Source organism: Bradysia coprophila, unplaced genomic scaffold (assembly GCF_014529535.1).
Source record: "Bradysia coprophila strain Holo2 unplaced genomic scaffold, BU_Bcop_v1 contig_333, whole genome shotgun sequence".
Lineage (NCBI taxonomy): Eukaryota > Metazoa > Arthropoda > Insecta > Diptera > Sciaridae > Bradysia > Bradysia coprophila.
Genome location: NW_023503592.1, coordinates 1576814 through 1648902, shown reverse-complemented (window position 1 = coordinate 1648902; position 72089 = coordinate 1576814). Strand labels below are relative to the sequence as shown.

General features: G+C 38.3%; 3 protein-coding genes across 5 annotated transcripts; all 3 read right to left on the bottom strand.

Annotated features, from left to right (window-relative positions):
- Positions 1–6813: 6813 nt before the first annotated feature.
- Positions 6814–12281, bottom strand: LOC119079758 (rhomboid-related protein 1-like). The gene is made up of 5 exons (XM_037187838.1): positions 12019–12281; positions 11747–11950; positions 8220–8332; positions 7851–8157; positions 6814–7263 (listed from the first exon to the last, which is right to left on the bottom strand). Exons 1-5 carry the CDS (start codon positions 12073–12075, stop codon positions 6928–6930), a joined length of 1017 nt encoding a protein of 338 aa, XP_037043733.1. The 5' UTR covers positions 12076–12281; the 3' UTR covers positions 6814–6927.
- Positions 12282–32667: 20386 nt separating this feature from the next.
- On the bottom strand, positions 32668–37226 carry LOC119079737 (histone-lysine N-methyltransferase eggless-like). Its single transcript, XM_037187802.1, has 7 exons — positions 36824–37226; positions 36193–36758; positions 35811–36119; positions 34196–35392; positions 33945–34112; positions 33222–33890; positions 32668–32939 (listed from the first exon to the last, which is right to left on the bottom strand). Exons 1-7 carry the CDS (start codon positions 37164–37166, stop codon positions 32733–32735), a joined length of 3459 nt encoding a protein of 1152 aa, XP_037043697.1. The 5' UTR covers positions 37167–37226; the 3' UTR covers positions 32668–32732.
- Positions 37227–51096: 13870 nt separating this feature from the next.
- LOC119079746 (hydrogenase maturation factor HoxX-like) lies at positions 51097–71869 on the bottom strand. Of its 3 annotated transcripts, none has more exons than XM_037187819.1 (2): positions 71805–71869; positions 51097–53103 (listed from the first exon to the last, which is right to left on the bottom strand). In XM_037187819.1, the coding sequence occupies exon 2, from the start codon at positions 53095–53097 to the stop codon at positions 51319–51321; it is 1779 nt and encodes a 592-aa protein (XP_037043714.1). In that variant the 5' UTR covers positions 53098–53103; positions 71805–71869; the 3' UTR covers positions 51097–51318. The 3 variants fall into 3 exon arrangements, with proteins under 3 accessions (XP_037043714.1, XP_037043713.1, XP_037043712.1); XM_037187818.1 differs by lacking the exon at positions 71805–71869 and adding an exon at positions 55414–55594; XM_037187817.1 differs by lacking the exon at positions 71805–71869 and adding an exon at positions 55476–55594.
- Between the last annotated feature and the right edge of the window lie 220 nt (positions 71870–72089).

Below are 72089 nucleotides of genomic sequence, written 5' to 3'. Positions count from 1 at the left end.
TTTGTAAGTGGATAACAGGACTTGCGTCACACCTCCACTGCAAGTTGTGGTTTTTTAGAATTGGGTCGAAGATAATAGACAGTTTGAACGAAAATATTCTTCTTACAAAACTGTATAACTTTCTCTTTGATCTCAACCTTCCAGCTTTCATTTGACGAAAATCGAAAATTTTACGGAATTCAAAAATTTGATGAAAATCGAAAAGTCTGTACAATATCCGGCTCGAAGGACCATGTTTAAAATCCTAAGGTTTTCGGATTTTAATTCTTTCTTTATTAACAATAAATTGGTTTAACAATTGGTTGGTTGGTTTAGATAGGTTGGTTGGTTGGTTGGATAGTTGCTGCTTCTTGCAACGATTCACACAGAATAATCTATCTTCTCATCATTATACAAAACTAGCATACAGATAATGCAAACAATTGCTAACAGATGACGCATTACGTTAACATTAACACTTGATTTCAATAAACAACGAAATTCAAATAAGAGCGGCAAAGCCCAATATTGTACAAAGTCTAAAATCGAAAAATTCACGAATATCGAAAATTTCACCAAAATCGAAAATTTGAGGCACTTAAAACGCTCATAGCTCCCAAATAAGCGACTTTTTAAGAAAACCATGACACACGCATCGACTAGAATCTAAAACTCTATAACTTTGTCTTTTACACGAAGTTTCCAAATAGACGTCTCTATCAATTTGTCTTTTAAACGAACTTTCTATCTGCAGTATTTTCCGTGTTATGGATGACATAGCTCGCACTTAAAACGCCAATATCTCCAAAATAAGCGACTTTTTAGGGTAACCATGAAACACGCATCGACTAGAATCTAAAACTCTATAACTTTGTCTTTTACACGAAGTTTCCAAATAGACGTCTCTATCAATTTGTCTTTTAAACGAACTTTCTATCTGCAGTATTTTCCGAGTTATGGATGACATAGCTCGCACTTAAAACGCCCATATCTCCAAAATAAGCGACTTTTTAGGGTAACCATGAAACACGCATCGACTAGAATCTAAAACTCTATAACTTTGTCTTTTACACGAAGTTTCCAAATAGACGTCTCTATCAATTTGTCTTTTAAACGAACTTTCTATCTGCAGTATTTTCCGAGTTATGGATGACATAGCTCGCACTTAAAACGCCCATATCTCCAAAATAAGCGACTTTTTAGGGTAACCATGAAACACGCATCGACTAGAATCTAAAACTCTATAACTTTGTCTTTTACACGAACTTTCCAAATAGACGTCTCTATCAATTTGTCTTTTAAACGAACTTTCTATCTGCAGTATTTTCCGAGTTATGGATGACATAGCTCGCACTTAAAACGCCCATATCTCCAAAATAAGCGACTTTTTAGGGTAACCATGAAACACGCATCGACTAGAATCTAAAACTCTATAACTTTGTCTTTTACACAAACTTTCCAAATAGACGTCTCTATCAATTTGTCTTTTAAACGAACTTTCTATCTGCAGTATTTTCCGAGTTATGGATGACATAGCTCGCACTTAAAACGCCAATATCTCCAAAATAAGCGACTTTTTAGGGTAACCATGAAACACGCATCGACTAGAATCTAAAACTCTATAACTTTGTCTTTTACACGAAGTTTCCAAATAGACGTCTCTATCAATTTGTCTTTTAAACGAACTTTCTATCTGCAGTATTTTCCGAGTTATGGATGACATAGCTCGCACTTAAAACGCCCATATCTCCAAAATAAGCGACTTTTTAGGGTAACCATGAAACACGCATCGACTAGAATCTAAAACTCTATAACTTTGTCTTTTACACGAAGTTTCCAAATAGACGTCTCTATCAATTTGTCTTTTAAACGAACTTTCTATCTGCAGTATTTTCCGAGTTATGGATGACATAGCTCGCACTTAAAACGCCCATATCTCCAAAATAAGCGACTTTTTAGGGTAACCATGAAACACGCATCGACTAGAATCTAAAACTCTATAACTTTGTCTTTTACACGAACTTTCCAAATAGACGTCTCTATCAATTTGTCTTTTAAACGAACTTTCTATCTGCAGTATTTTCCGAGTTATGGATGACATAGCTCGCACTTAAAACGCCCATATCTCCAAAATAAGCGACTTTTTAGGGTAACCATGAAACACGCATCGACTAGAATCTAAAACTCTATAACTTTGTCTTTTACACGAACTTTCCAAATAGACGTCTCTATCAATTTGTCTTTTAAACGAACTTTCTATCTGCAGTATTTTCCGAGTTATGGATGACATAGCTCGCACTTAAAACGCCAATATCTCCAAAATAAGCGACTTTTTAGGGTAACCATGAAACACGCATCGACTAGAATCTAAAACTCTATAACTTTGTCTTTTACACGAACTTTCCAAATAGACGTCTCTATCAATTTGTCTTTTAAACGAACTTTCTATCTGCAGTATTTTCCGAGTTATGGATGACATAGCTCGCACTTAAAACGCTCATAGCTACCAAATAGACGACTTTTTAGGAAAACCATGAAACACGTGTCGACTAGAATGTGAAACTCTAAAAATTGTCTTTTAAATGAACTTTCTATCTGCCATATTTTTCCGAGTTATGGCTGACATAGCTCGCAATTATAACGCTCATAGCTCCCAAATAAGCGACTTTTTAGGAAAACCACGAAACACGTGTCGACTAGAATCTAAAACTCTATAACTTTGTCTTTTACACGAGGTTTCTATCTGCCGTATTTTCCGAGTTATAGGTCCCATAGCTCAATAGCTTAACACGCTCATGGCTCCGAAATTATAAGCTTTTATAAAAATTCCTTCAAATTAGTTTCTTAGAATTACGTCCTTAACATACCCTGAAAATTTCAGCCAAATCCACCGGTAAATTAAAAAGTTTCGCCGTAACAAAGTGACAAAGGTTGGTAAAATTCATCAATTTCAAAATGTATGAAAATGAATTTCTTCATACAAATTTCTGCAAATTTCCAAGTTTTGAAATTTAATATCTCGGCCAAATATTAACCTTATGAGGCGTGTGATAGCTCGTTGACGCCCAGATTACGAATAAAATACTTTCGGGGTAGTAGGAGCAAAGGGGGAAAAGTCAAAAAGTTCGTGTATATATGTTCCTCAGTCCTGCGGAAAATAATTTTTGTCAAATTTTTCAGTGTGAACGGACTTGCGTCACGGCACTTCACTAACGTAGGGCCATGATATGCATAAGACCAAACATTTTTCAGAACAAAATTTTTTTTTTGAAAAACGTTAAATTGTTAAATTTAGTTTAAACATCTGACTCAACGAAAAAGCTAGAACATTCGTTAGAAACTTTGAAAGTAAGGCATAGCTGCTAACGTTCAACTTTTAAATGTGTGCTCGACCTACCCATTTTTCTAGTGACATTCAAAAGTTATAATCCTCCTGACCCCCAACCTTCAGTTATGTACGAATAAACCAAATTTTTCCGTTTTTTAATGTCACAAAAAATGTCATCACAAAGTTTTTGTGACAACACAAAATATTTGTGACAACACAAATATTTTGTGACATCACAAAAATTGTCATCACAAAATATTTGTGACAACACAAATTATTTGTGCCAACACAAAATATTTGTGACATCACAAATAACGCTTATCACAAATATTTTGTGATGACAATTTTTGTGATGTCACAAAATATTTGTGTTGGCACAAATATTTTGTGTTGTCACAAATATTTTGTGACATCACAAAAATTGTCATCACAAAAATTGTCGGGGACTTAAAGGAGGTATTTTTTCCGGGACTTTTTAGCCCCGTACGAAGTACTGGGGGCTTATAAGATTAATATGCCGTTTGTAACATGTCGAATTGGAAGCAGCCAGTAAGGGCAAAGCATTTGGTTATGTTCATAGATGACAAATCCGCAATAAAAAAAATGTCCGTCCGTCCGTCCGTCCGTCCGTCCGTCCGTCCGTCCGTCCGTCCGTCCGTCCGTCCGTCCGTCCGTCCGTCCGTGACCCCTCTAGCTAGAGTAAATCACAACCTTTTTTAAAAATTCTTTTTTTCCCCGATTGGTATCGACAAAAGTAAGGTCAAGTTCGAAAATGGGCATGGTAGGGTCGGCCCTTCCAGAGCTAGGGCCCTATAGGTGTTTTTCAGTCTTTCGACGATATCTACCGAAATGCGCACGCAATAGCTGCTTGTGATATATCAAATGAAAGGTATTGACGAGTAGAACAAAGTTGCTGAACATTGTTTTTGGGTAAGATGCAACGTGGGCTTGTTGGGAGGGCTCAAAAGTCGTTACTCGGCCCTAGGTGTTTTTTGCACATAAATCGAGTAAATCTCATCTGATTTTGCTAGTTTTAGTTTTTTATGGAAGGTAATTGAATACCGAAAAGAACGTGACGAAAAAAGTTTCAAATTAGGGCCCTTGGACTAAGGCCGCTACTCGGCCCTAAGTGTTTTTTGCACATAAATCGAGTAAATCTCATCCGATTTTGCTAGTTTTTGTTTCATTTGAGAGATAATTGAATGCCGAATAGAATGATGGCGAAAAAAGTTTCAAATTTGGGCCCTTGGACTAAGGCCGCTACTCGGCCCTACGTGTTTTTTGCACATAAATCGAGTAAGTCTCATCCGATTTTGCTAGATTTAGTTTTTTATGGAGTCTAATTGAATACCGAAAAGAACGTGGCAAAAAAAGTTTCAAATTTGGGCCCTTGGACTAAGGCCGCTACTCGGCCCTAAGTGTTTTTTGCACATAAATCGAGTAAATCTCATCCGATTTTGCTAGTTTTTGTTTCATTTGATAGATAATTGAATGACGAATAGAATGATGGCAAAAAAGTTTCAAATTTGGGCCCTTGCACTAAGGCCGCTACTCGGCCCTAAGTGCTTTTTGCACATAAATCGAGTAAATCTCAACCGATTTTGATAGTTTTTGTTTCATTTGAGAGGTAATTGAATACCCAATGGAAAGTTGGCAAAAAATTTTGGGTTTCTAAAATAATGTCGTAAATTGTTGGTTTTATTTGAAAGGTACTTCGTACGGGCTTTCGTAATTGCGCTATGCGCAATTTAAAAAATGAACAGTTTCAGTAAATTTGACAATGCGCAACTTGACTTGCATTTTGGTAACAGACGCATTAGAGGGTTGTAGACGTATTAGGGTTCCGGGCTTATTAGGGCTACGGACGTATAATGGTTGCGAACGAAATAGAATTACGGGTTGTACGGGGCTAAGTCGCAGCAAACGCTCCGACTGTTCGGATGCCTTGTTTTATATATGCCTAGTTAGGATTTGGTGCTTAGGCCCCAAAACAAGTCTCATATATTTTTGATCTTCCATAACTGGCTGTATGGGCTCGTTGGAAATCTGAGGTCGAGTACTCTCGAAGCAAATATTACCTTCATAAAGTTTGATGATAAACGGCCGAAAATATGACGTCCGAAAAATTTCTCAGAATCGATGGAACCTCGGTGATCATCAAATATTTTGAAGTTAATATTTGCTTCGAGAGTAATCGACCTCACGGAAAAGAAATTCGGACTACAAAACCTCATTTTTCGACTTTTAGCCGCTTACCACCAGCCAGTTATGGAAAATCAACTAACTATCCATATATAAAAAAGTAGAGGAAAAAATAGCACCGATTTCGGTCAGTCAAAATCAAAAGAATCCCTCGAAATAAAATTGAACTGAAGAAGCAGATCGAATGACTTCCTGGCGAAATGTCAGGATTCGGCACATTTCAAGTGAATGCGTTAAAAGTTTTATCTTAATTTTTGTTGTCCCATTTTCTCGAAAGATTTCGTTTTTTAATTTTAAAACGTTCCCTGAATATGCAGAGCTGCTGGAAAAACCCAACATTAGCCGTTGCAGGTAATCATTGAGAACAGCTGATCTATTACCTACTGCAGCTGTAGTTTTCAAATCTTTTTCCTCAGTGTAGAAGTGTAGAAAGGACTCGACTTTTCAGTGTGAACTTAGACCTCTATCTATCATCTTGGGGTTACGCTTGGTAGCAAATTTAACTCGATTTATCAAGCTAAGGAGGTAAGGCTCCATCATAACACTTGATGCGCATAAGGCTACAGTGTCATTCTGGATCTGCAGAAACTGTTTTTTGAGGAACTGCTGTCTGCAATTTCAGGGTATTCTATGGCCATACACTCGCGGAATTTTGAAAACTGACACGTTTTCTATTTCGTCGTTTAGTGGTTTTTTGTGAATTTTGCAAATATTTAAAATACATTGTATTTTATATTATAGTCGAGTCGATAAGGACAGAACGTTTACCGAGCGGGTTGGACAAATCGAGTGATTGGAGATTGTTTGGGGCATCGAAAAAATAGGTTCTAGAAGAAGAGACAACATTTTCGGCCGCCTCGTCTCTTTAAAGTTTAAGAGCAGATGTGTCTTTGTCGAGTGATTTTTCCGGCTCTGTGGCACGTAAGATACCTTTTTTATTAAAAACATAATATATCACCACAAAAACATAGTTGCGGAACGAAAATGCACTTTGGACTTTTAGCTTTCATTTAAGCTATCACAAGGTATCCTACGTGCCACACAACCGGAGAAATCACTCGACAAAGACACATCTGCTTTTAAACTTTAAAGAGGCGAGGCGGAGCCGAGTGCGGCCGAAATTTGTGTCTCTTCTCCAATCACCCGATTTGTCCAACCCGCTCGGTAAACGTTTCCATAGGACAAATCCCTTATCGACTCAACTATATGGAGAAATGAGAAACTCAAGTAAAACACAGAAACAGAAAATGTGTCGGTTTTCAAAATTCCGTGTGTGTATGAGGCCGATATTTAGCCACGATTACAAGTTTAGGCTTTTTAAGCACGTTTATTAACAATATTAGTGGCACTTTATGGTATTATCAGTTCCTCCATTACCCTGAGCATATTAGTTAAAAATTTCCACAACTTTCCTGTCGTTACGTCACAGATATATTTCGTTGATGCAACAACATCATGCATCTGAAGTCTTGTTGACACTGCTTATATACGGTAGATCCCTCGGCACTAACAACAACCAAATTAACAACGAAATCTTCATACGTTGCAGTGTAATTGAAATTCCATTCCGTTGGCAGATACAGTCCCGATGCGGTCACATTGATTACGACAATAACAACGAACAGGGCAATCAGCACGGTCAAACATATTTTTTGCATTTTCTTCTCCCATGGATGTTTTTCGAAATTTTTCAACGCCAAGATCGAGACCAAAAATCCAGTTACAGCACCACCAAAATGACCAGCAAGGCTGTTCTGAAATTGTTAATTGAAAGGATTGAAATCTCGATGATCACATGGTATATTGGGAGAATATCCGAAAACATCGCTCAGATTAGCATTAGCATTTGGCTGACTCGAACCGCCTTTCTAAGCCGTCGCATTAGCATAATGTCTCTGACAAGAAAAATTCTGTTTAAGAAGTAAGATAACGTTTGGATCTGCTCTACTTTCCTATTGAGATATGAATATGCCTTAATTTTCTCGGATTGAGACATTGGCGTGAGGCTCAACATCAGCCCTCTTAAATTATGTTACAAAAATCATCCGTTTTTCAGTTTTCCATAATAAGACTATAATCCCTTATATCAAACTCTCCTTCCCATCAAGTTCTCTCCCCCTCCTCCTCCATCAAATACTTCCACACAAAATTTCTTCCCTTCTCTGGGGCTGTCTATAAATGACGTCCACAGTTTTTCGATATCTTTAGACCCCTTCTACCTTTAACATGGCGTGTCAACTATTGTCAGACCCCCTTACTTCCCCAATTTAAAATCTTCATCCCCGGGAATATGGAAGTGGTACAGAGTTCTACAGACATGCAAACTAAATTTTTCTCTTACATTCGTGTCTACTAGTCCCAGCGAAAAGTTCACCACAATATACAGTATCAGCCAGAACAGTCGGCAAACTTTCCGATCCATTTCATTCCAATTCAATATAATCGTCGACAAATGTGAAAACATCAAGCCATAAATGCCAGCCGATGCGCCGATTACATACGTTCCAGGGCTTAAAATCGTCACGAATAACGAACCACCAAACACGGATGCAAAGTAGATTAATGCGACGCGCTTGCAATGATGTACGATTTCCAGTAGAACACCCAATATCATCTGTAGCAGCATATTGGACCACAGATGGGACAGTCTGATAAATTTAATTAAGTTGAAAATCTAATGTGTATGTGAGTAGTTAGTGTGCTCGGTTACCCAGTATGTACAAAAGCATCGGTAAAATAGCGCCACACTTCATGCCGACGATGGGGATCGTAGCCGAATAGTAAAGTCACCTTTTCGTGGTCCGATAGGTACATAATTCCCACCTACATCATAGTATGGGAAGAGAGAAGTTTAATAATTAGAATTGTTCAAGATGCCAAACTTATAATCTCGACAACACAAAGCTTTACAAAATTTGATAGCGAGTTGTTACGTGCAAGTTTTATCAGTCCCCTCCACGTTTCGGAATTTCTTGAGAGTGGACCGGTCTACGGTCATAGAAGACGAATCCGCAATAAAACTTGAGTATTGTCAACCGATTTTTAATTTTTTAGACCCGTACGAAGTAATTGGGTCTTATAGGTTTACGCATACGTTTGTAACACGTCGAATTGGACTCACTAAATAAGGGGAAACCTGTTGTGGTTGTCCAGAGATGCCAAATCAGCGAAAAAAAAGTCCGTCCGTCCGTTCTCTAACTTGAGTAAAACGCATCCGATTTTGAAAATTCTTTTTTCCCCGTTTGGTAATGTCAAAAGAAAGGCTAAGTTCGAAGATGAGTGAATTTGGATCGAGCCGGGGCCCAGTAAGTGCTTTACGGTTTTTCGAAGATATCTCCGGACATTTAAACGCTTTACTCGTACATGATACATCAAATGAACGATATTTACAATACCGATCGACAAAAAAAGTTCATAGAAATCGGATGACCGACTCGTGAGTTAGACCCCTTGGTGTGAACTAGGTACAGGGCGCCAACGCCAAGCAGTTTTTGCTTGTAGGGCGCCTAAATTTGAACATACTTCATCTACTTTCGCTTTATTCGATAGGTATTGACCGTACCAATCAGGGAAAAAACGAGCCGTCAGAACAGTCGGAGCGTTTGCTGCGACTGAGCCCCGTACGAGCCCGTACATCTATTGCGCACGTGACCCTAGTTCGTCCATCGCCCTACTCTTACCGTAAGTCTACTGCGCCCGTAAACGCCGGTAAAGTTAAATTCTTATGAAATTTGTACGTCTTAAAAATTGCGCATGGCGCAATTACGAAACCCCGTACGATGTTCCTTCCAAACGTAACACAAATTTAAAATTGACCTAAAATTTCCTCAGTCCTATATTAACCTATATTTACCTATAAATAAGCAATTTACTGATAAATATGCTAGTATATAGCTCAAAATAACTATCTATACCGTTATATAGCTCAATATAGCTATATATATTTATATATAGATATCCATATTTGGGATCCTTGAAACACCCAACACACATAACTTCTCACTTCCCTCCCACTGATCAGTGACTTTGTAAGTATCATTTTCACCGATTTACATTGATTTTACAAAAATCCGAAATGGCGGCCGACGGCCATTTTGTTAGGAGGTGGAAAGTAGTACGGCTGCTTTACATTCGTTAGTACCTTTCAAACAAAAAAAAATCATGAAATTCGGTCAAAGTTTACTCGAGATATTAATAAAAAACATAGCTAACGCCGACCCGTACGAAACACCTATTCGTATCAAAAGCCTTTATTGTGAAACTCTTCATTTCTCTTACTTCATTTTCTTCTCTGCTGAAAAGCTATTCGCGCTTTAAAATCACTTGAATTATCCACTCTTTGCCTTGCTTCATCAACAAATAAATTGCCGGAGGCATAAATTCATAAATTCCTATTTAAACAGCTATATACCGCTATATTTACCTATATTTCACTATAAATTCCACAAATGAATTTGCTATTATATAGCTCTATATGCCTGTATATTGCTCAATATAGCTGTATATAGATATATATAGAAGTCCACATATGGGATTCCTAAAACCCCCCACACATAACCAATTCCTTCTCTGTTAACAGAAACTCTCTAAGTACCATTTTTCCCAAGATATTTCAATTTTACTAAAATCCAATATGGCCGCCGGAAGCCATTTTGTTAGGAGACCTGAAGTAGTACTGACGATTCACATTTATTAATACCTTTCAAACAAAAAAAAATCATGAAATTCGGTCAAAATTTACTCGAGATATTGACAAAATACTCCACGTTCACTGTACGGCCGAGTAGCCAGATAAAAGCTCAGTCCAAGAGACCTAGCTCACGCTCCGGAGAACATATTTTCATAAACTTTTTTTCCCTGATTGGTACGGTCAATACCTATCTAATAAAGCTAAAACAGACGAAATATGTTCAAATATGTTCATCCGATTTCCATAAACTTTTTTTTTGTCGATCGGTATTGTAAATACCTTTTAGTTGACGTATCATTTACAAGTGTAACGTTTAAATGTCCGGAGATATCTTCGAAAATTACTAAAGCACCTATTGCGCTCCGGCTCGGGAAGGGTCGATCCAAAATCACTCATCTTCGAACTTAGCCTGTCTTTTGACATTACCAAACGGGAAAAAAAAGAATTTTCAAAATCGGATGCGTTTTACTCAAGTTATCGTGCAGACGGACAGACGGACATTTTTTTTTCACTGATTTGGCATCTCTAGACAACCACAATAGGTTTCCCCTTACTCAGGGAGTCCAATTCGACGTATTTTAAACGTATGCGCAAACCTATAAGACCCCAGTACTTCGTACGGGTCTAAAAATCAGGTCAGTGTATGAGTTACGGCTCTAGGATGTTACGTACTCGACCCTAAGTGTATTTTACACATAAATCTAGTAAAAACACTGAGAGTACGAAACACGCATCCGTTGATCGCGATAACGTTCGCGGTTCCGCTGCAACCTTTTCACACAAGATCACTACAATTACAAAAGAAGGCAAAAATTACCCAAACATGTCTGCCCTGATTATTGCACTAACGATGGGTAGTGGAGACCCATGTAGTGTAGTGGTCATGTGAACTAATGACAGCCTAGATACTACTGCTCGAATATAACTTTTTAAATATTTTTGTAAAGCGACTGCAGCGGAACCACGAACGTCATTTGGACCAATGGATGCGTGTTTCGTACTCCGGACACCGAGACCTATCCAATTCAACGCACTATTCTACCACCACTTGTGCCCATTCCAAAAGTTTCAAATTCTTGGCAACAATTATTATTGTTAGTGTTTGAGGTGGGTAGTATCAGTCTCCCAACATGTACCGGTAGTCCGACACATCCCACGCCGGGCATAGGAATAATGATTTCTTCCCGCTCAGTCAACATTTCTCGGTAACTTAAAATTTTAAACTAACTTCCCAGTCCATAGTATGGACTCCATACATTTCCCGGTGCTTTGTTTATCGAAGGCTCGATTTCCAGGCTTCCAAATTTTTAACGAAAAAATTTCCTGGCAACTAGGCAACTAGGATACCACATTATTTCCATGCCCGTCCCACACACTATGCAACCACTTGTGCACAACAACTGTGTTTCCTAATTATAACTAATAAATGTTCCATGCAAATAGTAGAAGTAGACCCTCACTTACACTTCAATGAGCGCCTGAGTGTCCATTAGAAAGAGAACAATGTTCAAACACAAATATAGTCACACGGACACTTCTGAACTAACCTGTATGACGGAGATTACGATCATAAAGAATGGAAAGTATCTCGGTTTGATCTTTACCGGTATCCTTTTGCGCGCACATCTAACATCGTCCAACTCAATGTCACGTCCAGAAACAATGTTATGAGTGCTTCGCTGGTTCATCGGCAACACAGCATCTTCAGCAAATGCACCAATTCTCTCTGAATTTTGTCGGAGAATATGTTTCTGTTGGAATTGATTTTGTCGTTTGTTCAATAGTTTGGAAGTTAAAGTGGCGTCTCGTCTATAAATACCCATTTTCGAGGTGGAGGATGTGGAATCTCTTCTATGTGTGTTGAGTTATTCTCCATGGTATGAATTTTGTAAAATGTAAAATTCGAAGTCGTTGAAGTAGGGAATAAGTTTGTGTAAATAGAAAATGATTGAAAGTCTAGGGAAACATCATTAATGGGGATAGGGATGTAGGCATAGAGCCCACAAACGCAAAAACACACAATTTTTAGTTCCCAATAAACTCACAACATAAACGTAAACAAACAAACAAAAAACTTCTTTGCCAAAATGACGTATTGAAGCTGTCATATTGTATGTGTCAAAAAAATAAAAGCGCTTGAGTACATGGTGAGTACGCACGGTACCCGTCTCTAAAATATTTTAAAGTCATGAGTTGATTTTTGAATTCGGCGGCAAATTATAGCGAAACATTCCACATTTTGGTGGGAAAAACGGAATTGCACCTGGATATCTAAGCAAGTTTTTGAGCACAAAATAGTTTTTCAAGCAGATTGGCAAACGGTATATCCACTACAATCATATACTTGTGGAAAAAATCGATTACGCATCCGCTACCCGATAGCGAATTTCCGGTCCACCCACGGATATAATAAAAATCATTCTACTCGAATGCTACGGTTGCTCGAAACGTTTGCTTTCCGAAAGTGAAGGTCAAGTAAATGATAATCGATTTGCACGATTGGAGACACCGTCATCGAAAGAGTCGACAACTATGTGTATCTTGGCACCAAGTTAAAACTAGGTCTAGACAATCAGACGGCAGAGGTCAAAAGAAGGATGGGCAGGACACATTGCGAGAACGACAGACGAACGTTGGACCAAAGCCAAAATGAATTGGAGACCACAAATGACACGGCCAATGTGCAGACCACCGGAAAGATGGACGAACTCGATCAAGCGAATGGTGGGGACAAACTGGCAGCAAATGGCAATGGATCGTTCAGAATGGAGGACGAAAGGGGTGACATACATCCAGCAGTGGATACCAACGGGTGATTAAGAAGAAGATTTACACGAAAAATTTTTCGATTTGAAGAAGAAGAACAGACCGCAACGAAAGTTGGATTTTAGTAGATTAATAGTATTTTGCATAACAAGGGGCGAAAGTAAAAAAATTCAAACGTGTGAAGTTTGCTGCCCGCGGCCCGCGCCGCAGACAATCACACGATTTGAATTTTTTTACTTTTGCCCCGAGTGATGCATACTATTTTTTATGCCAAATACTGCGGAAGATTTGTATTTTCGGTCCGAAACAAAACTTAAATTTAATTAAACCGTCAACAAAATTTGATGTAAAAACAGTAAAATGCCAAAAAAAAAGCCCAAGGGCTGAAACTGACACAAAAACGTAAGCCAAAGGGACGAAAGCGAAGCTTTCGCCGCGTGGGCTTACAAATCTGTCACTTCGGCCCGTGAGTTTACATTTTTTTCTTTAGTTCCGCAGTATAGGAAGCATATAGATCTAAATTGTTTATTATAAAAAATTTTACATGTAAAGCTCAAAATTTCGTTAAGCTTCAATTCTCTTATGACAAATTTCTTATGTTGTGTGCAATTTATTAGCGTCAAATATAAGCTTGACTAAGTAAATAAAGTCTCATTATTGGTTTTTGATGAGCTTGTTACGTAAATTTTCTTGTTTAAACTCGGGATTGCTCAGTCTCCAATTTTCTGTAATGGGAATGCTCAAACTCAATTGAAATACTCCAAATCTCAGAACCCGCTGATTTCTACGCACACGGTGCGGTTGAATGAATTTTAACTGAGCATTTCGATGCACTTTTGATATTTTTGGATATTATTAGTCAGCTCAGAGACCTGAACAAGGTTCCACAAAAATTTTTGATTTTCATCCGTCTGTAACATTGGTGCATAGTCCATCCTATCTACATAGAGAGTGGTGGAAAACTGGTTGTGGTTTTAATCGATAGTGCCTGAAGTTCTAATAACAATTGTACAAAAATTTGGTACACTAAGTGCAAGTGAAGCCGGTAGAGACACGCTAAAGTTGAAAAACGTGATTTTAAAACAGTGATAGAGGCGTGGATGCTTGAGGAATGAAACTAATAAATAGTTCTAGCAACATTTCCTCTGCCAATGACCAAACGAGCCATCAGAACAGTCGGAGCGTTTGCTGCGACTGAGCCCCGTACGAACCCGTATATCTATTGCGTACGTGACCCTAGTGCGTCTGTCACCCTACTTTGACCGTAAGCCTATTGCGCCGGTTAATATAGTTCAAGCAAAATTATTATGAAATGTGTACATCTTAGAAATTGCCTCAATTACGAAGCCCCGTACGACGTTACTTCCAAATGTAACAAAAATTTCAAATAGCCCTAAAATTTTAATTTATTGAGTATAATTACAAATAGGGCCTAGAAGCGGCCCTAGTCCAAGGACTTAAATTTAAATTTTTTTCAAAAAATGAAACAAAAATTACGAAAAACGGATGAAATTTACTCGAGTTATATGCAAAATATACATAGGGCCCTAGTACCGGCCTTAGTCAAAGGACCCAATTTTTTTTCAACAACATTCTATTTGGTGTTCGATTACCTTTTAAATGAAACAAAAATTAGGAAAAACGGATGAAATTTACTCGATTTATGTGCAAAAAACTTCTAGGGCCCTAACTCACTCAACCCATTCAACCGATTTTAATGAACTTTTTTTCCTGCATTGGTATCGACAATACCTATTCTTTACCGTTTCATTTACATTTGCATCGTCTATGTTGCCGTAGATATCCCCAAAAGACCTTAAAACACTTAGGTGGCCCTAACTCACGAGGGGCCGACCCGAATATGTCCATCTACGAACTTAGCCGCACTATTTCAACTTCCTTTCTGGGAAAAAAAATTGAGATCGGATTTGATTTACTCAAGATATCGACGTGACGGACAGACAGACCGACAAAATGTTTATTGCGGATTCGTTATCTATGAACATAGGCAAACACTTTGCCCTTACCGTCTGCTTCGAATTCCGTCAATTACACACGGCATCGTAATCCTATAAGCCCCTTTGTACTTCGTACGGTCCTAAAAATTATTTTTGGAGACCAACTACATAGAGGCCGACAATAGCTCAAAGTTTTTCACTCATATTTGGTAAGATTGGCAGGTTTCAGAGGCACCTGAGATGCACAAAATTTCGCTGTAGAAGGACACATTTCACTTACTCATCCAACATATCGGCACTGTTGACGTGAGTCATTACATGTGTGGTGTCGATGAACAGCTGAGACTTCCAGTATTTCAGAATTAACCATTTTAATTACAAAAAATTTTAATAAGTGTGTTTCAGGTGCATTTGAAACCTGCATATTTTATTAAATATGAGAGCTTTGAGCTACTGTCGGCCTCTACGTATTTGGTCTTCAAAAATAATTTTTTGGTAATTGGTAGAGGAAACGTTGCTCTACTGCTAGACCTATCTATTAGTTTCATCCCTCAAGCATCCACGCCTCTATGACTGTTTCAAAATCACGTTTTTTTTTCAACTTTAGCGTGCTCGGCCGGCTTCACTTGCACTTAGGGTACCAAATTTTTGTACAATTGTTATTAGAATTTTAGGCACTATCGATTGAAACCACGACCAGTTTTCCACAACTCTCTCTGTAGACAGGATGGGCTATGCACCAATGTCACCGACGGTACGTATGAAAATCAAAAATTTTTGTGGAACCTTGTTCAGGGCTCCGAGCTGACTAATAATATCCAAAAATATCAAAAGTGCATCGAAATGCTCAGTTAAAATGCATTCAACCGCACCGTGCGTATTCTCAATTTTTTTGTGTTCCTCTCCATTTTCAAGGCTCTCAAGGTGTGTAAAATTCCATTATTCCGAGTGCACTTCTACCGAGTTTTTTTTTACTTTTTGAGGTATTTGTAACAATTTCAAGGTGTGTGGGATTCTTTAGAAAAACGCCTGCCGAAATCGGACGCATTTTAAAGTGGACTTTTTGATATTTGATATTTTTTTGGTAAAATTTTGGTTGTTTCCAGTCAAATTTTTTTTGGTAAAAATTATTTGGCAGATGATGAGAAAAACTAAGCCAGCTTGTTTGAACTGGGTGTAAAATTTAATTTTTGCGTAACGAAGCTGAAAGCGTGAACTCTAGCGATATCATTAATTTTAGAAATTGTACTTCAAAGACTGCGTCACACTTTTCTCGAAGAGATTTTTGTTGGGATTTAGAAATCAAGCTAAATTTAGCTCTTGGAATGATCGGTTTCAATGCTATGGTCTAGGTTCCTACCATCGAAATATCAAATCTTTAATGAGGAGGTTTGCAGATGGGAGTGATTTCCCTACTCAACTCGACAGACTTTTCATGGTCTAGGCATTAACAAAATTTATACCGGCTGAATTTTGATTACGTGTTTTATCAAAAAAGAATAGGAACAGGAACGCATGTACAGCAAATGGAAGATTTTCGCGATGTTACAAATTTTCGAATAGAATTAAACCGAATAGTTCTACCAAAATTATGACAATGTTGATGAGAAAGTGGTAAAGCTTTTTTCACAAAGCTGACGCGCTCTTAAAGCCGACTAATATCTTAAACGTTTCCTGTGCAGCGCAAAGAAACAAAAAGGCCTATGTCTAAAAGATTTTTTGACAAAAAACTTATAAACAGTGCTCGATTTGACCTTGAAGTGATTAAATCCAATAAAAGTGTACTCTATAGGTGGGAGATTCCACCGTAAGTCATGTTACATAAATTATAAAATATTTTTCATTGTCGATTTAATTTTATGTGATTTGTTGTGCAAAATGCTGCGATAAAACAGCAAATTCTCAACAATAAAAAGTCATTTGGACCATTAAAAGCAAACCAGATCATAAGGAACATACCAGCAAAACACAACACAACAATACAACTGCTTCATCATATGTCCAAGTTTAACCAGTTCCTATACAACACAGCGAACCAGCATAAGCACTAGATCAACTATAAATTTGTTTGGTTCCAAAACGATTCGGTGTTAATGAAGAAGGACAACAAGCAACCAATCATCAAAATCAAGTCGATTACGGATCTGGCAAAAATTGGAATAAATATCAGCCACATCCACAATACGTTCAACAATTCAACGAATTAAGTTAAGCCCAGATAGAAGCGAGTTCTGTCATCGATCGGTAAATTTTCTGCCGTAATCAATTGTTCAATTTTTTATTCCTATTTTCACTGTGATTTTTATAATGTTTGTTTATAACGTAGTCCACAGCAACAGAGATGACGTACTTGTTCCACGTAAATACGGATTCACAATCCTGTATCTGAATGCACGCAGCATTCGGAACAAGCTAGAGAGGCTAGAATTGTTTTTGACAAGTTTCAAGAGATTACCTGACGCGATTGTCCTCAGTGAAAACTGGTTGAGGGAAGGAGAAGAGAGTTTCTTCAACTTGAATGGGTACTATGCGTTTCATGGAGTGAGGCGACACAAGGAAGGCGGTGGAGTAAGTGTCCTCGTAAGAAGCTCATTTCAGGCGAGTCAAATTTTGAATGAGACTTTTGATGTGTCAAGCGTTGTCGTAGTCTCGTTGCCTCGGTTGAAGTTTAGCATATGCGGGTATTATCGCCCACTGAATAGGAACGATTCCAATGATTTTTTAAATTTCAAGCACACGCTTGATAACGTGTTGACCTGCGATTCAGACATGATTGTGCTTGACGATTTTAACGTCGACTTGTTGACGAACGGTTCAGAATGTTCACAGTATGAAGGAGTAGTTAGTTCAAACGGTTTTTCAGTCCTTAATAGAGTCGATCCGCTTAATGCAACTAGGGCGACTCGTACGGGCAGAGCAATATTAGATCACGTGTTAACTAACAAGTGTGACGTTGACTATTATGTTAAGGTCATGGAACCGCATATCAGTGACCATAAAGGCATTATTGTCGGACTAGAGTTAAAAGTGCCGAAAGAGAAGCGCTTTCATTTCAAAAACATAATCGATCATGCAGGACTTTCGCATGAAATGCAGTCCACTGACTTCTCAACGGTATCTGATTTTGGTACATTTTCGACAGTTATTCGTGATATGACGGACAGACACAGGCGAACTGTACGATCCGCCGACAAGAAGACTTCTGAACCGTTTATTGACAATGAGGTTCTCGATCTGATCAGCTGTCGTGATCAAGCGTTTCGCTTGTGCAAGCTTTATCCATTCAGCCTAAACTTTCAGGCTCGGCTCGCGAACTTAAAAAAGCTGATTTATTACAAAGTTAGGTTTAAAAAAAGTGCATATTATTCGTCACAATTCGCTGATGTCAGCGACCCAAAGAAGTTCTGGGCAACGACTAAGAAAGTTCTGTCGAACAAAGACCCTGACCCGTTACAGTGTCCGAGACTGTTAGTGAATGGTTCGTGTGTGCAGGATCCCTTTTCGGTTGCTAACGAATTTAATGACTATTTTGTTAATGTGGGATCATCTTCGGCTACGGCCAGACGCGTTCCTAAGCCTTCTAGCAGATCGCGGATTTTTAAATTTCTAAATGACTTTCAATTCCAATTGGTGGATCCGATGTTAGTGTCAATTCATATTGACAAACTTAGAACGGGTGCAGCTGCAGGGTTTGACGGTATAAGCGTCCGTTTCTTAAAGCGTTACAAGCATCATCTGTTGAACTGTCTGACGTTCCTGATCAATGGGTGCATCTCCGAGTCGCGATACGATGATGTGCTGAAGTATGCGAAAGTCATTGTTTTGTCGAAGGGGGGTGACACGACTGAAATGAGCAATTACAGACCAATTTCCCTGCTTTCGGCAATGTCAAAGCTAGTTGAGAGAATTCTTTACGAGCAATTGTATGCCAAACTAGACTCAGAAGGTTTCTTCAATATGAAACAGTTTGGATTCTTGAGGAAATCGAATACTCTGGCTTGCTGCTTAGAGTTGGTTGCATTTTCATTGATTTCAGAAAAGCCTTCGATTCCGTCAACCACTGTATTCTATTGCGAAAACTGCAGGGCATGGGTCTAATTGGTAAGGCATATGATCTCATTAAGAGTTACTTGACTGACAGGAGACAGTTCGTTAGTGTAGCTGGCGCTGAGAGCACGCCAAAGGAGGTGATTTGTGGGGTACCCCAAGGCTCTGCATTATCAACTCTTTTGTTCATTGTGTTTCTGTACGACTTGTTTGAGTTTGGGTTCAAGGGAACGCTTTATCTTTATGCCGATGACACGACGTTCAAGTATGTGGCGCGTACGCTCAGTGACCTTCGAGCGATGATGCAAAGCGATTTGTGTCTGTTAAATCATTGGTCATCCGAGAATAGTCTTTTTGTCAATGCTTCGAAGTCAAATTATGTGCTATTCAGTAGAAACCTTGTTGAATCTTCAAGATATTTCGAGCTGGTCCTCGCTGGTCCTCGTTATTATTAACGCTCTCCAGACGGCATCGTTGGTTTTTTCTCTAAAGAACGATCTGATAAAACACGATTTTGAAGTGAGAACGAATGGTGACGTCCACAATCACTTAACAAGGGGAAGAAATCTTCTTCATCCGTCGTTTTCCCGAACCAGTTTTGGACAGCAGGCAGTAGAGGTCCGTGGTTTCAGTTATTTCAATAGTTTGCCATCGGCTTTGCGCGATTTGAATGGTATAAAGGCGTTCAAACGCAATCTGAAAAGTCATTTGTTCGGTATCTTCCGATCGTCTCGTGACTATGCTCTCAACTGGTGAAAGTACGACTGCGTCATTTCTTGTGCTTGGACAGTAGTCTGTTTTAATCGATTTCTTCTTCTTTTTTTTCTGTTTTTTGCGTTTAAACGAATTTCTAATTTAGTTTTAATTTTGATTAATTTGATTTAATTGTTTTTTTTCTCTTTTGTTAAACTAATTTCTTAGTTATTTGATTTATTGATTCAATTGTTTTTTTTTTCTTTTCTTTTCGTTTTGAATTTTATGAAATTAATTAATTTATGAGATTAAGAGTTCGGTTGATTGACAACAATATTCAATAGATTTAAAGGAAAACATGTACAGGCCCTGAGCCTTCAATGTTTGAAGTTGAAATAAATATAAATATAAATATAATTTGGATGTAGAGGTTTTAAATTATTCCAGAGGTCAAGTAGATATTTTGACATGTCTAAGATTGTAATAATAATTTCATTTATATTTGAGAATCTTAGTCCGAAGTGTCGTAAGTCATGTTACAGAAAGTGACCTTACAGAGAAAAATTGTTAAAGTTGCATTATTTGCACTAATTGAGCAAATAAATAATGGTTTTAAAGAATCACAGTTCAATTATAATTTACTTGACTGAAAATCATGGGTCTTACCGATGATAAACCCTCTAATGTTTGCGTTAGGTTCTCGGTTGGAATCGGCGTTATGTGTAATTCGAAAAAAAAATTGAGTGTTAATTTGCTATATTTCGATCTATGCTTGGGACCAACCGAGAACCAAACCCAAATATTTAACATCAACGGCGAATAAACAAAACAAAACGAAAAACCATCTAAAACGTTTTGTCAAAAAATGTTCACTACTATGATGGAAAATTCGTAACCAAAAAACATCAAATGTATGAAATGTCCACTTTGGGAATTTCTTGATAACACGATAATAAACTGGAGGAAGCTTGTCGGATTTCCAAAACCTTATTTTTCTCGACAAGCAATACAATTCCTGAGGTTAAGTTCATTAATAAACAGTATCGGAGTGTGTCGGTTGAGTAAACTTTCGAATTTAAGTGGTAAAAAAAGTAAGGTCGCTTATATCTTTTAAGTACTAAACCCAATAAGAGTCTTTGGTTTTAACATATGAAAAGTATGAAAACAAGTTTGAAAATTATTGAGCTAAATCTGAAGTTCACGCTAATAACCAATATTTAAGTTGGTGCAGAGCAAATTAGATTTTTTTTGTAGAGAATCTAGTTCATCAACTTGTTGCTGACAAAATTTCATTTTCGAATCTACTACTTCGGTGTTCTTAACAGTTAAATTTCAATAAAAGTTGGGTCGATTTTGGTTCATTAATTTATTTCGTGAAATTTTGCTAAGTAAAATTTAAAAATCTGTAGACAGTAATTTTCCGGTTCACGATTCCGATTCAAAGTTTGCAATAAAATTAAAAAAATTGAAACTCCGAAGTAGTAGTTTCGAAAATCTATTTCATTAGAAATTTTCGAATCTACTACATTGGTGTTCTTAACAGTTAAATTGCAATAATAGTTGGGTCGATTTATTTCATTAGAAATTTTCGAGTCTATTACTTCGGTCTTCTTAACGGTTAAATTTCAATAAGAGTTGGAACGATTTTGGTTCATTTATTTATTTCGTGCAATTTTACTGAGTACAATTTAATAATCTGTAGACAGTAATTTTCCGATCACCTTCTTGCCTTCTGTACGAAGATAATGAAAATTTGAGATTCCCTTAATACTCGGTGCATTCTCCCAAATATCCTGCAAATTTAGTTTTTTCACCCGTTCATTTGCTTCCAGTTCGTCCATTACAATCACCTTAACTTTGGAGTTCTTGTCGACGGCATTGGCGAACTCAGTCGCATTCCGCACCTCTTTCTCACCAGCCAACACTGTCTCTCGCACTTGTCGTTTAAGTGCGCCACCTACAGGGCCTTTGCCATGTGAAGAGGCGAAAAAGTTCCACTGGATTTTGACTTTATGTTTTTTTTCAAGAGGAGCCAATGCCGCTGCCATAAATTTGTTTTTAAACTGTTTGCTGGGCCCATCTGACCAGATTTTCACGGTTTGTATTCTTTGTGGCAAATCCAGTGGCGGATTATCCCATGGGCAATTCGGGACTTTGTCCTGGGCGCTGTCATTCTTCCAATGACATTTAAACTTTTTACCGCCAGTATGTCACCTAAATTTTTACAAATATTTCCAAGTCTCAATTTTATGTTGTATATTTCGTATTCCTATACTCTCAAGTCTGCCGTAATTTGCATAAGAAACTTAGTGCGAAAGAGATGCAAGATTTTGAGAGAGAAAATATATGAAATTCTCTCGCAAAATCTTGCATCTTTTTCGCACTAAGTTTCTTATGCAAATTACGGTAGAAGTAATATTGACGAAGTAGGGTTCTAAAAAGCCTGGCGCAAAACTTGAGCCCAAAAAAATTCACTTCAAAGGTGTTTTGACTAAAACATAAAAATACAAAAAAATTTCAACAAAAGCCTCGATTTTTAGACCCGTACGAAGTACTGGGGTCTTATAGGTTTACGCATACGTTTGTAACACGTCGAATTGGACTCCCTGAGTAAGGGGAAACCTATTGTGGTTGTCTAGAGATGCAAAATCCGCGAAAAAAAATGTCCGTCTGTCCGTCTGTCTGTCTGCACGATAACTTGAGTAAAACGCATCCGATTTTGAAAATTCTTTTTTTTCCCGTTTGGTAATGTCAAAAGACAGGCTAAGTTCGAAGATGAGTGATTTTGGATCGACCCCTCCCGAGCTGTGGCCCAATAAGTGCTTTACGGTTTTTCGAAGATATCTCCGGACATTTAAACGTTAAACTTGTAAGTGATACGTCAAATAAAAGGTATTTACAATACCGATCGACAAAAAAAAAGTTTATGGAAATCGGATGACCGACTCGTGAGTTAGACCCCTTGGTGTGGAACAGGCACAGGGTGGCAAGCAGTTTTTGCTTGTAGGTCGGCCACATTTGAACATATTTCGTCTGTTTTAGCTTTATTAGATAGGTATTGACCGTACCAATCAGGGAAAAAAAAAATTTATGAAATTATGTTCTCCGGAGCGTGAGCTAGGTCTCTTGGAGTGAGCTCTTATCTGGCTACTCGGAAGTACAGTGAACGTGGTGTATTTTGACAATATCTCGAGTAAATTTTGACCGAATTTCATGAATTTTTTTTTGTTTGAAAGGTATTAACGAATGTAAAGCGTCGGTACTATTTCCGCTCTCCTAACAAAATGGCTGCCGGCGGCCATATTGGATTTTAGTAAAATAGAAACATCTTGGGAAAAATGATACTTAGAGAGTTTCTGTTAACATGGAAATAATTTGTTATGTGTGTGGGGTTTCAGGGATTCCATATACGGACATCTATATATACCTATATACAGCTATATTGAGCTATATACAGGCATATAGAGCTATATAATAGCATATTCATCTGTGAAATGTTTATTTATAGGAAAATATAGGTAAATATAGCGGTATACAGCTGTTTAAATAGGAATTTATGAAATTTGTCTTCGTACGGGGCTGTCTATATTGCCTCCGGCAATTTAGTTGTATATGATAACAAGGCAAAGAGTGGATAATGTAAGTGATTTTAAAGGGAGAATAGTTTTTCAGCAGAGAAGAAAATGAAGTAAGAGAAATGAAGAGTTTCACATTAAAGGCTTTTGATACGAATAGGTGTTTCGTACGGGTCGGCGTTAGCTATGTTTTTATCATGAAGACATACCCTAATATTTTGTAACAACACTTTATTAGGAGTGTTATTACCACCCATCAGATTTTTATTTTGAGGTAATATAAGCTAAGCTTGTCCTGCAAATTCAGGTGGAAATTTACGAGTTTTTGAAAGTAGATTTTGTATTGAAGGTCACCAAAAAGCGAATTTCGATTTTTTTTCCGCGCTCGAAATTTAAAAAATACTTTAAACTATTACGAGTGCGATAAAGGTATGAAAAAAGTTTAAAAATTTGTGTCAACGGTTTACGAAACTCGCAAAGCTTTCTGAATTTCGTTTTGCATGATCATTCTGAAATTTAAAGTGACCTGTAAAAAACATGTGACCTTAAATTGTCTTGTGAATCAGGAAAAAAATTTAACTTTGTTCGATTTAAAATCTTTACAGTGACCCGAAATTTGGTAAAATTAGAGTTTTTTGAAGCAAGTTGAAAAATCAATACTTTTGAGAAGCTTGAAACTCATTTTTTTTTTTAATTTAAGATTCTTCTTCTTCTTCTTTTTCAGCCTGTTTCTATCCACTGCTGGATGTAGGCCTCTCCAACTTCTTTCCATTTCGTACGATCCATTGCCATTTGCTGCCAGTTTGTACCTGCAATATTCTTAATTCCGTTTGTCCATCTCTCTGGTGGTCTACCTATAGCTCGTCTTTTATATGGTCGCCAGTTCATGATCTTTTTGGTCCAACGTTCGTCTGTCCTTCTTGCAATATGTCCCGCCCAGCTCCATTTCAGAGATGCTATTCTTTCCATGACATCAACGACCCTGGTTTGTTGTCGAATCCATTGATTCGTCATTCTGTCTCTGAGTGTTATTCCAAGCATACTCCGTTCCATGGCTCTTTGTGTCACTCTCAATTTATCTGCGGATGCTTTCGTTAAAGTTAACGTTTCCGCTCCATAAGTGAGCACTGGAAGGACACAAGTGTCGAAAACTTTGCGTTTCAGACTATTATTAATTTTGCTTTTGAAAATTAGTCTGAGTTTTCCGAACGCTGCCCATGCAAGACCAATCCTACGTCTTATTTCTGCAGTCTGGTTGTCCAGACCTAACTTCAGCTTATGTCCTAGATATACGTAGCTGTCGACTCGTTCAATGACAGTGTCACCAATTTTGATTTCTCTATCGTCCCCGATGTTGGTCATGACTTTTGTTTTCGATAAGTTCATCTTGAGGCCAACTTTGTTTGCCTCTTCACTTAACTGTTGTAGCATAAGCTGAGCCTGACCTAGATTCGCTGCTATCGGTACAATGTCATCAGCGAAGCGGAGATTGCTCAGGTACTCTCCATTTATCTTTATTCCCATTTTACTCCAGTTTAACTTCCTAAAAACACTCTGCAGAATCGCCGTGAATAATTTCGGTGAAATGGTGTCACCCTGCCTTACACCTCGGCCAATTTAAGATTGATTAATAGTAACTAAATAAGTCTCTTTTTTGTTGTTTACACAATGTTGATTTTCCAACTTGCTTCAAACATATTTTACTAAGATAATTCGAACCACGGTTTCGACAACAATTCTGATTAAACGGTACAGTGAGACAAAAATAAATCGGTATTTATGATGGACTTTTCTTTTTTCTTGTTATCATCAGTGAAGATTCAGTAACGCTTGTCCGTACTACCTCCTCTCACTCATGCGACAAAAATGTCTAACAAAACAGGAATTTATTAAACAGCACCCGAAAACAAAACAAAATTGGCGCTAGATTTTTATTTGCCAGGGGCGCTAGAAACGTTAATCCGCCACTGGGCAAATCCTCCAATAACCGATCGACATATGGCGCTATAGCACTCTTAGTGTGATCTAAATTGTCCGAAACGATCGAGTAGGATTGAATTTTCTTACATATCCAGAAAGCTGCCGTAAAGAGAGACAGCTGATTTTGATTGTAATGGGCCCTTTGGATTTCCTTCTGGTATACACACACGGGATTTTCGGCAAAGTCTAGCTGCACAGTCGCAACACTCGGATCCATTGAATTTATGTCTTCTTGGTATCGTTTTCCTTGTTCCCTCTTGACAAATGCGTGTAATATGAAATGTGGAGCGATTTTTAAAATATGTTCCACTAAGTCAGTGATCGTGCCGGACTCAGTTATTCTTTGCGATCGTTTTCCCATCACCTTGCCATCCTTCATCCAATCGAACTCTTTCCATACATTCCATTTAACATTTACGCTTCCACCACAGTTCTGTCCTATACCCGATAGCGTGTCCCGAAAAACGTCTTTGCATCCGTCGCATTGATTTGCCCAACAATTTTTAGTCATTGTTTCACAAAAAAACGTTTTGTAGAAAGTATCGTCACTATCTCCATATTCGGGTAATTCTGGAACAATTTTTCGTAGGCCATTGATAGCGTAAATGAAATTTTCGTGATATGGACAAAGACAAACAGTGTGTGGGATTTTCGTTATAGATATTACATGCCTTGGCCGGAGGGAAAAAAATTTACTTAGCTTCAATGGTGTCGCTTTCATCTCAGTGCAGTACTTTTCGTACACCGTACGAATTGGATACATCAAATGCTTTATTTGGACTGTTGTTTTGATGCCATCTGAATTCTTCACTTTCATGAAATCTTTTAGTCCGGGAGCTTGTCGACTGATGTCATCCCTTTCATAAAATTTTGTAACCGATTCTGTGACTCGTTGATCAAATCTAGGGCGAACAATTTTCCGTCTCATTTTCGGCGGCCCAACAAATTTTTGGTAGAGTTTTGTGACAATGGTCCTTCTTTTTCTGGGATTTTTCAGCAATCCCAGAGTTGCACGAGACATAGCTTTACGTAATGCGCAATTTGTTCGATATGTGTTTTGAGTCGATGGTTTGCTTTTCGAAACCTTGCACATTCGACCTCTATTTGTAACTCGTCGCAACAGTTTTTTTTGTGGAGTGGCGGATTCCGCCTCTGCAGTGTTCGATAGTTCTACGGACATTCCCGTTGAATCATCATTGTTAGAAATGAGAGACACAATAGCTTCAATGCTATCATATTCGAGACGGGAAACTCCTTCATCTGGAGAAGAACCCTTTGTTGTAGATATTTCATTTGTGTGTCGCAATTTTTGGTTGACTGTAATTCGATTCGATCGTCTTGGCCGCTCTACTGGCTCCGTTTCTTGAGCAAATTCAATCAAATCTTCGGTCAATACAGTTTCATTCGACCAAAAATATGCTTCTTCTGAAAGGCTCTGTACTTGACTTTCGTTGTTTGACGTGCTTCTTTCGGTAGTATCATATTCCATCCGGACAACATTATCATCTGGAGAGAAATTCGTGAATGTAGTAGATGTTGTGCCTGTGCTTCGATTCGAGCGTCGTTTTGACCGCTCCACTGGTTCTGTTTCTTCGTTCAATGCAGCCGTATTCGAAGCAACAATTCGCTTCGATCGTTGTTTGGGCCGCTCCACTGGTTCTGTTTTTTCGTTCAATGCAGCCATATTCGAAGCAAAAATTCGCTTCGAGCGTCGTTTCGACCGCTCCACTGGTTCTGTCTTTTCGTTCAATGCAGCCGTATTCGAAGCAACAATTCGCTTCGAGCATCGTTTCGACCGCTCCACTGGTTCTGTTTTTTCGTTCAATGCAGCCGTATTCGAAGCAACAATTCGCTTCGAGCATCGTTTCGACCGCTCGCTCCACTGGTTCTGTTTTTTCGTTCAATGCAGCCGTATTCGAAGCAACAATTCGCTTCGATCGTTGTTTGGGCCGCTCCACTGGTTCTGTTTTTTCGTTCAATGCAGCCGTATTCGAAGCAACAAGTATTGATTCTTCGGAAATGCCTAGTGTTCGATTGTCGTTTGCTGATTGTTCGACCAAATTTAAGACCAGATTAGGCTTTCGTGTCCGTGGAGTGACCGTACAGACCGAGTTTTTTCTTATTATTTCGACGGTACCGACGGATTTTTTCTTTATTACAGTGAACGACATCTCAAATGTCTCACTGCCAAATTTTTCTGAGAATTTTATTGTGTCATTGCAAATTCACAATGACATTCTCTGAAAAAAATGACAGTGAGACATTTGAGATGTCGTTCACTGTATATCGACCGAGGTATTTGTTATTATTCCATTATTTTTTTTGGTTTCCCGAAATTTCCGTACTCGATCTCGATTTTTTTGTCGAATTTCGTCGACTCTCTTAGATCGTATTCTTGACGGTAACTCAGCCATTTCTTCTTTTAATTTATCACGGCTTTTTTTCGCTATTGCTCTCCGTTTTACTTTGAATGCTTCGTACTTACCATCGATTTTGAGTTTCTCCATTTGCCGTTTTACTCGTTCTGCTGCTGATTGAGGCATTTTATATTACAAATCGATTTCAAACAACACGCAAATTTTTTTATATCTGTTCAGATCTGTAGTCTAAAAACTACAATGCAGTGTCAATCTAAAATTCTTTGCATGAGGTATACATTGAGGCATACATAACTGTATTCGCTATTGTTATCAAATTCTTTCAATGATACCACTACCAAACTGATCATACTTGCTATACAGTACATGCTGTCTCTTTCTTTCATTAATCGTTACACATTCGAATCATAATTTTCGTTGAATTTCTAATGAACTTTCAAATAATATCACTTGATAACTTCATTTTTTTCGAAGTAAATGATTATAAGCTTTGAGTTTATTAAGTTAATACTAAAAACCTCAAAGGCATGAAATTAATTACTTAAGTTATTGCAAGGTCTTAATTTTCATCATAAAATAGTGTACCTAAAAACAAATTTCGCACATACGATGTGCTGTCAACCTCGACATCGCCTCGGATTAACATCATTTCGCATCTCTTGCACAAAATTTCATATTTAGGCACAAAGATATAGCAAATGATGCCATTTTAGACATAAATACATTTTGTCACACTTCCCGTGAAATTACCCAGGTATGGTCTAATGTCAAAATTTGTATGGACCGAGGGAAATAGCAATTTCATTATAAACAAACTCACCTTTCTTTAAAAGATGAGTTTTTTTATATGAAATCGCCATTTCCTCCGATTGACAGACCATATTTGGTTTGTACTTTCATTGATTAAATCACACTCAGTTCGGCATTGTTGGTCAGCGATAATGTGGTGAATTTTAGGTACAGATACACATCCTCCGCATCCGCAAAAATTTGACACTTGTCAGTTTAGTGTTCATGCTAATAGCAGTGCTGTGGTAAAGGGAAAAAACGTAGAATTTATTGATGTATGCTTTCTGTCTTATCTACGATTCGCTACAAGCGATTTTAATTTATTACTTTCCAAAAAAAAAGTTAAAATAATTCACTTGATACGTCAATTGATCATAGTTACTATTATCAACACCTCTTGGCCTTCTTACACGAAATACCAACCTGGCGTAAACCACAACTTATTGACGTCAATCTTTATTTGAATATATGCATTACAATTTCGCCTATAAATAAACGAGTGTGAAAGGTGTCAATTAGCATGCCCTGTGTTGTTTGGCTATTCGACACCGGTGTCTAATAGCATGTACTGTGTTGTTTGGCTATTCGACACCAGTGTCAAATAGCATGAACTGTTTTCCTTACACTTTTAGATGTTCCCAAAAACTTTAAGCAATTTATCTAATAAGTTTACGCATATAAAAACACGAATTAAGCACAAAATTTAACAGAAATATTCTCAAATCACAACTGAATCTAATTGACACAAGAATAATGAATGCGCGAACAATACTACGCGAACAGTTGTTTCTGACATTACCGTACCATTGAAAAATGTAACCAGCAGCTACAATTCGAATGCATCAAGATTTCGGGATATTACTTTATAATTTCACAACTAAATATGAGGATATTGTTTTTATTTCAAAATAAAATGTCAACAATTCTTGAAAAGTGTTAGCATCGCATAAAATGCGTACATTTATGTTCTCGACTTTTTTAACTTCTCGATTGAATTTTTTATGGTGCGAATGTAAGCACCCAAAATCAAAAGTGTCAGAATTATATTGAACAAAACATTGCTGGACAACTAGCGCCGCCAGTGTTCATTTAATTAAGTACTTTAGTCCCACAATTCAACCCAAAACTAGTCCCAAAACAGAAAACATGTTAGTTTTCACTTTTCAACGGCTGTATTTAAGATTTTAGTTTTACACTAAACCGGTTCGCGACACCCGAAAAAAAAAAATCAGTTCCACAATTGTGACCCCTCCATCATATTCCATTGTCAAATTTTCGATAAGTTCCCCAGCGCTCGGATGGACATAAAAACCCAGACTTGATTTGCTTGGTCTTGGTCCTCATTTATACGAGTTTAATGATTCGATTTCGAAGTTTCATTTTAGGAGTTTTAGGAACATTTTGAGGGATTCTTTTGAATTTCGACTGACCGAAATCGGCGCTATTTTTTCCGGGACTTTTTTTATATATGTCTAGTGAGGCCTTGGTGCCTAGGCCCCAAAACCAGTCTCAGATATTTTTGATTTTCCATACCTGTGATTGGTTGTAAGTGGTCAAAAGTCGAAAAACGGGGTTTCGCAGTCTGGATTTCATTTCCATAAGGTGGCGAGGACACGGGCGTGTATGGGTTCGTTAGAAAGCTGAGGTCAAGTACTCCTGGGGCAAATATTAACTTCATAAAATTTGATGATAATCGGCCGAAAATATGACTTCTGGAAAATTTCTCAGAATCGATGGAACCTCCGTGAACTTTGATGAGAGCTGTGACCTCACTAATGCTAATGCAATTTGATTAAATTATTTCTTATTATGAATGTGGTGGACCTCAGCTTTACAGCGATACGCATATTTAGTAGTTTGGCAGAGTGAAACACAGGTTTAATTTTATTTGTACAAATCGAATGACCTTTGTACAAATTAAATTCTTTTTTGTACACAAAAAATGACATTTTGTACTTAAAATTTCCATTTTGTACCATCCATTTTATACTAAAACAAAACCATTTCGTACGTAAAAATTACTTTATGAACACAAAATGTAATTGTTTGTACACTGAAAAATTGGCTGAAAAAAGCCACAGTGTACATAAAAAAAAACATTGTATCTGTATGAGCAAAATTGGCCACAGCTGAAAACATCAGAAAACAAATTCTATATCCAACTATATTTAAGTATGTCCGAGTACAGTCGAGTACATCGCGTATATTCGACTTAATCCTAGTATATTCGACTAATACGAGTATTTTCGACTACATCCGAGTATTTTCAAATATTCGACTATATCCGAGACTTTTCGACTGCATCCAACTATTCGACTATTCGATTGTATCCGAGTATATTCGACTATTCGATTGTATCCGAGTAAATTCGACTATTCAATTGTATCCGAGTATATTCGACTATATCCGAGTATTTTCAACTGTTCCGACTATACCCGAGACTATTCGACTGTATCCGACTATTCGACTGTATCCGACTATTCGACTGTATCCGAGTATATTCGACTATTCGATTGTATCCGAGTGTATTCGACTGTATCTGACTATTCGATTGTATCCAACTATTCGACTGTATCCGAGTATATTCGACTATTCGATTGTATCCGAGTGTATTCGACTGTATCTGACTATTCGATTGCATCTAACTATTCGACTATTCGATTGCATCTAACTATTCGACTATTCGATTGTATCCGAGTATATTCGACTATTTGACCGTATCCGAGTATATTCGACTATATCCGAGTATATTCGACTATTCGATTGTATCCGAGTATATTCGACTATATCCGAGTATTATCAACTCTTCGACTATACCGGAGACTATTCGACTGTATCCGACTATTCGATTGTATCCGAGTATATTCGACTATTCGATTGTATCCGAGTAAATTCGACTATTCAATTGTATCCGAGTATATTCGACTATATCCGAGTATTTTCAACTGTTCGACTATACCCGAGACTATTCGACTGTATCCGAGTATATTCGATTGTATCCGAGTATATTCGACTATTTGATTTTATCCGAGTATATTCGACTATTTGGACTTTTCCGAATATATTCGACTATTCGACCATATCTGAGACTATTCAACTGTATCCAAGTATCTTCGACTATATCCGACCGAGTATATTCGACTATATCGAGTAGCTTAGATCATATATCAAGTTTTATTGTAACTGGAAGATATAGAAATTGTAATTGGTTGTAATTATAAATCACTTGATCCATATAAGAACGTACACCATCGCAAATGTTAATAATGTTATTATTTTTATGGAAGAGTCAGCGCCGCAGGCCGTGAAGAAATTGAAAAAATAAAAAAGCGGGGTCGAGGGGCGGCAGCCCCCGCAGAGGGGGGTCAAGGGGGGAGTATCCCCCCTTGAATGTTCGGGGGATTAGCGCGCTCATTTAATTTTACTAAGCGAATCCAATGAATTAGCGGTAGCGATAGCGTCGCTAAAAAAGTGGTTGATGAATGCAACCTTGGGTACAATGTTTTTTTTTATGTACACTGTGGCACATTTCCGCCAATTTTTCAGTGTACAAACAATTACATTTTGTGTTCATAAAGTAATTTTTAAGTACGGAATGGTTTTTTTTTAGTACAAAATGGATGGTATAAAATGGAAATTTTAAGTACAAAATGTCATTTTTTGTGTACAAAAAAGAATTTAATTTGTACAAAAGTCATTCGATTTGTACAAAAGTAAATGAACCGTGAAACACACAGTTTTCATCTGCTACATAGTCACGTACCAAACTACTGAATATGGGTAGAGCTGATGTCCTCCACATTCATAATAAGTAATAATTTAATCAAATAATTGCATTAGTGAGGTCATAGTTCTCGTCAAAGTTCACCGAGGTTACATCGATTTTGAGAAATTTTTCAAAGGTCATATTTTCGGCCGTTTATCATCAAATTTTTGAAGTTAATATTTGCCCCTGTAGTACTCGACATCAACTTTCCAACGAACCCATACACGCCGTGTCCTCGCCACCTTACGGAAATGAAATCCGGACTACGAAACCCCATTTTTCGACTTTTGACCACCAACCAGGTATGTAAGATCAAAAATATCTTAGGACACAAAATTGTATTTTAGTTAATGGCGTGACTGCGAACTCACAAACGATTCGTTTGTATATAGAGTTCAAGAACTGAGATGAAAGAAAGTGTGGAGACAGAGAAGTGATTCCCCTCCGTTTATTTAAGTCTTCTCGAAATCGTGCAATAAAAACTCGAGTCAATTCAAAGAAATTCAAAACATTTTGTATTCGATACAAACCCAATTATTCGTTTACATTTACATCAATCTGATCAACCTACTTCATAAAACTCAAAGTATGCGACGCCGACAATTTTGAGCACCACATTCACAGAACAAACGTTTGCCGGGAACACTGCCCACCACATAGTTGTAGTCCCACGTCAATTCCGTGCCGGCTGCAATGTATCGCTTAGCAAAGAATGCCACCCATGGAAATCGGAGATCGTGCGTGTCCACGAACACATTCTGCACGAATAGATTCGGATCACAGGAATGCTGGAATGTTGAAAATTTCAACTTGAAATGTCAAATGTGTTAAAAGAGCCGAAATTTTTCTTTGCATGGGACCGTTCACAAATGACGTCACGTTACAGATTTGAGACTCCTTGTCATGCGAAAAGGATCAAAATTAGCTTAACATTTGTAAGAACCGTCACGTTTTCTCGAACATCCCCTACCACTAACTGCGTGACGTCATTTTTTGAACAGTCCTTATATACAGAGAAGGGCCGGTCTTATGCAACCCAATTTCCATCGGAAAATTCAAATTTCACTCACGTTTATGTACCGCCCAATGTTTCCATGCTTCTTGGCGTCCATGGTGAAAACCATTTCGTTTTTGTCATAAAATCTTAGCGTCGAATTCGATCGGAGCAGACAAACCGAGCTTGCATTCTCATCAAGGCTGGGTTCGTTCAACACTTGAATCTCGTCATCGTCAGTATTGAATACCGGTTCCACCTTCAACGACTTCGATACATCGATACTCGTTTCACTGCTGACGTGAACAGAATTCCGACCGCTGTCCACGTCCATCGCTTCCGGTTCGTAGCCCTCTTTCAGACTTTCAATGACCTCGATAAAATCCAGCTCAGCGAAATATTCATCGCCATACTCACCGCCGGCAATGTTGGCACTCTTGTCCGTCAATAAGTCACCGGCGTACACACAAACGAAACTACCCTCCGGCACATCGTTTAAACATCGAAGTCCCCAGCCGCGACTCTTGGTTTTGAAGACTTGAAGTTTCAGTTGCAGCGGATGTTGAGCGACACGGTTCAGACACATTTTCGAGCACTTGCATTGCGCATTGCATTCGTAGACGCCCGTTGGTATGGGGTCCAGCAATCGCTTGTATTTGTATCCCATTCGATCGATCGGTATATAGGGACTGATGAGTTTAGCGCCTTCAAGCGTTAGTTTCCAGCATTGACATTTAGTCTTGTCCTAGTAAAAAAGGTCAGTTTAGCGCACGACTTCATCGTCTCTACGTCTACATACCCAGCAGTCATCGTCACAGTCACATCCGCACAGAAAGTCCGGGTCGAGATTCAATGGAACTCCATCAGTTGGTATCCGTTGGGCAGAATATTCGCACGGAGGCGGCGTTGTGTTGTCATAGAAATTGACGCTCGAAACAGTCATCGCTTCGCATCCATTTGACAGATCCTTAAATTCAAATCAAATATTTAATTTTCCCTTTCCACTATCCCTCCCCCTCGCCCCACACACATCACACTTTGTATATTCACCTTTGTCTGAATGAAACTGTTGTCCACCAAATATTCTGCCAGGCATGACGTCATACCGCCGAAATCAAAGTTATCAACGTCCAGCGATGTACATTTGGTGTCTCGCAAGTATCTATGCAATTCCTGCATATTCCGCATTATTCTGCCGCAGGGCGTCTGATACACAATTCGTCGGCTCGTTCTCGTGTTCATAACACTTTTTCGGTCCCATCCGGACAGCAGAGGCTTGACTAGCGGACTGTACGAGCTGAGATTGTATTTCACCGGATACAGACAGGCCGTACCACAAATATGCGACACAAACTTTCTCGGCAGAATGCGCTGTTTCACCGTGTAATGAACAACTTTGCCTTTCGCTGGACTATCTTCGTCGATATAAATGGTGGCCTTGTTCATGTGTTGTACGGTGGGATGCGATGGCATTGTTCCAGTGCCCTTCTTTGCGATTGCACGATTTTCTTGCTTACGTTCTGGATCCACTTGCGATGGAATGGTAAAGGTGTTCGGAACGGAGGAATCTTCCGATTTTACTGTCGGTGATGTCGTCTCGCGACAATTTTTGCTTTCATCATCATCGTCACTGCTCACGAGCTCAACAAATGACTCGTTCCCCTTTGCCGCAATGGCAAATCGCCTTTGACGTTGATGATTGTCCTTGAACAATGGACCTAGTCGCGTCGAGCCACGATAAATCCATTCCCAACGCTTGACATCTTCAAAATGCATGTGAACCAAACTGGCATCAACATTCGCAACGCGAGCACTTTTCCATTCCGACCGCCACTGTGTTAACATTTTCTGTCCTGGCTTCACTTGGACCATTGGACGTTCGGTTTTGTACTGTTCCAGATACGATTTGATGAATGCAGCGGCAACCGCATCGTGACTAACGTCCTCCCAAACGTTTGGCGATGGAGAACAGATCAGCCGAACATTGTCCGGCGTCACATAGCGCACACAACCGTCATCGAAGAAAATCATATATCGCCATCGGTTGTACTCTTGTAGCGTTTCACCAACTATACCCGGATGAAAATTCAAACACTTGACGTTGACGGACTTTTCCATGGTCAATGCAATCACACGGGTGCCAACATTTAACCGAACAACTGGTGCTGTGCCATATGCCAAATGGTTGCCGGGTACGGTTTTGTCGTCATTTCTTCGTAAAAATTGCACAGTGAACATCATCGGCTTCTGCGGTAGAGACGAATTTGGATTTAACGAAATTGTCGATTTAGAGAGTCCAGTTCGAACAGTTAGCACAGTTTTCGAACAGTTGCGGCTACGGGCCACAATTGTGTCATAAATAACTGGAACACTCACAAGAGTGTTGCAGTTTAAACAGTTAGACCAGTTAGAGCTGCAATTGTGTTATAAACTAAACCACTCTCTTGAATGCGAGTGGTAACGCAAAGCGATTTTCGGCCAGTTAATCTCACGTTACCCTCTTGCAGCACAGCTGAAGTTAACTGCAAAAATCACTCCCATTACCACTCTTTATATTGTTCCAGTTCTTTATAAATCAATTGTGGTCCGCAGCTTCAACTCCTCGAAAACTGGACCACTCTATTGACCGCAGAAAATACCAAGACGAAAAAAAAGCTGAACTCACCCCGTCAACAGGACCGTCCCCATATTCAGTAACTTTGCATGGCATCCAAGTCGATAGCAATTTGGTGCGGACCGCATAATAAAATGAGTTCTTGTCGACTGGCGGATAGACAACTTTACCACAAGGTGGATAGTTCGGTCCGAACATATGCAGCCGCTTGTTTGTGTTCAAATCGAACGGTGGCAACTCTTCAATGGCATATCTGGAGCGGCTGTACAGATTCTTGTACATTGAATCCCTTAACTGATCCATGGATCGGATTTCCTCGTCAATGCGGTCGCTTATAGCTGAATTCACGTCCACTCTATGCTGCCGGTTAGAATTAGGAGAAAAATGAGGGTTCCGTCAGTAAATGTGCCGTTCGCATTTCAGTTCATTTTACCTCCAAAATCTGATTCGCCCATCGCATCTGTTGTTCAATGCCGAAACGGTTGACGGTTTCTTGCAGAACCACATCCACATTCTCTTCCAATAGGGTCAACGTATTCGATGGCAAAGCTTCCGTGTCGCCTACACCACCTTTGTCCTCCTCTTCACTGTCAATTATTTCGACCACTTCCGGCCGAATAGGCAACCGTTCCAGCATTAACGGCTGTTGATTCACTAGCGCCGCACCCAAGCGCTCGTAATCGTTAATCGAGACGTCAAAGCATCGCTGACACACAGATTGTCGCCGACTGTAGTTGCGTGGAACATTGAAGTAATTTAGCGACCAAATCGGGGTGTCATAGAATGTGGTCTTTTTCTTATCCGACGAACATTCGGAATTGATGCATTTCTTCCGAGTCGTTTTGTCGTCCGCTGAACCAGCATCGTGTTGAAATTCATTCGATGCGAGTGAGTTGAGAATATTTGACGTTACCGATTCACAGTTTGGCTGTAAATCGGTGCAGTTAATGTTGAACGCTTCTTGTTTTTGAGAGTTTTGCGTCCGCTCTGCGGATTGTTCTAAAATACAAGAATTTTGACATGAGTGCTTGATAGACCAAATGCTCCACAATCAATCCAATTACCTCTGAAATTTACGACCGAATTGTCCGGCATAACGATGCCACTGTCACTATCATTGCTGTCACGTTGAACAATTGTTGGTTCTACTAATGTCCATGTGGCTTCATTGTTCAAGCCATAACCCATCGACTCTGCATTGTCATCAGCGCTTCCATTACTATTCATGACCTCGCCTTCATTGTCACTCAGCAAGCTCACAACATCGTGATGACCTCCGGTTATAGCATCACTCCATCCATCACTTCTGTTGGAATGATTTGATGCAGAATTGTCTTCGATAATTTTTGACAATTTTGCGTTTTTTTCGATGTCCATTATTTCAGACGTTTGTTCACAATGCTCCATTTTATGCTAACTGTATCGAGCCAATGAATGATTGAATGTGTCAATTTAACGATATACATCCCCACGTTTACGTTTCTTACTAACACACTCGCATTGTGTAAAATATGTTGTAAGGATGTGGTTGTTATTATATGTGGTAAGGGGGGCATTCAAATATTACGTATGCTCTGAACGGCTGATCTTTACCGAGATCTCCCATTTTTGCTAAGGCTGTAAATTTACAGCCTTGCTTTTTGCCACTAACATAGAATCATCAAATCGAAGGTGTGAGTCCAATTAAAATTTTTGTCGTAGACTGCAATCCATACAACAAAATAAGCTCCAAATAGGCTCATTTAACTGTCATTTAATCGTGGCATACGTACGAGTTCAACTAGCTATCGTGGCTCTCACATGTCGAAATCGGTGGTCATTTTGTAGAGATATAAATCATTGAAATTACAAATCCGTTTTACGGAACAAGTTTGTTAAAAAAATTACGAAATATCAGGGACACCTCGATATTCAGTTATGTGTTCCACAGCTTTGGTCGGACATGAGAGAATATAAAGTTTATTGAGCCAAATAGTCGAGGGGCCACAGAAGATTCCGTATAGTTCGCAAAGTTTGATGATAGTTCTTGGTAGCTTTTAGTGCCCCGATTACGGAATGTTCGGGTGCCAGGCTGAGTTCCAGGTCATTCTCCAATTTCACTGGTCATTCTCCAATTTCACTGGTCATTCTCGAGATATCGGTCGGTTTTTGGCCCAAAAATGACGAATTTTATGTAGAAATTACAGGTGGGCCGAAAAGTTTCGACAAAATTGAAAAATATGGTTTTTCAGTACGAAATATCTTTGAAGAATTTTTTGGTTTGCAATCGTTAAAAATCATAAAGTCGGTGGACATACAGTCTCGATTGTGTACAAGACAGTACACAGAGACATTTTAGACCTTAGCAAGTAGGCCAGAAAAAACGAGCCGTCAGAACAGTCGGAGCGTTTGCTGCGACTGAGCCCCGTACAAACCCGTACATCTATTGCGTACGTGACCCTAGTTCGTCCGTCGCCCTACTCTTACCGTAAGCCTACTGCGCCCGTAAACGTCGGTAAAGTAAAATTCTTATGAAATGTGTACGTCTTAAAAATTGCGCATAGCGCAATTACGAAGCCCCGTACGACGTTCCTTTCAAATGTAACACAAATTTCGAATTGACCTAAAATTAAGTAAGTATCATTTTCACCGATTTATATTGATTTTACAAAAATCCAAAATGGCGGCCGACGGCCATTTTGTTAGGAGGTGGAAAGTAGTACGGCTGCTTTACATTCGTTAGTACCTTTCAAACAAAAAACGAGCCGTCAGAACAGTCGGAGCGTTTGCTGCGATTGAGCCCCGTACGAACCCGTACATCTATTGCGCACGTGACCCTAGTTCGTCCGTAGCCCTACTCTTCCCGTAAACGTCGGTAAAGTAAAATTCTTATGAAATTTGTACGTCTTAAAAATTGCGCATAGCGCAATTACGAAGCCCCGTACGATGTTCCTTTCAAACGTAACACAAATTTCAAATTGACCTACAATTTCCTCAGTCCTATATTTACCTATAAATAAACAATTTACTGATAAATATGCTAGTATATAGCTCAAAATAACTATCTATACCGTTATATAGCTCAATATACTATATATATTTATATATAGATATCCATATTTGGGATCCTTGATACACCACACACACATAACCAATCACTTCCCACTGATCAATAACTTTGTAAGAATTATTTTCACCGTTTTATATTGTTTTTACAAAAATCCAAAATGGCGGCCGACGGCCATTTTGTTAGGAGGTGGAAAGTAGTACGGCTGCTTTACATTCGTTAGTACCTTTCAAAAAAAAAAAATTCATGAAATTTGGTCAAATTTTACTCGAGATATTAACAAAAAACACCACCTTCACTCTACGGCCGAGTAGCCGAGTCCAAGAGACCTAGCTCACGCTCCGGTGAACCGAATTTAATGAACTTTTCTTTCCCTGATTGGAACGGTCAATACCTATCAAATAAAGCAAAACCTATTAAAATCCGTTCAAATTTGGCCAACGTTCAAGCAAAAACGGGTTGCCGCCCTGTACCTAGTTACCACCAAGGGGTCTAACTCACGAGTCGGCCATCCGATTTCCATGAACTTTTTTTTCGTCGATCGGTATTGTAAATACCTTTCATTTGACGTATTACTTACAAGTGTATCCTTTAAATGGCCAGAGTTATCTTCGGAAAACGTTAAATCACTTATGGGGCCCCAGCTCGGGAGGGGTCGACCCAAAATCGCCCATCTTCGAACTTAGCCTCACTATTTTGACTATCTTTCAGGGAAAAAAAAAATTTGAAATCGGATTTGATTTACTCAAGATATCGACGTGACAGACAGACGGACAGACGGCCCAAATTTTTATTGCGGATTCGTCATCTATGAACATAGGCAAACACTTTGCCCTTACCGTCTGCTTCGAATTCCATCAATTACACACGGCATCGTAATCCTATAAGCCCCTTCGTACTTCGTACGGGGCTAAAAATTGAAATCGGATTTGATTTACTCAAGATATCAACGTGACGGACAGACAGACCGACAAAATTTTTATTGCGGATTCGTTATCTATGAACATAGGCAAGCACTTTGCCCTTACCGTCTGCTTCGAATTCCATCAATTACACACGGCATCGTAATCCTATAAGCCCCTGTGTACTTCGTACGGGGCTAAAAATTATTTTTGGAGACCAACTACATAGAGGCCGACAGTAGCTCAAAGTTTTTCACTGATATTTGGTAAGATTTGCAGGTTTCAGAGGCACCTGAGATGCACAAAATTTCGCTGTAGAAGGACACATTTCACTTATTCATCCAACATATCGGCACTGTTGACATGAGTCATTACATGTGTGGTGTCGATGAACAGCTGAGACTTCCAGTATTTCAGAATTAACCATTTTAATTATAAAAAATTTTAATAAGTGTGTTTCAGGTGCATTTGAAACCTGCATATTTTATTAAATATGAGAGCTTTGAGCTACTGTCGGCCTCTACGTAGTTGGTCTTCAAAAATATTTTTTTGGTAATTGGTAGAGGAAACGTTGCTCTACTGCTAGAACTATTTATTAGTTTCATCCCTCAAGCATCCACGCCTCTATGACTGTTTGAAAATCACGTTTTTTTTCAACTTTAGCGTGTCTCGGCCGGCTTCACTTGCACTTAGGGTACCAAATTTTTGTACAATTGTTATTAGAATTTCAGGCACTATCGATTGAAACCACAACCAGTTTTCCACAACTCTCTGTAGACAGGATGGGCTATGCACCAATGTCACCGACGGTACGGATGAAAATCAAAAATTTTTGTGGAACCTTGCTCCGAGCTGACTAATAATATCCAAAAATATCAAAAGTGCATCGAAATGCTCAGTTAAAATACATTCAACCGCACCGTGCGTATTCCCCATTTTTTGTGTTCCTCTCCATTTTCAAGGCTCTCAAGGTGTGTAGAGGTAAGTTCATAAAATTCCATTATTCCGAGTGCTTCACCTCATTCCTGAACCTACAACTCGAGGATTTCAATAACAAAAAGGTTTTTTTTTAATAAGTCCGGAACCCTAATACGTCTACAACCGTCTAATGCGTCTGTTACCAAAATGCAAGTCAAGTTGGGCATTGTCAAATTTACTGAAACTGTTCATTTTTTAAATTGCGCACAGCGCAATTACGAAAGCCCGTACGAAGTACCTTTCAAATAAAACCAACAATTTACGTCATTATTTTAGAAACCCAAAATTTTTTGCCAACTTTCCATTGGGTATTCAATTACCTCTCAAATGAAACAAAAACTAGCAAAATCGGTTGAGATTTACTCGAAAAGCACTTAGGGCCGAGTAGCGGCCTTAGTGCAAGGGCCCAAATTTGAAACTTTTTTTGCCATCATTCTATTCGGCATTCAATTATCTCTCAAATGAAACAAAAACTAGCAAAATCGGATGAGATTTACTCGATTTATGTGCAAAAAACACTTAAGGCCGAGTAGCGGCCTTAGTCCAAGGCAAGGGCCCAAATTTGAAACTTTTTTCGCCACGTTCTTTTCGGTATTCAATTACCTTCCATAAAAAACTAAATCTAGCAAAATCTTCTTCTTCTTCTTCTTTTTCAGCCTGTTTCTATCCACTGCTGGATGTAGGCCTCTCCAACTTCTTTCCATTTCGTACGATCCATTGCCATTTGCTGCCAGTTTGTACCTGCAATATTCTTAATTCCGTTTGTCCATCTCTCTGGTGGTCTACCTATAGCTCGTCTTTTATATGGTCGCCAGTTCATGATCTTTTTGGTCCAACGTTCGTCTGTCCTTCTTGCAATATGTCCCGCCCAGCTCCATTTCAGAGATGCTATTCTTTCCATGACATCAACGACCCTGGTTTGTTGTCGAATCCATTGATTCGTCATTCTGTCTCTGAGTGTTATTCCAAGCATACTCCGTTCCATGGCTCTTTGTGTCACTCTCAATTTATCTTCGGATGCTTTTGTTAAAGTTAACGTTTCCGCTCCATAAGTGAGCACTGGAAGGACACAAGTGTCGAAAACTTTGCGTTTCAGACTATTATTCATTTTGCTTTTGAAAATTAGTCTGAGTTTTCCGAACGCTGCCCATGCAAGACCAATCCTACGTCTTATTTCTGCAGTTTGGTTGTCCAGACCTAACTTCAGTTTATGTCCTAGATATACATAGCTGTCGACTCGTTCAATGACAGTGTCACCAATTTTGATTTCTCTATCGTCCCCGATGTTGGTCATGACTTTTGTTTTCGATAAGTTCATCTTGAGGCCAACTTTGCTCGCCTCTTCACTTAACTGTTGTAGCATAAGCTGAGCCTGACCTAGATTCGCTGCTATCGGTACAATGTCATCAGCGAAGCGGAGATTGCTCAGGTACTCTCCATTTATCTTTAATCCCATTTTACTCCAGTTTAACTTCCTAAAAATACTCTGCAGAATCGCCGTGAATAATTTCGGTGAAATGGTGTCACCCTGCCTTACACCTCGGCCAATTCTGAATTTCTCCGTGCTCTTATGAAGTTTTATACATGAAGTAGCATTTTTGTACACATATCGAATTGTGTTGGAGTACCTTGAGTCTACTCTACATTCGTCTAATGCGTCCAATATCGACCATGTTTCCACTGAATCGAAAGCTTTTTCGAAGTCTATGAATAGCAAGACTATGTCGATGTTGTATTCACGACACTTCTCAATAAGCGTTCTCATCACCTGCAAATGGTCGTTTGTGCTGAAACCAGATCTGAAAGCAGCTTGTTCAACAGGTTGGTAGAAGTCGAACTTGTTAGTGTTCCTCTTCGTAATGATTTTCATAAACAACTTGTAGAGTGTTGACAATAGGCTTATGGGTCGGTAATTTTCCAGCTTTGTTATGTCTCCTTTTTTATGCAGCAATGTAATTACCGCATTTTCCCAGGCTTCTGGTACTTCTTCCCATTGGAGACATTGATTAAACAAAGCCGTGATTGCCTTTAATAATGAGTCTCCACCTAGTTTAATGGCTTCCACTGGAACACCATCTTCTCCGGGAGACTTTTTGTTTTTCATCTCGGCTACTGCAGCTTTGACTTCATCAACAGTTATGTCGGGCATATCCTCCGATCCCACGTTTCTTATTATTGGTCTATCTTCGGTTTCTTCCGTTGGGCTCTGTCTTGCTGAAGAAAACAAATTCTCATAAAATTCTGTTGCAATGTTTAATATCGCATTTCGATCCGTTTGGATCGTTCCTGTTTTGTCTCGTAATTTGAAGATTTCTTTTTTGGCGTTTGTCATTTTTCTTCGTAGGACTTTCATATTGCAGTTAGCTTCAATTATGTTTTGAGCCAATTGGACATTATATTTTCTTTCATCTGATCTCCTTGCTTTGTTGATACTTTTAGACAGGTTCCGGTATTCCACCGAATCTCGTCCTCCGTTTTTTACCAACTCTGCTCTGCTTGCGATCAGGTCTAATGTTTCTCTGCTGAGTTTTGATTCTTTCCCTTGGACGGATTTGCATTTGGATTTCATGAAACCCATTATTGTATCGACGATTTTGGTATTCAATTCGTCCAATGTTTCACATTGATTGTTGACGTTATCTAATTCGGCAGTCATTTTCGTAGCAAATTCTTCATTTTGTGTGTAAAGCCGTTGTACGTCAATCCTTTCACTTTTCTGAACTAGTTGTGATCTTTGAAATCTGGTATTTAACGTGACTCTTGCACGAACCATTCGGTGATCACTACCGGTTGAAAAATTGTTTAGGACCGTAACGTTCTTAACGGTTGACTTACAGCCAGTTATGATGTAATCGATCTCATTTTTCGTTACACCATCTGCACTAGCCCAAGTCCATTTCCGTTGAGGCTTTCCTGCAAAAAATGAATTCATTGCGTACAAATTGTGTTGCTGTAAGAAGTTGAGTAAAGTATTTCCACGCTCATTTCTTTGGTCGTTGCTAAAACTACCAACAGAAACTTCGGAGTCTTCTTCTCGTTTTCCCAGCTTCGCATTGAAATCACCGATTAGATATTGGTAATGTGAAGGGTTTTCGTCCAGAGCTTTCTCGACATCTTCATAGAATCTTTCTACTTCTTCGTCATCATGGGTGGACGTGGGTGCGTAAACCTGAATTAATTTGACACTGTATCTGTTATTTATCTTCAGGATTACGTATATCACTCGATCGGATATGCTTTTCGTGTGAATTATGCGATCCGACCACCGCTTGTTTATGAACAATCCGACACCGTGCATCAGCATCTGACTGTCACTTCCTCGGTAGAAGAATGTATGCCCTGATTGTAATTTCAGGCATTCCTCTCCAGGTTTTCTCACTTCGCTCACTCCCACAACATCCCATTTTATCTTTTCTAGCTCTTCTTCCATTTCTTGCATTTTTTGTCTTGACGACAATGTTCTGGCATTATATGTGGCAATGTATAATTCGTTATGGCTTCGTTTGAAGGTTTTTAGCATTAAAACACCACGCTTGCTACTGCGGGTTGGTGAGTATGAAAGCTTTACTTTGCTCGCCCCCGGTAATCCTCGAGCTCTGACCCGCACATTTCTGCACGTTCCGGGACCACCGTGCCTATCAAAGTGCACAGTGCCCGACGGGGTAGTGTTACTCTTTTTGAACATTCTTTTCCATAAAGCTTTGCCCATTCTTTTGAACCTATCTGAGCAAAAGGTTATTCGTCCTTTAAAAGCTTAACCTAGTAGCTAATAAGAATTCTGGGATCGTTCTATCCTTTGGCTTCCTGATCGTGTTGTTTCACCTCAACGTTGGTCCCTTAACCCCAATTCTTTCGGCTTCCAGCTCACGATTCATTCAACCTTAAGATTGATCTATCTAATCCTATCTTATCTACTGCTACGTCCTCGTTAAACTTCATTCCCTCCACTCTTTTTCAAACTGGCTTGGGACAGTCTTTGGCGGTGTTCTAGCAAAATCGGTTGAGATTTACTCGATTTATGTGCGAAAAGCACTTAGGGCCGAGTAGCGGCCTTAGTGCAAGGGCCCAAATTTGAAACTTTTTTTGCCATCATTCTATTCGGCATTCAATTATCTCTCAAATGAAACAAAAACTAGCAAAATCGGATGAGATTTACTCGATTTATGTGCAAAAAACACTTAAGGCCGAGTAGCGGCCTTAGTCCAAGGGCCCAAATTTGAAACTTTTTTCGCCACGTTCTTTTCGGTATTCAATTACCTTCCATAAAAAACTAAATCTAGCAAAATCGGTTGAGATTTACTCGATTTATGTGCGAAAAGCACTTAAGGCCGAGTAGCGGCCTTAGTGCAAGGGCCCAAATTTGAAACTTTTTTTGCCATCATTCTATTCGGCATTCAATTATCTCTCAAATGAAACAAAAACTAGCAAAATCGGATGAGATTTACTCGATTTATGTGCAAAAAACACTTAGGGCCGAGTAACGACCTTTGAGCCCTCCCAACAAGCCCACGTTGCATCTTACCCAAAAACAATGTTCAGCAACTTTGTTCTACTCGTCAATACCTTTCATTTGATATATCACAAGCAGCTATTGCGTGCGTATTTCGGTAGATATCGTCGAAAGACTGAAAAACACCTATAGGGCCCTAGCTCTGGAGAGGCCGACCCTACCATGCCCATTTTCGAACTTGACCTTACTTTTGTCGATACCAATCGGGGAAAAAAAGAATTTTGAAAAAAGGTTGTGATTTACTCAAGCTAGAGGGGTCACGGACGGACGGACGGACGGATGGACGGACGGATGGACGGACGGACGGACATTTTTAGCCCCGTACGAAGTACTGGGGGCTTATAAGATTAATATGCCGTTTGTAACACGTTGAATTGGAAGCAGACAGTAAGGGCAAAGCATTTGTATATGTTCATAGATGACGAATCCGCAATAAAAAAAATGTCCGTCCGTCCGTCCGTCCGTCCGTCCGTGACCCCTCTAGCTTGAGTAAATCACAACCTTTTTTCAAAATTCTTTTTTTCCCCGATTGGTATCGACAAAAGTAAGGTCAAGTTCGAAAATGGGCATGGTAGTGACGGCCCTTCCAGAGCTAGGGCCCTATAGGTGTTTTTCAGTCTTTCGACGATATCTACCAAAATAAGCACGCAATAGCTGCTTGTGATATATCAAATGAAAGGTATTGACGAGTAGAACAAAGTTGCAGAACATTGTTTTTGGGTAAGATGCAACGCGGGCTTTTTGGGAGGGCTCAAAGGTCGTTACTCGGCCCTAAGTGTTTTTTGCACATAAATCGAGTAAATCTCATCCGATTTTGCTAGATTTAGTTTTTTATGGAAGGTAATTGAATATCGAAAAGAACGTGACGAAAAAAGTTTCAAATTAGGGCCCTTGGACTAAGGCCGCTACTCGGCCCTAAGTGTTTTTTGCACATAAATCGAGTAAATCTCATCCGATTTTGCTAGTTTTTTTTTTCATTTGAGAGGTAATTGAATACCCAATGGAAAGTTGGCAAAAAATTTTGGGTTTCTAAAATAATGTCGTAAATTGTTGGTTTTATTTGAAAGGTACTTCGTACGGGCTTTCGTAATTGCGCTATGCGCAATTTTAAAAATGAACAGTTTCAGTAAATTTGACAATGCCCAACTTGACTTGCATTTTGGTAACAGACGCATCAGAGGGTTGTAGACGTATTAGGGTTCCGGGCTTATTAGGGCTACGGACGAATTATGGTTGCGGACGAAATAGGATTACGGGTTGTACGGGGCTAAGTCGCAGCAAACGCTCCGACTGTTCTGATGCCTTGTTTTTATTGCGGATTCGTCATCTATGAACATAACCAAATGCTTTACCCTTACTGTCTGCTTCCAATTCGACGTGTTACAAACGGCATATTAATCTTATAAGCCCCCAGTACTTCGTACGGGGCTAAAAACGTTTCAAATTTGGGCCTTTGGACTCGGCCCTAAGTGTTTTTTGCACATAAATCGAGTAAATCTCATCCGATTTTGCTGGTTTTTGTTTCGTTTGAGAGATAATTGAATACCGAAAAGAACGTGGCGAAAAAAGTTTCAAATTTGGTCCCTTGGACTAAGGCCGCTACTCGGCCCTAAGTGTTTTTTGCACATCGAATAAATCTCATCCGATTTTGCTAGTTTTTGTTTCATTTGAGAGATAATTGAATGCCGAATAGAATGTTGGCAAAAAAAGTTTTAAGGGTGTCGAATGGTGTGTTACGCGTAATATAGTACTCCTTTATGTGCCTCAGCCTCTGTCCACCTACTCCTAAATCCTATCCTACCCGTGGTGACACCTGTTACAGTGAGCAACCCCATGAACGATCAGGTAACCAACCCTGGTGTAGTAGTGCGGGTCACTAAGCAAAAGGATTAGGGGGGCTGTCTTCGGGTAGTACCTTAACGCTACGTAAAGTGAGGGCCGGAGACAGCTAGGCGCTATCAAAGTTGATGGGATAGCGGCTCGGCATGGTGGCGGACGATCTCAACAGTAAGAGACAACGGCAGCGTGCACAGTCCCAGACAGGCGGACTACTATCAACAACCCAGGATGAGTTGCCTACGATTCATCATGGGAACTGCAGTAGGCTGGGCGTTGGGGTAACCTCCAGACACCGGAAAAAATCTCTCGGTTATGAATTCAACAACACAGCCTCGGATCGGACGGAATAAACGGCAACGACTTAAGCAACGAACAAAGGACAACGATTTAAGATTAGCAACATGGAATGTCAGATCTCTGTTGCGTCCAGGAGGGTTGAGAACGCTATCAAGCGAGTGTAGGACAGCAAAAAATGACATAACAGCAGTGCAAGAAACGAGATGGCCTGCGAAAAATTCCATGAACAGTGGTGACTATACGTTCTACTACAGTGGCAAAAGCGAAGACAGCCCGAGGGAATATGGAAGAGGTTTTTTAGTTCTTGGCAGAGCTAGAAACGCGGTGATCGACTTCAACCCAGTGGATGAGAGGTTATGCACTCTACGTATAAGAGGAAAATTCTTCAATTACACTCTTATAAACGTTTACGCTCCCACAGAAGAAAAGGAGAATGAGGAAAAGGAATTGTTCTACGAAAAACTGATGGGAATTTATGACAAAGCACCGATCGAGACATTAAAATTATTCTTGGGGATTTTAATGCTAAGTTAGGCCTAAAGATCGGAACAGATCGTTTTTATCTGATCTGAATCTGAAAAAAGACGATCTGAAATTTTCAGATTCAGATCAGATAAATTTGAAAATTATCTGATTTGAATCTGAAATTTTCAGATCAATCTGAATTTAATCTGAAATCTGAAAATCTGTATTTTTCCAATCTGAAGTCTTCAGATCGCAGTTTCAGATTCAGATTATCTGAATTTTTTTTGAAATTTTCATACAAAATTTTCAGATAAACAGATCAGATCAGATAAAAACTGATCTGAATCTGAAATTGGGCTATCTGAAATTTTCAGATTCAGATCAGATAGAAATTAATAGTAATCTGATCTGAATCTGAAATTTTCAGATCGAATTTTTCAGATTCAGATCAAATCTGATCCGAAATTTTTTCAATCTGATCTGAAAATTTTCAGATTCATCCGATCTGTTCCGAGCCCTAGTTAGGCCGCGAAGTCTACTATCGCCCCACAATCGGTAAACATAGCCTTCATGAAACCTCGAATGACAACGGGACGCGTTTGATTGATTTTGCTACATCAAGGAACATGGTTGTAAGCAGTACCAAATTTGAGCACAAAGACATCCACAAAGCAACCTGGGCTTCACCGGATGGACGCACAAAAAACCAGATCATACTTATTGGATGTAAAACATCGGTCGCTGAACCTTCGATTCACGCAGCTCTGAAGAAAATTAAATAAATTTTGAGTTTTCTGAACACCCAGTGAAAATAAAAGAGATACTCAATTAATGATGTAGCAAAGAGACTAAGAGACCATTATTGATTCGCTTTTTCATCTGACTATAATTTTGTGTTTTTCAAAACAACAGCTATTTTAAAAATGGTAAGACAACTGAGACTGGAATTATTGAAAGTATTGATAGTCAGTCAAGGGAAATGACCCACCCAAGTGGTGAGGCCTAGTTTCTAAAAATCAAAAATTTGACTTTCGATTTTTATAAATTTATTTGAAGGTATTCCTCGACTCCCTTAGCACTTTCCGGCGTGCTTAAAGTGCCTGCTCGAGCATTATCCCCTATGTGTTAAAAGATCGGTTTCTATTACTCAGATGTATGAAAATCACGAGTGAATAGATGAGTGCTGTATTTGCACGTCAAGCTTGCGGTCATCATACCAGTACCCAAGCATATGTGATGTCATTCGAAAGCTAAGACCAGTACCAATTGATGTTTTTGTTGCTTTTCGGATGCACAGGAACCGTCACAAGTTCGCCTAAATAATCAAACTTTTACCCATACTTTCAACTGCTCGTAACTCGTCAGGGTTGCAATCTACCCCCATGATCGACTATTTGCCCCAAAAGTACATTCAATTACCTTTCCAATGAAACCTACACGCCCATGTAGCTGTCATGTAGCCGGAGAAATTTCCAGATGAAAAGTGCATGTTTTCGGTTTTTGATCACCTCTCGCCAGCCATACAAAAATCGAAGAATTTTCAAAAAAAATATTTTTGGCCTCCAGGCACCAATACCTATCTAAGCACACATCAAAAAGTCCTTTTTAAAATGCGTCCGATTTCGGCAGGTCGTTTTTCAAAAGAATCCCTCTGTCAGTTCCTCAAATTTTATGATTCCTGAGTACTCACTCTGATTTTTCGATTTTTTAGGGATAGCTTACTTCAACAAAGCTAAACACAGGCACTGACAAAACAGAGATTTGTATCCGGTCGGTCCGGCAGTAAGAAAAGGTTTGTATTCGAATTTGGTGTAGGAGTTATTTTAGCAGAAATGAACACAACCAGCAGAGACGCACATCAAATTTTAAGAAACTTTGCAGCGATTATTAAGGAAACACGAAGAAAACATTTAATATAATTGGCGTTTATTGCAAATGTGATGTAAGACAATTTTAGAACTTTGAATTACAAAATAATTCATAAACTGTGAAACTCGTAGTTCATAAGCATTAACATAAAAAAGGCACTCATCAACTGATACAAACTGTAACACATAGATAGATACAGGCACCACACGCTTTAAACGTCCTACTATCTTAGGTGTTTTAGGAGGTTTTTAGGAGCTTTCGTTCGCTGGGAAGACTAAACAACCCCTAGGGCCACTATTTTTTCAATCGTTATACGAATGCTGATAAAACTCATATTTTTCCCTTTACATTGGCTATTGCTGGGAAGTCTCTATTTCTTGAAAGATCCTTCGATTTCCTACAAAGTATGCAAAGTATTATACTTAGTATTGTCTTGTTCGTTACAGCATGTAGCAATAGTACATTGAATGACAAGGGGCGAAAGTAAAAAAAGGGCCTCAATCACACAGGTTGGTTTTTCTTACTTTTGCCACGAGTCGTTCATACTATTTTTTTGATACCAACATCGAAAGTATCGCAAACAACAGAACAAAATTTTGAAATAAAATGGCATTTAGCCAGAAAATGCGGGGATCCTGGTATATGAAAAATTTAATTATTTAGCCATCACAAAATGTAACAATAATAATTTCAATAAACGCACTGGCGCACGCTTCATTTCAATTTTGATCGCAGAGTTCCCGGGTGGAAAAAAAAGTGGTTTGTATGGCAGTGAGACTACGTATTTTTGAATCTGTTAGACGTACTGAGACTGAGTGAGTGGTCTTGTGTTACATTTGCTAGACGTATTCAGTCTGACTGAATAGTCTCATTTTGGATTTGGTAGACGTAGTGAGTCTGACTGAGCAGTCTTTGTTTCTCCCCGCTTAAACACATAACTTGCATTTTTTTACTTTCGCCCCGAATTTCGAGGGCAAGTATCAACTTTCGATGTTGGTATCAAAAAAAAAAAAACTCATTTTCTTAGACTAGGATCGGAACAAAAAGCTATAAGTCATGCAAAAATTAAAACTTTGGTAAAATGTCGATAGGTGACTGCGATCGCTAATTTAAAAGGTAAATGGAAAGTGGAATTGATGACAGTAAGGTTTTCCGACATATTTTATGATTTGATCGATCGAAAATTTGATCGAAAATGTTTAGAGCTAAATGAAATGTATTTTTAGTTTAAAAATGAGGGAGACTCCTCGAAATATACTTTTTCTAAGGAAATTATTTCACAAAAATCATGTGGATTGAGAGTGTCTGATTTAGAATGAACCAACACTAACCCTTTACCGAATATTATTTCCAATCAATTATATGTAATTTTCAAAAACAATTGCTTCATTGCGATCTAAGAAAGAAGAAAGGCCGCAGGTGAACTTTTCCATGTTATTTTACTCATCCACTGATTGTATTGATCTTGATCCTGATTTAGAAGATAATCTTTAATGACTCTCATTTTAGGAGATTTTAGGAGCATTTTTGAAATTTTAGGAGTTTTAGGAGATTTTAGGAGGTATATAGGAGGCCTGTAGTATATAGAATCATTATTTAAAAGACATTTTGCTTCCACATAATCCTTGGCTTTCGCTTTCCCTCGCGGAAAGATTAACAATTCCGATATTTGCATCCGTTGGAACCCTTTTGCATACTTGATGCAACACATGGCAAATATTTACTTTTATACACAAATGCACGACGCTTTCCATGATACATCGGATCTGCAAAGCAATCTTTCATTTGCTCGAGTTCATTGTTTCGATGTTGAGTGATTCTTTCGTTAAATGACAGATCAACATTCACTTGTTTTCCAGCGATCATATCATCCAAATTTGGATTTTTTGCCAATGTTTGTGCATATTCTTGCACTGAATCAAAGAATGTATTGAACTCCGAACCCAATATCTGATCAATCAAACCAATTTTAACAGCTTGTCGCGCAGAAACGGGATTAGTACTGTTCGTCAATTCTTCGGCACGTTCATTACCCACGCGATTCGGGAGAGAAAATGTCCAATATTCCGATCCATATAAATTCATCGCCTTATATGATGGATTAAGCACCACATCAGGATGTGCCACAACGCTATCTGCTGCTATTGCAGCCATAACTCCACCAGCACCTGCATTGCCTTGCAATGCACTGATGGTCCAACGAGATTTGCATGTCAAAATACGGAAAACCACATCGTCGATCGCGTTGATATTATCCCATGATTCTTTTGCCGGATCATTGGCTGCTTCAATCGTATTCAGATGAATGCCATTGCTGAAAAAACTAAAGCCGCCCATCAACACAAGAATTTTACCCGAAATAGTTGCAAGTGTTTGATCAATTGCTGCTGATAAGCGCACACATTGATCGGTGCTCATTGCGCCATTATAAAAATCGAACCAGAGATATGCAATTGTCTCGTCTTGCCAACAGAAAATTTCCTGAAATGTACGAGGCATAGAGCCAAATTTGATCAGCAACCCTTGCTCGGGGACAATTGGTATAGTTTGTACTATTTCCGCAGGTAGAACCATAGTCGCTGGTAATTTAAAGGATTTTTCATTTTTGTTGTTCATTTTCTTTAAATGTGTAATCCAGACGGCACTTCCTTGTCCACAACGGATCAAAATGGCACCATATCGTTGAGCTAAAATCGCATGAATCTCCGATGAATACGAAGATAGGTCGAGCACTTTTTCTTCGTGTGCACCAAACAAAAAGTATTTTTCGTTGGCTAATGAGTCCAAGACACCAGGCTGCGAGTCTGACGCATTAATAATTCTGACAATTTCACCAGCCGATCTTAGCCAGTCCACTTGTCGATCACTGTTGGTCATTCTTGGACGTAAGGTCCCCTTTACATCGGGATTGGTGTAATCCAATGGGCGCGGTGGAATTTCTTTTGCATAGTTTTCAAGTGCCTGACGAATACCTTTAACCGCAGCATGAATGCATTCGAATCGATACAAGCTGGATTTGGTCGGTGCACCGCCATACCGACGTTCAATAGGAAAATTATTCGTTGACCAAATATCGCCAGCATCCATTTCTTCTTCAGCTTGCAGAATCGTCACACCCCATTGCGATGCATTTTCAAGTAATGCCCAATCAATAGACGACATACCGCGATCTCCTTCAATGCCCGGATGAACAATAAGACACGGCGTATTACTGTACATTTCGATGGGTATTCTTTTAGTTAAGAACGGACAAATGATTAAATCGGGCTGGAGTGTTGCAATAGTTTGTAACGCTTCTTCCGTCTCGTCAAAGATGACGATCTCTGTATCATGGCCCAGTTCGACACATTCCAGATAAATACGTTGCGTCATGCTATTGAATGCGTTACAAAGTAAAGACAAACGTAGCGATGTTGCTGGTCGTGACTTCATAGTTTCCTAAAAAAGGCGAAAAGAAAACTTTGATGAGCAATCAACATTTATTCGGAGACGATAGTGTTTAAAATTGTTGTGAGGAAAAGTGGAACACTACATATAAGGTCCCTGACCGTGATTTGTGGTATTGTGACAATTTTTAACTTTGTGCGTCATTTTCTTGGAATCCTTTTATATCCAGGAGTAGTTGCTAACTTTATTCTGAAGATTGAACATTTGGCTTAGCAGTTAATCAATAATTAATAAACTAGGTCCCAACTGTTGGGTGGGTCAGATCCCTTGACTGTTTGTCTGAGCTTCTCAATAGTATTTTTATTGGTAATGATTTATTGATTTATTTCAATGAAATGTAATTTTGTATGTTGATGGCCACAAAAACACATTTAGAAGAACTACTAGAACGGTCTAATAAATCTCTCATTGATGATTTATTTCTGTTTAGTTTCACTGGCAATCTTCGAAACTTTGTACCCCAGTAAAAAATGACCGATACCGCCCATTTTCGTGTTATCGTGTTAACAAAGAGCAGAAAAGGCTTCTTTCGAGAACTACCACCAGATGGTTGAACCGATACCGCCCATGTTCGAACTTGACCTGAGGATTTCAATACTTCGTCGATTAAAAAAAGTTTTTGAAAATCGGTTGAACCTTGCTCCAGTTATCGTGTTAACAAAGTGCAACAAATTTTTTCATCACATTTCCATACATTTTTAATCATAGTGAACGTGAACGTGTTGTGTACGTTGTATTTGTTTCCATAAAACCCATGACTTACAGTCAAGGGAATAAATGCACAATTTCTTTAAATAAGTTTATTATTTTAATTGGATCGAGCTTGGCGGGAGAAGTGTCGTGAATACAACATCGACATAGTCTTGCTATTCATAGACTTCGAAAAAGCTTTCGATTCAGTGGAAACATGGTCGATATTGCACGCATTAGACGAATGTAGAGTAGACTCAAGGTACTCCAACACAATTCGATATGTGTACAAAAATGCTACTTCATGTATAAAACTTCATAAGAGCACGGAGAAATTCAGAATTGGCCGAGGTGTAAGGCAGGGTGACACCATTTCACCGAAATTATTCACGGCGATTCTGCAGAGTATTTTTAGGAAGTTAAACTGGAGTAAAATGGGATTAAAGATAAATGGAGAGTACCTGAGCAATCTCCGCTTCGCTGATGACATTGTACCGATAGCAGCGAATCTAGGTCAGGCTCAGCTTATGCTACAACAGTTAAGTGAAGAGGCGAGCAAAGTTGGCCTCAAGATGAACTTATCGAAAACAAAAGTCATGACCAACATCGGGGACGATAGAGAAATCAAAATTGGTGACACTGTCATTGAACGAGTCGACAGCTATGTATATCTAGGACATAAACTGAAGTTAGGTCTGGACAACCAAACTGCAGAAATAAGACGTAGGATTGGTCTTGCATGGGCAGCGTTCGGAAAACTCAGACTAATTTTCAAAAGCAAAATGAATAATAGTCTGAAACGCAAAGTTTTCGACACTTGTGTCCTTCCAGTGCTCACTTATGGAGCGGAAACGTTAACTTTAACAAAAGCATCCGAAGATAAATTGAGAGTGACACAAAGAGCCATGGAACGGAGTATGCTTGGAATAACACTCAGAGACAGAATGACGAATCAATGGATTCGACAACAAACCAGGGTCGTTGATGTCATGGAAAGAATAGCATCTCTGAAATGGAGCTGGGCGGGACATATTGCAAGAAGGACAGACGAACGTTGGACCAAAAAGATCATGAACTGGCGACCATATAAAAGACGAGCTATAGGTAGACCACCAGAGAGATGGACAAACGGAATTAAGAATATTGCAGGTACAAACTGGCAGCAAATGGCAATGGATCGTACGAAATGGAAAGAAGTTGGAAAGGCCTACATCCAGCAGTGGATAGAAACAGGCTGAAAAAGAAGAAGAAGAAGAAGAAGAGCTTGGCGGTATGGTGTCCGTGATTTGTGGTATTTTATATGAAGTTCAATAGAGACCGATATTTGGTATTCCAAAACGTTATACAAATCATACCGCAAATCAAGGTCCAAGAGAATCGTGATTTGCGGTATAATTTGTTTTACATGTAAATTTACATAAGCAAATCATGGTCAGATTTTCGCGTCCGCAAATAACGGTCAGGGACCTTAGTTTACATTGAGGTGTTGTAAGACTAAATTTTGTTTTTAAACAATTGAGAGAAGGATCTGTTAGCAACAATAACGACGAAACTATGTGATTAGCACTAGCGATTTTAGTCTTATAAGTAACTGGCATGTCAAAAACTTACAGAACTGAAAGATTTTAATTGACGCACAATACATTTTAAACAATTTAAACGACAGGTCGTACCATGATATACTTTCCGTTTACAAAAGGATAATTTTCCTTTTTTTGAACGAATCACAGCTGATTTAAATGATCAAACACCAAGTCAAACACTAACAATGAACAAATAATGTTCCATTTACCTTCTTGAATTTCTAACTAAGTAGAATGCACTGTTCTGTTGCACCTTAATTGGTTCAACGGTTATGATCTCAATCAAAACCAATTTAACACAATTAAACGAATTTAACCAATTTAATGTCGAAATGCAAGCGGAAATGTATTCTCGTTGGCCAACAGATGTGAGCTGCCTTGGAACTAACGAAAAATGTTAGAGTGTTAATACCTGATGCGTTTGAAAAGCGTCATTAGGAATCCATAAGAAATACCCAAGTTGTTATAAGCATAAATGAGGAGAGATTTGCAATGCATCATGAATTTTTAGCCCCGTACGAAGTACGAAGGGGCTTATAGGATTACCATGCCGTGTGTAATTGATGGGATTCGAAGCAGACGGTAAGGGCAAAGTGTTTGCCTATGTTTATAGATGACGAATCCGCAATAAAAATTTTGTCCGTCTGTCTGTCTGTCCGTCACGTCGATATCTTGAGTAAATCAAATCCGATTTCAAAATTTTTTATTTCCCTGAGAGATAGTCAAAATAGTGAGGCTAATAGGGAGGACACTAAGAAATTCATAAAAAAAATCGGAAAACCGTTGCAACAAAAAACTGGAGAAAAGCGCTCGACAAATTTCTTGATACAACAATATTCAATAGAAATTCAGAGAGGAAATCAGAGCCTAATATTTGGGAATCGTTTTTGAGAATTTTTGGAATTTTAGGGAATTTACGGAATTTTAGGGAATTTTTGGGAATTTAGGGAATTTTTAGAATTTTTGGGAATTAATTCCCAAAAATTCCCTAAAGTTTCCAAAAAATTTCTTTTATTTGCATTTTTATAATTAAACGATCGTAAAAGATCAGGAAAAGTTCAAAAACGTTTAAAAACTATGAACAAGCAAAAAAAAAAATTGGGATTTTTTTTTTAATTTTAGTGAACTTTTGAGAATTGGTTCCCAAATATTATGCTCTGAAGGATATAATTCTCGTCGATGTACTCGCACCAGCCAGGGCGTATACTCTACTTGTAGGTCTCTCCAAAGCCGACATTAGTACAACACTACAATAATTTAAGAGCAATCTACACTCCGACCCCCTATGAAATACATTTTTGATGATAACTTTTTATTCGAATTACAGTTACTCTTAGCTTTCTTTTGAATTTCGACTGACCGAAATCAGCGCTATTTTTTCTGGGACTTTCTTATATACTACCACTCCATAATCGTAGCTCTTTCGAATTGACTTCGTCACACTAGAGCTACGCAGATGTTTTTTGTATTTATAATCGCATTTAAACTGAAATAAATAAATAAATAAATGAAAAGTTCCGAAAAAAATGGGGCTGATTTCGGTCAGTCGAAATTCAAAAGAATACCCTCTAAAATAAACATCTGATGGATGACATTAAATGTCAGTGGCATTTAGACACGATTCATAAAGCCTGGTTGATAACAATACAAAAAAAGAAACCTAACATTTTGGCAGAATATACAATCGCTAAACCGAACTGGTGTGCATACGTTATTTTGCACCAGCTGGTCCCATTTGGAATTGTATGTGACCAGCTGGTGCAAAATAACGTATGCACACCAGTTCGGTTTAGCAAAAAGGATTCAAAAGGATCAATTTTTTGGAATTAATTCCTAAATATTACCAAAAATTCCCAAATATTCTCAAATATTCCAAAAATTCCCAAATATTCCCAAAATCGATTCCCAAATAATAGGCCCTGCGGAAAAGCGCTTCTTTTTCTACCAACAAACTTGTAGAAATTGGTTCAAAATTACACGGTCTATCGTGGTCGCTTGTTTGAACTTGATTCTAGGTTGGAATCGGCGTTACGGTTTCGATATTGTTTGGGCTACAGACCCTGATTTTCATTTTTTGCTAAAAAAAAAATTTGTTACGGACCCTCATCACGCCCTTCCTCAACAAAAAAGAAGTTTTTCCGAAATTCACACAAAAACTAAGAACGCACATCGGTTCAGGGACCTATTGGGAGCTCAGAACAGCATTCACTAAAATCGGTCAGGCTACTTCCCCATACAAAATTTTTCATTCCATGAAATTTCATGAGCCCGCTCCCCTTCGAAACCGTTTTGTCCCAAAAGTTTGGTGAGTGGACATTTTTTGATCTTATAGTCAGAGGTCATACCTTTCTACCGATACTCCACTCAATATATTTCAAGAGAGAAAAATCAGTTTGTTGACTTGAAAATTGTCGTAAAATCACCAATTCGAAAATAGAGTAAACGGAGTAATCAAAGAAGGTATTCATTTTCTTAAAAAAAAACGTTTTAATTACGTTCATTCTATCAAAGCCAAATAAAATATGAAAAGTATACAGACTCAATATCTGTGTCCTAACTATCTAGCCTGTTATCGAGTTGGCGGACTTCACGACCCTTTTCAAGTCTACAAATTGATTTTTCTCACATGAAATATATTGAGTGGGATATCGTTAGAAAGGTATAGCCTCTATAAGATACAAATTAATTACTAAGCTGTTGTATTGCTTTGGACAGACCTATGTTGAAAAGTTTTTTCAACGTAAAAATGAAACGTGTTACGGTAAGCGAGGTAGTAGCTGACCGGCTAAGCAATTTTTCAACTTTGGTCATCAGTATCTCAGGATGATTTCGATGAAGCTAAGTTTTTCCTTCGTCAGAATTTAATTTGATATGTTCCCATTCCGTAGAATATCAGAAATATTGACAATTAATTAATTTTTATTGTAAAAAACTGATTTTACTGAAGCACTGTTTTTGATGATGCAGTAGCTGACCACTAAAAAACGGATGTTTTTATACCTGACCAGTATTGTTGCAGTAGTTGACCGCTACAAAATTAAGACATTTTTCACATTTTTCGCAATAATTTCGCATTATTCGACACATTTTCACTCTTAATTCACTGATATTAACCAATTTCAATGATAAAAACTCATAAAAACACAAAATATCAACGAATTTTAATCACATCATTTTGTACACAACAATGCACAGGGAAGGTGAATTTGTCACATGAAGAAAAATGTACGGAATTTGGTGCGGTCAACTACACAAACATGGCATATTTTTGATGCAATGTTTTGACCACCATGTAATTAATCAAATATTAACTTTTAGACGCTATTTATGTTAATAATATTAATTGTCGAACTATTTACTACCTAAAAACACCAAAACTTTGTCCATTAATAATTCTTTTGTCAATAAAAACCATAAATTAGACCACACCGATCTTACGATTTTCTTAAGAAATGTGCAACTTTGTACTGAGATGGTGCACTGGTTTCATTTTATGGTTTTATCAAATAAGTAAACATAATAATCGCATTATTTTCATGAAAAAATTAATCTTTAGGCTCTAAAGATTAATTATAACGTTAATTTGCGTATTTTCATTTGTAATTATTTTCCAAAACTGATAAATAATGTAGCTGGTCAGGTACACCAGCACGGTCAGCTATACCCTCGCTTACCTTACCGTCGTTACCGTTTACATTTCAAATGAAACGTTTTACCGTTTACATTAAGAATAGACGAATACAAGGACAAACGATGCTGATTTCGGCGTATCACGCCTCATCAGTACACCTCTATGTCTTGGCAGGACAATGTGTAAATCAGCACGACACAAACTGGAGACGTCGATTGCATTGGCAACATACACTTTTCGCCATCTGATCAAAACTTGTTTTTGTTTTTGCGCTATATCTGCCACATATAGCATTGTTGGATCTCTCACATCCAACAATTTTGCGGAGTGTGAATTTTAGTTTTTTGCTATGTCACTCATAGACTTTTTTGTTGGATCTCTCACTCCCAACAATGTGAAGATTTAACTTCAAAATTCTTTTCACTCAAAGTAACAATAAATAAATATTGTTACCAAAAAACTTTTTTTCAACATAGGTCTGCCCAAAGCAATACAACAGCTTAGTAATTCAATATTACCAGACCAGCAATACAACAATTAAAGATACAAATTAACTTCGATCAAAATATGTCCATTCACTGAACTTTTATGACAAGACAGTTTCGAAGGGCGCGGGCGCATGAAATTTCATGAAGTGAAAAACTTTGTATGACGAAAGACGAAGGAACTTTACCGATTTTACTGAATGCTGTTCTGACATCCCAATCGAATTGATTTGCGTGTCATTTTAAAATTTTGGTTACAGTGAACGACATCTCAAATGTCTCACTGTCATTTTTTTCAGAGAATGTCATTGTGAATTTGCAATGACACAATAAAATTCTCAGAAAAATTTGACAGTGAGACATTTGAGATGTCGTTGACTGTACGTAACCTCAATCACATTTTAAAAAAAAAAACAAGGCATCAGAACAGTCGGAGCGTTTGCTGCGACCTAGCCCCGTACGATCCGTAATCCTATTTCGTCCGTAACCATAATACGTCCGTAGCCGTAACACGCCCGGAACCCTAATACGTCTACAACCCTCTAATGCGTCTGTTACCAAAATGCAAGTCAAGTTGGGCATGGTCAAATTTACTGAAAGTGTTCATTTTTAAAATTGCGCATAGCGCAATTACGAAAGCCCGTACGAAGTACCTCTCAAATAAAACCAACAATTTCAATTATCTTATTATTTAGTCCAAGGGCCCAAATTTGAAACTTTTTTCGCCACGTTATTTTCGGTATTCAATTCCCTTCCATAAAAAACTAAATCTAGCAAAATCGGATGAGATTTACTCGATTTATGTGCAAAAAACACTTAGGGCCGAGTAGCGGCCTTAGTCCAAGGGCCCAAATTTGAAACTTTTTTCGCCACGTTATTTTCGGTATTCAATTACCTTCCATAAAAAACTAAATCTAGCAAAATCGGATGAGATTTACTCGATTTATGTGCAAAAAACACTAAGGGCCGAGTGGCGGCCTTAGTCCAAGGGCCCAAATTTGAAACTTTTTTTGCCACGTTATTTTCGATATTCAATTACCTTCCATAAAAAACTAAGTCTAGCAAAATCGGATGAGATTTACTCGATTTATGTGCAAAAAACCCTTAGGGCCGAGTAGCGGCCTTAGTCCAAGGGCCCAAATTTGAAACTTTTTTCGCCACGTTATTTTCGGTATTCAATTCCCTTCCATAAAAAACTAAATCGAGCAAAATCGGATGAGATTTACTCGATTTATGTGCAAAAAACACTTAGGGCCGAGTAGCGGCCTTAGTCCAAGGGCCCAAATTTGAAACTTTTTTCGCCGCGTTATTTTCGGTATTCAATTACCTTCCATAAAAAACTAAATCTAGCAAAATCGGATGAGATTTACTCGATTTATGTGCAAAAAACACTTAGGGCCGAGTAACGACCTTTGAGCCCTCCCAACAAGCCCGCGTTGCATCTTACCCAAAAACAATGTTCAGCAACTTTGTTCTACTCGTCCATTTTTCGGCGCAAAGTAGAGGTAATTGGGAATGAATTTGTTTCACTAAGTACGAGAAAAAATAAATTTACTATGCTGGTGCATGTAATAAGGCTATTACATGTATAGGCAATAACCTTTACATCACTCGCATAATAAAACGTCGTACTACACACGGAAAATAAAGTGATATCTCGTATCACGATGAGTAAAAGTACCTCGGGCTGCCGCCCTCGGATACTTTTTCTCATCTGGATACGAGATATCACTTTACTTCCCTTGCATAGTAATGTACTATTTTATCAAAAAACACAATAGAATTGAGTGAGGAAAACGAACATATTGCATGTGTCCAAAATGAGAACGCATGGTAGACAACTAATACTTGACTAATGATTCGAAAAATCTGTATAACTTATAAAGTATAAGTGATGGTATCTTGTGAAAAATGGACTCGCGTGTAAAGTCAACTCCTTCGCTGCGCTCGTATACGTTGATGTTGATAAAAAGAGAAGATAATATTTTGGTAATTCTATATCACCAATTAATATCTGTCAGATTTTTCAACTTTCTTCTTTATTGACCATGGAAAAGTTTGAAACTAGTGAAGATTTCGAAAAATCTGTCAAAATAAGTTTGAGTTTCGGCTGGTATGTAGCTGATTGGAAAATCGAGACTTTTTCGTATACTTTATGTACATTTTGGATTTTGAGAACTTGAAACTAGTGGAACATTGGTAGTCTTTTTACATAAAGTTTAATAGAAAGTCAATAAGTACTTCCGTTTGTATGTCCAATTTTTCTGGTAACAGCTATTTGAAATTTGAGTAACAACAAGATGAAATAAAAAATGGTTTCTGAGGTATTAGTTTCACTGAGAATGTCTTGAACCGCTTTTCGTCTAAACAAGAAATTGAATATTTAGGAATGGTCTTCAAATGAAATATTATAAATCTAGAGTGAAGCGAAAAAACTTTTCCGAAAAGTAATAACGATTCGCCATATAACGCCGATTTTTGCGCGGAAAAGCGCCGCCGCCGCCGGTTAAAAATTGTATTACGCCGAAGCGAGCCGCCGAAAAAAAAACTTCAGTCGATTCACGCCGCCGCCGATACTATGAAAAATGTTTACAGCCGCCGCCGAAAGTTGACCGGCGCACACCTCTAATTGGTACCCGCTGTTCCAGTCATAAATTCATAAAAAAAAAACTGTCCGTCGAAAAAAGTTTTGGTAAAAATGGACGGTGCTCGATCTGCAAATCGTCAGATATAGATGAAATGAATTTTGGAGAAATTTTGTCCAACGGTGAATTTTACGTTCATGCATTTTGCCTGGTGAGTTATTTATTAATGACATTTTTTATTAAATCAATCAGCAGCAAGGAAATTTCGTTTTTATTTCTGTTTTCGTTGTTTTCAGAAAGTTTTGAGTTCTTACAGATCGTCGTCTGTTTTATATGTCGTGAAGGCATTGAGACCTATCATCCGGTAAGCTATTTCGTTCTCTGCCTTTTAATCATCCGTAGACCAAATACTTTATCACTAAACCAAAACCAAATAATACTTTTCAGGTAACAACGATACCATGTTGTTGTGGATATTGGTTCCATCAACAATGTTTGAGATCATACGCCCTGAATGCCGGATGCTCGTTCATGTGCCAAAAATGCGTGATAAAATTACGCCGCGCTTGTACGCCCCCTTGGCATTTTTGTTTCCGAACGGTAAAATTGAAAAATATTCGAGTGTCCTAGAGGCCCTCAACAGTTTCTATTCTCTTCTTCAAGCACTGTGGGAAACGACACACGACTGCATAGACATCGAATACTACTATTTGAATTGCGATGCAACCAATTGTATGTGTCCAGAAGGCAGAAATTTTACAAATACTGAATGGAATCTGGAAATTTGTTCGTTTTCGCTCATATGGTAACCACAAGCTGTGTCGACCCCCACAACAAATCATTTGCGATGATTGCAAAGATATAGTCAACAAATGGGAACAGGAGAATCAAAAAAGCACACAGGCGTTGGTAAATGAACTGCATTTCCACCAAGAAAAGGAAGCGATAGTAATATTTCGGTTGATAAAAAATATAAAAAAGGAGATATAAGTGGAGATAAAAAAGTGTGATGTGGAGATATGAAACTCCAAAATGGAGATAAATTCCATAGAAAATTGGAGATAATAAAATCTAATTTCGGAGATAATAAAATGAGTTTTGGAGATATTATAACTAGAAATGGAGATAAGAAATGTATGGAATGGAGATAAAATAAATTAAAAAGTGAACATAATAATTTCAGAAAAGGAGATAACATCAGAGATTAAAAATTTAAAAACGGAGATACCAAGTGGAGATAAAAAAAAATAAAAGCAGAGATAACAAATTTAAAAAAGGAGATACTATAACTCCGTTTTCAATCAAATTATCTCCATTTGTTAATTTTTTATCTCCGTTCCTTGTTATTTAATCTCAAGTTTTAGTTAATTTATCGGCATTTTTTAATTATTTATCTCCATTTTTCTATTGTTTATCTCCACTTTTACTATTTTTTATCTCCGTTTTTCAATTTTCTATCTGCCGTTTATTGCGATCCGAAGAGGAAGGCAACATTGATCCGACAATGGACGGTATGGCACAATGTTGCGTTAGATGATCGAATGGCCGTTGTGTAAGTGGATGGGCAAAACTGTGCTAACAGATCGTTCGAGAACGTTGATCTGGTCAGTAGCAGTGTTACGAAAAAGCGAAAAATTGAAACGTTGGACGAAAAACGTGCTCGAGAATAGGCCAATCGACCAAGAGACGAAACGCGAAATTGTCGAATTGGTTTTTGGTTTAGAGACTACGAGCGGTTTCCACAAGAGTCTAATGAGCATGGATCAATGGGCTGCTGAATTTCTGTGTGTGTGTGTGTGTGTTTGAGTGCGTCGCGATTCACGCTATAAGTGCGCTTCACAATTTAAACGCATTCTCATATGAAAAAAGCGAGTTGACCAATCACAACGCTGCCTTTGATTTGGTTATTGTGTGTTACATTTTGAATTTGCAGCTGACTTATGGTTTGAATTAGTTTAATAAAATCGTTTGAATAACAGGCATTTTTGTTTCAACTGTTAATGACAGCGATTTCGTGAGTAAAAAGAAAAAATCCACTTTGTACATTTGAAAATCATCAACAAAACGTAATTTTCTCATGGCCTATTGAGGGGTGAAAATAGAGTTAATCACACCGCACGCAAAAAATTGTTGTTCCCGTTACTCGATAAACTGGTTAAAAAAAATAGTTAGTGTGTCCGCACCTCCACCTCTGGGCTAAGGGCGTGACAGTATTCGAATTCAAATCGAATGAGCTACAACTCAATCATATTGGAGCGAGCTTATTTTCCAACTAGCACTGAAACTTAGATCGTCAATCTTTTTTACGAACTTCATTTTTTTCTGCTGTTTGTTACGGGGATAACGGGATTTGTTAGCACTTTTTGTTTTTTTCTTTCTGCCAACAGCCTTTTCGACTTTCAGACCTCCTTTGCTTTTAGTTCACTGTGATCGACACACTTTTGAGCTAATTTACTCGATATTTTCTGTTTCATAATTGGCTTGCTTATGAATGATCAATATTCTTACTGTCCAGGTTCTTTTTTAATACAGGCTGCGCCATGCAAGGTGTTTAGTGAAAGAGAGTTATATGTCGACTGACTCTTTATTGCCAAACGTTATAAACGTTGGCCTTCCTTCCTGATTGTTTAAAGTGTTTAAAGGTTTCTTTTGAAAAGATCCCCCACGGCAGTCGCTTTTGATAAAGCACAAAGCCTATCAGAGATTGGGCCCTCACACCATCGGAGGCTGAGGTGAATTTTGGTGCACCGATATGACGAGTGGTTCACCGAGTCGACACGTGGTGCACCGAGATGACATGTGGTCGCCGAGGTGACCCGTGGTGCAACGCAGTAGCCTGTGGCGCAGCGCCGTGGTCCGTGGTACACCGAGGTGAACCGTGGTGCACCAAGGAGAACTCTGGTGCATTGAGGTGACCCAAGGTGAGAAGGCAGGAATGTTGTTGACAAAATTTTAAATTTTGATCCTTGGACTGAGCCTGCTACTAGACCCTATGTGTATTTATGTTCACAACAATTTCACTTTAACTGCGTTTAAGGGCGCAATAGGCTTACGGTCAAATTAGGGCGACAGACGCACTAGTGTCACCTATGCAATAAATTTACGGGTTCGGTATCTGTACAATATTGGGCTTTGCCGCTCTTATTTGAATTTCGTTGTTTATTGAAATCAAGTGTTAATGTTAACGTAATGCGTCATCTGTTAGCAATTGTTTGCATTATCTGTATGCTAGTTTTGTATAATGATGAGAAGATAGATTATTCTGTGTGAATCGTTGCAAGAAGCAACAACTATCCAACAAACCAACCAACCTATCTAAACCAACCAACCAATTGTTAAATAAATTGAAATAAATAAATTGAATAAAATCGGAAAACATAGGATTTTCAACATGGTCCTTCGAGGCCAAAAGTGATAGCCAGCGAATTAAACTAAAACCTAAATACAGTCCACTAACTAAAATAAAGAGAATAAATCACACAAATCGAACGGTAAAATTTAAGAGTTCATTAACCCAAAGTGCAAAGTGTATCAAGCGCGCCAAAGTACATACATAACGTAGTTACAATGGAAGGAAAAATCAAAGTTCAACGAACCAACATTGCTCAATTTTTAACTTATTGTGAGTCCGTAATGCAAGTCGATACGCCAACGAAAGGATATTTGGAAGCCAAAGTTAAAATAATCGAGAAAATGTGGTCTAAAATTGATTCCACCAACGATTATATCAACGAAAATATAACAGCAGATGATGAAATAACGAACGGGCCGGATTTCAATACTAGTCGTCAATCAATACTGAAAGATTATGAACGAGCGTTCATCATGTTCGACAAGGTCACTGTCCAAATCTGTATTACAATTGAACAGTTGGAAAAACCCGAAACTAAGATACAACCATTGCAACTACCGGAGAATTTGATCATCCATCCAACCAATTCGTCAAATATCAAACTCAAAGCGATCGAAATTCAACGGTTTTCTGGAGACTACAATAAATGGATCTCGTTCAAGAATATGTTTGATTCACTTATTCATAACAACAAAGAATTAAACAAATTGCAGAAGATGCACTACCTCAAATCAAGTTTAACTGGAGAAGCTGAACGGTTAATCACACAATTTGATATAACGGAAGAATCATATAAGCCAGCATACGATGCATTAACCGACCGTTTTCACAACGAAATTATTTTGGTCGACACGCACATCATTAATATATTATCACAGCCTAATCTTTTATCCGAAACTGGCGAATCTATAAAGGAGCTAATGGATGTTACGGTCGAAAATATGAGGGCTCTTGAATATTTGAATGTCGATACGAGTACATGGGACCCACTGTTGTTGTTGTTGCTCGTTCAAAAACTGGATGTTGATACGAGACATTTATGGGAACAAAATTTACAGCCAAAAATTAAACCGACTATCAAGCAATTTCTGGACTTCCTCAACACTCGATTTCATGCTTTACTTTGCCAACGGAAGTTTAAGTTTTCAATGGGGTCTTCGTCAATTCAACAGATGCATCCAACAAGCGATCGCAATACAAAAAGCTCATCGTTGCCAGCGTGTCCGATTTGTAAAGAAGATCATTCAATTTTCTCGTGTGAGACGTTTCGAAAATCCTCACAGTCTACTCGTGTACAAATGGTGAGCGATGCTAAGCTCTGCGAAAGATGTTTGAGAAAACACAATGCCGAATGCACTCAACATGAAGGTTGTCGCGCTTGCAATGGCAATCATCACACATTTCTTCACGTCAACTAATAATATTCTACTATCCGGTCGTTTAGCGAACTTCGATCAAATCAACAACATTTAAACACGCAAATTTATCGAAATACACAACTTATGCAGCAGATGATTTCTAAAAAATAATGAAAAGAGATCAACTTTACATCACGATCAAATCAAATTTAAATCGGAATTGCAATGTCATCACTCATCAGACAAATCAGCTGATTAATTTACATCGACATCGCATCATCGACAACTTGTTTCGATGTTATCGAATTAATCCCAGTAAACTTTTCGTGACTTTGCTATATTCATTGGTTGAAATATTTAAATATTTCAAGGGTGGCAATGTACAATATTGGGCTTTGCCGCTCTTATTTGAATTTCGTTGTTTATTGAAATCAAGTGTTAATGTTAACGTAATGCGTCATCTGTTAGCAATTGTTTGCATTATCTGTATGCTAGTTTTGTATAATGATGAGAAGATAGATTATTCTGTGTGAATCGTTGCAAGAGTTCTTGTAGTGTAAATAACTATTATTATGATTTTAGTAAAAAATTTGGAGGAAAACGAGCCGTCAGAACAGTCGTACCGATACTGTACATAATTGGGCTTTGCCGCTCTTATTTGAATTTCGTTGTTTATTGAAATCAAGTGTTAATGTTAACGTAATGCGTCATCTGTTAGCAATTGTTTGCATTATCTGTATGCTAGTTTTGTATAACAACGATTCACACAGAATAATCTATCTTCTCATCATTATACAAAACTAGCATACAGATAATGCAAACAATTGCTAACAGATGACGCATTACGTTAACATTAACACTTGATTTCAATAAACAACGAAATTCAAATAAGAGCGGCAAAGCCCAATATTGTACAGTATCGGTACGACTGTTCTTACGGCTCGTTTTCCTCCAAATTTTTTACTAAAATCATAATAATAGTTATTTACACTACAAGAACTGTAAAGGGTGTTTTATGTTCGAGAAATGGTAAATGGTTCGAGAAGAAGTCGCTTATGTACTGTGCTACTGTGCTCTCTTTATTTGTGAATTGCAAAGCCTTCTTGAACAAGCTGCTTTCAGATCTGGTTTTAGCACAAACGACCATTTGCAGGTGATGAGAACGCTTATTGAGAAGTGTCGTGAATACAACATCGACATAGTCTTGCTATTCATAGACTTCGAAAAAGCTTTCGATTCAGTGGAAACATGGTCGATATTGGACGCATTAGACGAATGTAGAGTAGACTCAAGGTACTCCAACACAATTCGATATGTGTACAAAAATGCTACTTCATGTATAAAGCTTCATAAGAGCACGGAGAAATTCAGAATCGGCCGAGGAGTAAGGCAGGGTGACGCCATTTCACCGAAATTATTCACGGCGATTCTGCAGAGTGTTTTTAGGAAGTTAAACTGGAGTAAAATGCAGTGACTAAACTAAGGAACATCGCAGGTGGTAATTTTCCCATCTGCGCCCATCTAATTCCCACCTGCGAATCCAGATCTGCCCACAAGAAAAAATTCCAATTATCTGACTTGAAATAGTCAAATGAATGTAATTTTAATATAAATTTTGCCTGCGGCGCATTGAACCTAGTTGGAAAATGATAATTGCATTGTCGATATCAGTTTTTTTTAATCTTTTATTATCATTTACATGGAGATACAGATACAGAATCAAAGTATTTCACATTTGTAGCTTTCACTTTCCTAAGAACTAAAAAAATGGAAAGAAATTAGGGCTGGCATGTAAAAAGTTACACTAAAGGAACTAAAGGAACTAAATCATTCGGAAGGTCTTGGTCTAGAACTACTTTCAGTGGAGTGGCTTGAACTACTTTCAGTGGAGTGGCGTATGAAACTCCAAAATGGAGTTATTAACAAAAATTTGAATTTTGTTTCTCATTTATTTGTGTAAACGAAATCGGTAGAAATTCTCAAAAAATGTCTGTATGGAGGGTAAACATTCGAGATTTTTTCAGATTTTTTGGACCCCTAATTTAACGATGAAAAAATTCAATGATTTTTTTCCATATGCTAGACAAAAGTGCTACAACCGTTTTCGGTCACTTGATTTGTCTTCATGGAATGTGCCTACATCATGTAATTTACTCAGATTTTTTAAAATGGCTTAAGAATATTTGAATAAATATTTTTACCTCTAAGTAGGGGTCCAAAAATTCTGCAAAAACACAGATGTTACAGACGTTACTTGAGACTTTTTTCAGTTACATCCATTGAGATATATAAATTATAGACAAAACTCACCCTCAAACCCAAAAACTCACCACTATTGTGATTTTTGGGGCTGATATTCTACCAAAAACACCTTTTAGTCCAGTAAACCGATAATTATCTGCAATTTTCTGGAATTTGATTTTTAGGTCATATTGTGGACGCATTTTCCACAGGTAAAAATACACCCCTAACATGACCGAAAAATTAAATTTCAGAAAATTGCAGATTATTATTAGGTATGATCGGCAACTTGACTAGACTTTACATTTTGAATGATTTTTTGGATGAAAGACCCTAGACTTACGGTCAGAGGAATAATTTATTCGTAAATCGTAAAATATATTTACGTCAACGTCCTGAACGCATGATATTATTTTTGGATAAAAAATTGTTACTTTGGCGCCCAAGATTTTGTGTTTAGGCACCCCTTCGAAAAGTTTCCCACCTGCACAGAAATCCTTATTTTAGTCCCTGGTAAAATGGGAATAAAGATAAATGGAGAGTACCTTAGCAATCTCCGCTTCGCTGATGACATTGTACCGATAGCAGCGAATCTAGGTCAGGCTCAGCTTATGCTACAACAGTTAAGTGAAGAGGCAAGCAAAGTTGGCCTCAAGATGAACTTATCGAAAACAAAGGTAATGACCAACATCGGGGACGATAGAGAAATCAAAATTGGTGACACTGTCATTGAACGAGTAGACAGCTACGTATATCTAGGACATAAACTGAAGTTAGGTCTGGACAACCAGACTGCAGAAATAAGACGTAGGATTGGTTGCATGGGCAGCGTTCGGAAAACTCAGACTCATTTTCAAAAGCAAAATGAATAATAGTCTGAAACGCAAAGTTTTCGACACTTGTGTCCTTCCAGTGCTCATTTATGGAGCGGAAACGTTGACTTTAACGAAAGCATCCAAAGATAAATTGAGAGTGACACAAAGAGCCATGGAACGGAGTATGCTTGGAATAACACTCAGAGACAAAATGACGAATCAATGGATTCGACAACAAACCAGGGTCGTTGATGTCATTGAAAGAACAGCATCTCTGAAATGGAGCTGGGCGGGACATATTGCAAGAAGTACAGACGAACGCTGGACCAAAAAGATCATGAACTGGCAACCATATAAAAGACGAGCTATAGGTAGACCACCAGAGAGATGGATAAACGGAATTAAGAATATTACAGGTACAAACTGGCAGCAAATGGCAATTCTTCTTCTTCTTTTTCAGCCTGTTTCTATCCACTGCTGGATGTAGGCCTCTCCAACTTCTTTCCATTTCGTACGATCCATTGCCATTTGTAATGCCTTCTTTTTCTTGAGATTTTCGGTGAAGTAAAATGCGTTTAATGCATGTCCCCTCCGGAAAATTAACATTACATGTATGTATGCCCCCCTCGAAAATCGTTTATTTCCTATGGACACATTTTGTGTCCGATCGGGAAAGTTTATTACCCCCCTAGAGAGGTAATAGTTCATTACATACATCTTACATACATAATTGTAATTCTCAAACACTGAAATAAAAGCGGTTTTTGTTGCTTTCGTGGCTTGAATTTAATGCACTTTATTTTTCAAAAAAAATCAATTTTTAAAAACGTAGAATTGAATATGTCGGCCATATTTGTTTTAGAAATTGTTTTAATGTCGTCAACGAACACTAATGGCCAAACAATTCAAATTGCGAGTTTTTCACTTATTTTCTAGAACACTACACATTTCATTGCTTACGTAATTAGGTCTCTTCACTTCACTGCAAAATTTATTTTAATATCAACAGAATTAACAAAAGCTACACAAAACACAAAATTTGCATGTAGCATCTTCGCAAAACAACTCAGTATGAAAATCAAATCAAAAGTGTTATTCTTACAATATTGTTAAAGCACGTTGTGACAACTGATTTGTAAGAAAGACTTTTCGATGTTTTTTAACAAAAGAATTCTTTTGTTTAAAACCATCGAAAAGTTTTTTATGCAAATTACGGTGTAGTGGTGTGCGAGTGCGAGCCATTTTCGCCAGTGAGCTAGATTCCTGTATGTAACGTTTCAATGCAACAACAGATTGTTTGTTTTTTAAATTTTTTTTGTGAGAAGGAAAAGTATTTGCCTAATTTTTTTTCGTAGTTGTTCCTCGGGGAGCATACATACATGTAATGTTATTTTCCGGAGGGGCATGCATATTATAACTATATACATTGGGTGCTGCTTGGTAGTTCATTACATTTGGAATAAATTTGTGAACTTTCGAACTCACGCGTGTGTTTTAAGCGCCTCGGTTTGAAAACTGTTATTTTGACTTGGGTAGTTGCATACCTCGCCTTCGGCTCGGATATGCAACATCTACCCTTGTCAAAATAACAGTTTTCAAACCTTGGCGCTGAAGCATACACTTGTGAGCTCCGCTCGTATCACAAATTGATCCCTCATGTAATGAACTATCTCTGCAGCACCCAATGTAACATACTATCTTTAAGTGAGAAATATATAATATGACGTTAAATAGAACTAGAAAATAATGACTGTTAACCTTTGCCAGACAGATAAATCGTAAGGATCAGTTATATCAACAGTAATCGAATCTGTTACTTGATTTGATCTTAGTACAGTATTTTCAACAGATTTTAATTTAACGGTCACCAAAACAGCAAGGTTAGTTCAAATCAGTGATACTACCGAGTGAATGTTAATGGAAGCACATATTATATTCAATACAGAACTTACGATTTGAAGTGCGAGTTAAGCAGTTGCCAAAAAAAAACCCACTTTCTGCACAAGACGAATTCAAGTTGATCACTGATCGACACTCTGACACACATCAATTTATAACCATGAACCAAATGGACTTCTTTTGCGCACTCTACCCGTTTAAAATTAAATAACGCCATTAAGATAAGTAGAATTTGATCTTCCGTTGACATTTTATTTACAAAAAAATAACACTTCTGATTAGCTGGACGATTTTCACTATAGCCAATATCTAAGAAATTTTGGTATTTCCCGCAGTTA

What these genes read in the sequence shown, in the direction of transcription:
- LOC119079758 (XM_037187838.1), bottom strand. Translation starts at nt 12,075, where the DNA reads ATGGAGAATAACTCAACACACATAGAAGAGATTCCACATCCTCCACCT. An exon ending in GATGCTTTTGTACATACTGG is followed by an intron (nt 8,158 to 8,219) that starts GTAACCGAGCAC and finishes TAAATTTATCAG; the next exon opens with ACTGTCCCATCTGTGGTCCA. An exon ending in TGGGACTAGTAGACACGAAT is followed by an intron (nt 7,264 to 7,850) that starts GTAAGAGAAAAA and finishes TAACAATTTCAG; the next exon opens with AACAGCCTTGCTGGTCATTT.
- LOC119079737 (XM_037187802.1), bottom strand. Translation starts at nt 37,166, where the DNA reads ATGGAGCATTGTGAACAAACGTCTGAAATAATGGACATCGAAAAAAAC. An exon ending in GGGCGAATCAGATTTTGGAG is followed by an intron (nt 36,120 to 36,192) that starts GTAAAATGAACT and finishes TCTAACCGGCAG; the next exon opens with CATAGAGTGGACGTGAATTC. An exon ending in ACAGTTTCATTCAGACAAAG is followed by an intron (nt 34,113 to 34,195) that starts GTGAATATACAA and finishes TTTGAATTTAAG; the next exon opens with GATCTGTCAAATGGATGCGA.